Source organism: Chamaea fasciata, unplaced genomic scaffold (assembly GCF_029207755.1).
Source record: "Chamaea fasciata isolate MVZ Bird 193981 ecotype frontalis unplaced genomic scaffold, bChaFas1.0.hap1 SCAF_5, whole genome shotgun sequence".
In the NCBI taxonomy this organism is placed as follows: Eukaryota; Metazoa; Chordata; class Aves; order Passeriformes; family Sylviidae; genus Chamaea; species Chamaea fasciata.
In genome coordinates, this window is record NW_027094090.1 from 71,187,888 (window position 1) to 71,246,055 (window position 58,168).

At 47.3% G+C, this 58,168-nt stretch overlaps 1 protein-coding gene and 8 pseudogenes across 1 annotated transcript; all 9 read left to right on the forward strand.

Moving 5' to 3' along the window:
- Positions 1-315: 315 nt before the first annotated feature.
- On the forward strand, positions 316-2,112 carry LOC136290306 (peptidyl-prolyl cis-trans isomerase-like 4 pseudogene; annotated as a pseudogene).
- A 3,057-nt stretch (positions 2,113-5,169) lies between these two features.
- On the forward strand, positions 5,170-7,410 carry LOC136290305 (splicing factor Cactin pseudogene; annotated as a pseudogene).
- A 3,895-nt stretch (positions 7,411-11,305) lies between these two features.
- LOC136290356 (pre-mRNA-splicing factor SLU7 pseudogene) lies at positions 11,306-12,488 on the forward strand (annotated as a pseudogene).
- A 2,891-nt stretch (positions 12,489-15,379) lies between these two features.
- On the forward strand, positions 15,380-17,179 carry LOC136290357 (putative RNA polymerase II subunit B1 CTD phosphatase RPAP2; annotated as a pseudogene).
- A 4,125-nt stretch (positions 17,180-21,304) lies between these two features.
- On the forward strand, positions 21,305-24,025 carry LOC136290307 (tuftelin-interacting protein 11 pseudogene; annotated as a pseudogene).
- A 980-nt stretch (positions 24,026-25,005) lies between these two features.
- Positions 25,006-28,054, forward strand: LOC136290359 (U4/U6.U5 tri-snRNP-associated protein 1-like). The gene is given in 4 exon segments (XM_066184700.1): positions 25,006-25,158; positions 27,256-27,651; positions 27,654-27,777; positions 27,780-28,054. Coding segments are annotated over 4 exon segments (948 nt in total).
- Positions 28,055-43,598: 15,544 nt separating this feature from the next.
- On the forward strand, positions 43,599-45,395 carry LOC136290001 (peptidyl-prolyl cis-trans isomerase-like 4 pseudogene; annotated as a pseudogene).
- A 3,057-nt stretch (positions 45,396-48,452) lies between these two features.
- Positions 48,453-50,693, forward strand: LOC136290000 (splicing factor Cactin pseudogene; annotated as a pseudogene).
- A 3,888-nt stretch (positions 50,694-54,581) lies between these two features.
- LOC136290360 (pre-mRNA-splicing factor SLU7 pseudogene) lies at positions 54,582-55,764 on the forward strand (annotated as a pseudogene).
- The last annotated feature ends 2,404 nt before the right edge of the window (positions 55,765-58,168 follow it).

The window sequence follows — 58,168 nt, forward strand, 5'->3', positions numbered from 1 at the left end:
TTCCTGGATATAATCTGAGGTTTGGAACTCCACAGCAGGCCTTTTCCACTGGATTCCCAGAGGAAGACTGGTGCCATCTACACTACCAGGAGTGGACCTTCAGAGGAGAACGACATCCTTCTACAGGATCACTGTGTCAACAGAACCTCACCTGGCACTCCCGGAGGACTGCAGCTACCATTTATTCCGACTGCTACCAACACCCAGACCAGCAGGGTGTCAGGTTATATTCCGACTCTCTCAGTGTTTTTTGTACTACTACATTTGATTTTAATTTTCCTAGTAAAAACCTGTTGCTCCTATTTGCCTGAGAGCATGGCAGTGCTGCTGGAGACCACGATGGGCGACCTGGTCATTGACCTGTACACAGAGGAGCGTCCCCGTACTTGTCTGAATTTCCTGAAGCTCTGCAAAGTCAAGTACTACAACTACTGTCTTATTTATAATGTTCAGAGGGATTTCATGATACAAGCCGGTGACCCCGTGGGAACTGGCCATGGAGGGGAATCCATATTTTGTCAACTGTATGGTGATCAAGCCAGATTTTTTGAGGCAGAAAAGGTGCCCAGAATCAAGCACAAGAAGAAAGGAACTGTGTCAATGGTGAACAATGGCAGTGATCAGCATGGATCACAGTTCCTCATTACCACAGGGGAAAACCTGGATTACCTTGATGGTGTACATACAGTGTTTGGAGAAGTGACGGAAGGAATGGATGTATTGATGAGAATTAATGAAACCTTTGTAGATAAGGATTTTATCCCATATCAAGATATCAGGATAAATCACACAGTCATTTTACATGATCCCTTTGATGATCCACCTGGCTTGTGTGTTCCTGATCGCTCACCAGAACCTACAAAGGAACAGCTGGACAGTGGCAGAATCGGAGCAGATGAAGAAATAGATGACATGAAAGGACGGTCTGCAGACGAAATAGAAGAAATGCAGGTAGAACAAGAAGCAAAAACTCGTGCTATTCTTCTGGAAATGGTGGGAGACTTGCCAGATGCAGACATCAAGCCACCAGAAAATGTGCTGTTTGTTTGTAAACTGAATCCTGTGACCACAGCTGAGGACCTGGAGATAATATTTTCCCGCTTTGGTCCCATTCAAAGTTGCGAAGTGATCCGAGACTGGAAGACTGGTGAATCTCTTTGTTATGCTTTCATAGAATTTGAAAAGGAGGAAGACTGTGAGAAAGCCTACTTGAGAATGGACAATGTGCTGATAGATGACAGACAGATCCACGTGGATTTTAGCCAGTCTGTTGCCAAGATTAAATGGAAGGGAAAAGGTGGGCGGTATACCAAGGAAGATTTCAAGGACTATGAGAAGGAACGTGAGAAGTGTGGGCAGGGTGTGATGGCGGCAGCGGTGTCAGCCCTCAGCAGTCTGGAGTTGCCTGAGGCCAATGTTGGGAGCCAGGAGCAGGATGAGCCTGGCCCAGCCATGGTGGCGGAGCAGAGGCAGGAGCAGCGGCTGCGGCGGTTCCGGGAGCTGCGCATGAAGCGGTACGAGGCCTGCAAGCTGAACAGCCAGGAGGTGGTGGAGGAGGACAAAAGGCTGAAATTGCCCCCAAACTGGGAAGCTAAAAAAGCTCGGCTGGAGTGGGAGCTGCAGGTGCAGGAGAAGAAGAAGGAATGTGCAGCCAGGGGAGAGGACTACGACCGGGTGAAACTGCTGGAGATCAGCGCCGAGGACGCCGAGAGGTGGGAGAGGAAGAAGAAGAAAAATCCCGACCTGGGGTTCTCAGATTACGCGGCGGCACAGCTGCGGCAGTACCAGAGGCTGACCAGGCAGATCAAACCCAACCTGGAGCAGTACGAGAAGCTCAAGGAGCAGTACAGGGAAGCCCTGTACCCCACCTCAGACAGCATCCTGCATGGCACCCATGTGCCCTCCAAGGAAGGGGTGGACAGGATGGTGGCGGACCTGGAGAAACAGATGGAGAAGAGGAAGAAGTACAGCCGGCGGCGGCCCTACAATGACGACGCCGACATCGACTACATCAATGAGAGGAATGCCAAGTTCAACCGGAAGGCTGAGAGATTCTATGGGAAATACACAGCTGGGATCAAACAGAACCTGGAGAGGGGCACAGCTGTGTAAGCCTGCCTGGCACAGCTCACACAGAACCCAGAGACAGGCATGGCTGTGTGGGCCGGCCCGGCACAGTTCAGTCCTGGCTCATTTTCCATTTTAAATTGTATCAGTAGATTGTAGCTGTTGCTCTCACAGCTCTTTGTGTACTGCAGGTGATTTGCATAACTCAGGTGCAAATAGCTTTGCCTGCAGGAGTATTCTGCATTCTGCCATTTGTGCTCTAAATAAACTCCTTGCTCTAATTTTTTTTTTCTTTAATGACTTTTCCTCAGGACAACTGTCTTCCTGGGTTGGTAGATGGCGTCAGCAAACAGAATAGTTCCTCTGTTATCCAGGAGGAGGCAGTCAGAGAACTGCTGAGATGCTTGGATATTCATAAATCCATGGGACCAGTTTGGATCCATCCCAGGGTGATGAGAGAGCTGGCAGATGAGCTTGCAAAGCCACTCTCCATCATTTACCAACAGTCCTGGCTCACTGCTGAGGTTCCAGATAACTGGAAGTTGGCCAAAGTGATGCCCATTCATAAAAAGTGTGGAAAGGAGGATCCTGGTAACTATAGGCCGGTTAGGCTGACCTCAGTACCTGGTAAGGTAGTGGAACAGATTGTACTGAGTGTCATCACACATAATTTACAGGACAGCCAGGGTTTCAGACCCAGCCAGCACGGGTTTAGGAGTAGGTTGTGTTTGACCAACCTGATCTCCTTTCATGACCAAGTGACCTGCCTGGTGGATGCAGGACAGGCTGTGGATGTTGTCTATTTGGACTTCAGCAAGGCTTTTGACACTGTCTCCCACAGCATACTCCTGGAAAATCTGGCAGCCCGGGCTTGGACAGGAGCACTCTTTGCTGGGTTAGGAACTGGCTGGATGGCGGGGCCCAGAGAGAGGTGGTCAGTGGTGCTGCATCCAGCTGGCAGACAGTCACCAGTGGTGTTCCTCAGGGGTCTGTGCCGGGGCCTGTTCTGGTCAATATTTTTATTGATGACATGGATGATGGAATTGAGTCTTTCATTAGTAAATTTGCAGATGATACTAAGCTGAGAGCATGTGTCAATCTGTTGGAAGGTAGAAGGGCTCTGTGAAGAGACCTGGAATGGTTGGATGGATGGGCAGAGTCTAACAAGAAGAAGTTTAATGAGTCCAAGTGTCGAGTCCTGCACATTTGCCACAATAACCCCCTGCAGCGTTATAGGCTGAGGTTGGTGTGGCTGGACAGTGCCCAGGCAGAAAGAGACCCGGGCGTTCTGGTGACAGCAGATGAACATGAGCCAGCAGTGTGCCCAGGTGGCCAAGAGGGCCAATGGCATCCCGGCCTGTATCAGGAATGGTGTGGCCAGCAGGAGCAGGGAAGTCATTCTTCCCCTGCAGTAGTGAGGTCACACTTTGAGTGCTGTATCCAGTTCTGGCCCCTCAGTTTAGGTAGGACATTGAAATGCTTGAGTGCATCCAGAGGAGGCAACGAGGCTGGTGAGGGGCTTGGAACACAAACGCAGTGAGGAACGACTGAGGGAGCTGGGGTTGTTTAGCCTGGAGAAAAGGAGACTCAGAGGTTACCTTATCACTCTCTACAACCCCCCAAAAAGTGGCTGTATTCAGGTGAGGGTTGGTCTCTTTCTCCAGGCAGCAACTGACAGAATGAGAGGACACAGTCTCAAGCTGTGTCAAGGGTTGGATATTAGGGAAAAGGTTTTACAAAAAGGGTGATAAAGTATTGGAATGGTCTGCCCAGGGACATGGTAGAGTCACCATCCCTGGATATGTTTTTAAAAAAAGACTGGATGTGGCACTCAGTGCCATGATCTAGTTGAGGTGTTAGGGCATGGGTTGGACTTGATAATCTTGTAGGTGTCTTCCAACTTAGACATTCTGTGAATTCTGTGAACTCTTTGAATTCTGTGAATAAACCTTTGAAATTCGCTCTGAAAGAAAAGGTAAAATCAAAGCAAGACGTCAAGTATGACCTTGTGCTGGATGAGGATGTAGAAGAGTGTCACACAAGTCAGTTGCACTTGGCTAAAAAACAGAAGAAGAAAAACCACCACCACGCTGAAGACGATTAGAAGAGGACCAAAAAATGAAGTATTCTGATGGAAAGACAAAGAACGCTGTACGGAGAGAACCAAGGGTGAGAAGAAAGACAGGCATCAGAGCTGCAGCCTTTCTCAGGAGAGAGATTACACTTAGAATAGGTAAAAAGGCAAGTACAGATGAAGGACAAGGAAAGGAAATGATGGCGGGGAACTAATATAATAAACATAAATTTTTTCTTTAAAAAAAAACCAAAACCAAAACCAAACAAAGAAACAAACAAACAAAAAAACACCCCAAAATCTGTGGCCAAGCCAGGGTGGAGGGAGACCCACTGCACTGCCCCATATCTACAACAGGTCTGTTAGATGAACAGCAATGCCGTACTCCCAGCCAGCTGCAATCTTCCTTTTGCAACTTTGTATATTCCATCTATGAATCCTGTCTCACTGCCCAGTCCCACAGTCAGCTTGGCTCATTTCACCTCATTCATTATCTTGGGTTGCAATGCAAGATGTGTTCTATTATCATCTGTGAATCCGGTCAGGGAGGTGTTCTTTTCTCTTCTGTGACCCATTCCTCATGACTCTGGGGGGGAGGGGGATGGTACCTTCTTTTGATAGGCCATCTGTTAAAACCAGGTGGGCAGTGTTCTTTATCACTTCCATGACCCATTCCCCACCCAGGGAGATATTTTCTGTTAATGGCCCATCACTGCCTGACTGATAAAATGGCATCATCCCATTGGGAGATGCTCCACCCAGGGGGAGGAGCCAAGCATTCCTATCTGGATATAATCTGGGATTTGGAACTCCATGCCAGCCTTTTCCACTGGCTTCTCAAAGGAAGACTAGTCCCATTTACACCACCACTGGACCTTCAGAGGAGAACGACATCTGTCTACAGGATCATTGCTTCAACAGAACCAGAGTGTGAGGAGAGGAACGGTGAAGGTGGTGGGAGGAAGCCAGCAGCACGGCAGGGTCTGTCCCTCTCTTGGCTGACTAACCCCGCCACACCTCTGCTGCTGATGGGTTCCAGGTCACCCAGTGTGGCCCGGGGCGGCTACTCTGAGCAGGAAAGAGACCGGGACCAGGAAAAGGAACGGGACTGGGATTGGGAAAGGGAGCAGGATCAGGGGTGCTCACAGTCCAGGAGCTGTAGGCAGCGACACCTCAGCCAGAGCAAGGGCTGGAGTCGGGACCGACACCAGGAGCCGAGCTCGAGCTCAGACTCCGGTGATGAGAGACAGAAATGGAAAAAGAAGAAAAGAAGCAGCAGCCGGGGCCGGCACCATAAGGACTGGAGGAAACAGTGCTCACGGTCCCGTAGAAGGGATGGACCCAAGTCCTCAGTGTCCTCTGTCAGCTCCCCCTCCCTGCCACAGCCCCAGGGCCAGAAGGAGCCAGGGCAGCAGCTGAGCCTGCAGGAGCGGCTGAGGATGAAGGAGGAGAAGAAGAAACAGGCAGCTCTGCTTAAGGCCCTGGAGACGCCTGAGGAGAAGCGAGCACGGAGGCTGGCCAAGAAGGAGGCCAAGGAGAGAAAGAAGTGGGAGAAGATGGGCTGGGGTGAGGAGTACATGGGTTACACCAACATCAACAACCCCTTTGGGGACAATAACCTGCTGGGCACATTCATCTGGAGCAAGGCACTGGAAAAGAAAGGGATCAGCCATCTGGATGAGAAGGACCTGAAGGAGAGGAACAAGCAAATCCAGGAGGACAATCGCCTAGAGCTGCAGAAGGTGAAGCAGCTGCGCCTGGAGCGGGAGCAGGAAAAAGCCATGCGGGAGCAGGAGCTGGAGATGCTGCAGCGTGAGAAAGAGGCAGAGCACGTCAAAACCTGGGAAGAGCAGGAGGAGAACTTCCACCTGCAGCAGGCCAGGCTGCGGTCTAAGATTCGAATTCGGGATGGGAGAGCAAAACCCATTGATCTTCTGGCCAAGTACATCAGTGCAGAGGACGATGACCTGGCTGTGGAGATGCACGAGCCCTACACCTTCCTAAATGGCTTGACCATCTCTGACATGGAGGACCTGGTGGAGGACATCCAGGTGTACATGGAGTTGGAGCAAGGGAAGAACGTGGCCTTCTGGAGGGACATGACCATCATCACAGAGGATGAGATAGCCAAGCTCCGCAAGCTGGAGGCCTCTGGGAAAGGAGGACCAGGGGAGCGTCGGGATGGTGTCAATGTCTCTGTCAGCTCAGATGTGCAGGCCGTGTTCAAGGGGAAGACATACAACCAGCTGCAAGCTCTGTACCAGGGCATCGAGAGCAAGATCCGGGCGGGAGGGCCCAGCCTGGACATCGGGTACTGGGAGAGCCTCCTGCAGCAGCTGAGGGCTTACATGGCTCGGGCCAGGTTGCGGGAGCAGCACCAGGACGTGCTGCGTCAGAAGCTGTACAAGCTGAAGCAGGAGCAGGGTGTGGAGAGTGAACGAGTCTTTCCCATGATCAAAGGGGAGTCAGCTTTCCACAGTGACGGTCCTCTGTCCTCCCTTACATGCAGGCTGGATCCCGAGAAGAGCCTTAAGGCACAGTCAGGGCCATCCTCAGAGCCAGAGGGAGAGCAGGACACGGTGGCCAAGGCAGAGGCTCAGGGGAAGGCTGTGCAGATGGAAGAGGATCTGATCCGGCAGAGCCTGGATGACTACGATGCGGGCAAGTACAGCCCCCGGTTGCTGGGCCCCAACGAGCTGCCCTTTGATGCCCACGTGCTCGAGGCCAAGGAGGACATGCACCGTCTGCTGCTCCTGCGCCAGCAGCTCCAGGTGACAGGTGATGCTTCCAAGAGCACCGAGGACATCTTCTTCCGTAAAGCCAAGCAGGGCATGGGTGCAGATGAGGCGCAGTTCAGTGTGGAGATGCCGCTCACGGGCAAGGCCTACCTGTGGGCTGACAAGTACCGGTCACGCAAGCCCCGCTTCTTCAACCGTGTGCACACAGGCTTTGAGTGGAACAAGTACAACCAGACCCACTACGACTTTGACAATCCCCCCCCCAAGACTGTTCAGGGCTATAAGTTCAACATCTTCTACCCCGACCTCATTGACAAGCACTCGACACCCGAGTACTTCTTGGAGGCCTGCCAGGACAACAAGGACTTTGCCATCCTGCGCTTCCATGCTGGGCCACCGTATGAGGACATCGCCTTCAAGATCGTCAGCAGGGAATGGGAGTATTCCCACCGCCACGGCTTCCGCTGCCAGTTTGCCAATGGCATCTTCCAGCTTTGGTTCCACTTCAAGCGTTACCGTTACCGCCGATGAGCGGCTGTTCAGACACCTGTCAGGGGTGTGCAGTGGTGTGTTTTCAGTTTATTTGTTTAATGTATATATTCATGGTTTGTTCTCTGTACCCCCCATGTTCTTTCTCCATATGGTTTGTTCTCTGTTTCGGTTAACTGTCAATCTTATGTTATGTAACCCCCGGGGTCCTGTCTGTCACTTCGAGGCCTCACCCTAGGTCTAGAAAGTTCCTGTGAGGTCGTTGAGTGATTGGACAGGATCTCGACTGTTCCCTCCTTCCCCTCCGGGATTGGTCCCTGGAGAAGTCCCTCACCTGCAGAGCCACTCCCAGACTTATTCCTATTGGTTCCTTCCCTTATCCTTCCCCTTACTCTTCCCCCTGTTAAAAGTTGGTGTCACAGGGCTGCCTGCACTCTGCTGAGGCAGACTCCCTGGAGGTGACGTTGCTCCTTGCGGGGCACCAATAAACATCAGTGGCAGACCCCTCATCAGAGTCCTGTCTTCATTTCCTCACCTTCATCACTCTATACCATCACTCTATACCCACCAGATCAGCTCGGCTGGCCAGTCTACTGAGCTGCACTGGACTTGTCACTGGTGCCAAGGCTAGCCAGGGCAGGCTTGGGAGAACATCCCCAGGGAAGGCAACACAACAGGGGTGGTGGGGGGGTCTTATCCCACAGCACAGACACTCTTGCATGAATGTCCCCAAGGCCTGGCCCAGCACTGGGCATGCTCTTGAGGCTTTACTCCATCTTTGCATTGATCATGAAGGACCCTGAGATTAGGTATAAATAAAAAAAGGGCTGTTTTAGCCATGATATCCTGAAAAAAACCCACAAAAAAACCAAAAAATCCCCAACAAAACCAAACAAACAAGCAAACGCCCTCCCCACTCCCCCACCCCCCAAAAAAAAAAAAAAAAAAAAGAAAAAAACCAACAGAGCTGCAGCAGCCAGGCTGGGGTGAGGGGAGACCCACTGCACCGCCCCATATCTACAACAGGTCTCTTAGATGAACAGCAATATCATACACGGAGCCAGCTGCAATCTTCCTTTTGTAACTTTGTATATTCTACCTCTAAGTCTTACTGCCAAGTCCCATGGTCAGCTTGGCTCATTTCGCCTTCTTCAATTGTGACAGGCTGTTCATCTCGATTCAAGCACATCTTTGGGGTCACCACATGTTGCAGCGAATCACCCTGGACTCAGTTTCTTTATGCAGGGAAAGCTGAATCCTTATTCACACAACTCATTTTATACAGTTTTCACAGACCTCGTGTGCAATTCTAATTGCTTAATAGTTTCCTTACCAATTCCTTGATTGGTTAGTAAAGGCCATTTGTTTGGCTTGTCCATCAGATCTCCCTGTTCTTGAATTATTTGCATATTTCCTTTACTGATTCTCAGGGGACAGGTTAATTGTTTACTGCAGATGCACTTGTTTTTCACCCCAAGATTAGATTGTTCTTAACTGACTTTCATTCTTCTGGAACTTTCTCAGGAGAACTTGCAAACTACTTAGCTGCACTTGGAAAGTGCCAGCTAGTAATGTAGCAGAACAAGGCCTGGTTTTATGAGGCCTTTCTTTTGTAATTTCTCTACTTGTCACCACAGTTGACCAATCACAAAAGAGTAAAAGGGCACACAGGTGCCCAGGCACATGGGAGAAAAAAGATATAAAGAATTTGGAGGAGAGAGAGGAGAGGGACGAATAAGTTAGATGGTTGTGCTGGAAGCAAAAATCTTTTGGCACCAATGGTATAATTGGATAATGAAAAGATTTTACTAGTGATGGTATAATTTCCTACCCTCTATTAAATACATGTGTCTGGTAATATGGAGAAAAAAATGGTGTCAAAGCAAAAAAAAAAAAAAAAAAATCTAAATGGAGCAACTTAAAAGTGGGGTCCTGCACAATTTCCCGTGCCTCTCCTCAGATTTTGGATCCTCGTTCAAGTTGGAAACTGAAGGGGAATTCTGATTTGGTTTGTTTTATGGGCATTGTTATGTTGGCTTTTTTTTTTTTTGTTTGTTAGTGTCTGTTTTCCAAATTGGGAAATTACTTCAACATTTGCATTTTTTATTCTTATTTTAACCCATTCTCAGGCTCACCTTCAAGACAAGAACTTGGGACCCCACTTGTATTTTTTTTTCCTTCACGAGAGTTGATTTCACCTCTTATTTTCTCTGATTGAAAGAGGAAAAACAGAACAGGTGTCATTTTATCAAACTCTCCTGAACCACACATACTTAGGCAGATAAGGCCCCAGAAAGGACCACGTAGGCCTGGTTCTATTCAGGACTAAAGCTTCCAGGAGGTGAAACATAGGAGGCAGTGTCCCAGGGGTCCTCACGCTGTGCCTTACCCTGTTTGGTGTGAGGTCTGATGCTGGTATCTGTATCTCTAGGAACTGAAATAATAAATTGTGTCAAGATTGCCCCCCTAGAGAGATCAGCATGACTCCCACCTTTTCTGTGTCCTGCTGCATGACATGGTATTATCAGCATAACAGGATGTTTATCTGTGTCCAGTTACTGCTGCTCCCTTTTCCTCTTTCACCTGGGGTCAATCTCTACAGCCAACCTCACCTGGACTTCAAGGGCTTTAAAACATCCCAACAAATTCTGCAGGACTGCACTTGGTGTGAACGCTACAAAATGTTTCTGCTCTGGACTTCCACCAGCAAGCCAGTGCTCAGGGTGCTCTTGCTCTGCTTCTCATCTTGTGTAGTTTAAAAACATTTTCCTGTTCTCCCAGAGCTCCCAGGCACCTTCCTGCTCCCTTCCTGTCTGCTTGGTGGGCCTTCTGCTGTGCCAGCACTGTGTTATCCACGCCTGCAAGCCTATTTATTTTCACACCAGACCAAGAAGGTTCTCCAGTGCCACAGCTGAATAGACAGAGCCTCCCATCTGCCCCACTACCACACACTCTGCCCATTTGGGCTGGTGCTTCCCATCAGCAGAAGGTGGACTGTGGCACAGGAGAATATCTGAATCACAGAATCATTCAGGTTGGAAAAGACCTCTGAGATCCTTAAGTCCAACCTGTGACCAAAGACCAGACCATGGCACCCAGTTCCATGTCCAGTCTTCGCTTAAAAACTTCTGGGGATGGGGACTCCATCACCACCCTGGACAGCCCCTTGCAATATTTAATCACCCTTTCAGTAAAGCAATTCTTCCTAATGTCCAATCTGAACCTCTCCTGGTGCAGCTTGAGGCTGTTTTCTCTCATCCTGTCCCTTTTTCCATGGAGCACCTGGCTGTACCCTCCTGCGAGCAAGTTGTGCAGAGCCAGAAGGTCCCCCTGAGCCTCTTTTTCTCCAGGCTGAGCCCCCCCAGCTCCCTCAGCTGCTCCTCATAGGACTTGTGCTCCAGCCCCTTCCCTTACAATGTAAGATGTAACCAAAAGTATGTATTCTAGCAGCATCTTCGTAAACTGTTAAAACAGGTGGAGCAGTGTTCCTTATCTCCTTCATGACTCATCCCTGATAACTCCCTCCAGGGACTATCTTCTGCTAATGGGCCCATTAAGATGTTAATCATCCCATTGTGAGGTGTTCCACACAGGGGGAGGAACCAAGCATTCCTACCTGGATATAATCCAAGCTTTGAAACACCACAGGCAGCCTTACCTACTGGATTCCCAGAGGACAAGAACTGTATAACCACCACTGGACCTTCAGAGGAAGACCAGACCTTTCTACAGGATCTGCTGTGGATCTGCTTCAACAGAACCACATCTGTCACTTCAACAGCATTGCAGCCACTATTTAATTGGACTGATACCGCCACCCCTGACCAACAAGGTGACAGTTCTGACTTAGGATCTCCCATTGGTTTGTTTTCAAACCAGAACAGTTTTTGGCACCTAGTATAGGGCGGCAATGTGGCCCAACAGGAAAAAAGCCAAAATGGTCCCAGGTGCAGCAGTGAATTCCCTTCTGGCAGGAGGGGCAAATGATGTGAGCCTGGAGGAACCAAAGAAGATGTCTAGGGAAGATTGGAGGAAAAAGAAAGAATTAGAGGAACAGAGAAAACTAGGAAATGTACCTGCTGAAGTGGATGAAGAAGGAAAAGATATCAACCCTCACATTCCGCAGTACATCTCCTCAGTACCATGGTACATAGACCCTTCTAAAAGACCCACACTAAAGCATCAGAGACTTCAGCCAGAGAAGCAGAAATTGTATAACTCCTCTGGAGACTGGTACAAACGAGGACTTCGGGAGCATGGTGTGGCCACGAAGTACCGCAAAGGAGCCTGTGAGAACTGCGGGGCACTGACACACCAAAAGAAAGACTGCATGCAGAGACCCAGGAAAGCTGGAGCAAAGTACACAGGCATGAATATTGCCCCAGATGAACATGTGCAGCCTCAGCTGACATTTGATTACGATGGGAAGCGAGACCGGTGGAATGGCTATAACCCAGAGGAGCACATGAAAATTGTCGAGGAATATTCCGAGGTTGATTTGGCCAAATGTACACTGAAAATTCAGAAGCTTCAGAAGGAGTTTGCATTGGGGAAGCTGGAGCAAGTTAACTCCCCTAGACACCAGCGGGGAGAAGAGGATTTGAATCCACAGACAGGAAGAGATCATAACAGCGAAGGTGAAGATGAAGAGAAATACAGAGATGATATTGATATGCCTGGGCAGAACTTTGACTCTAAAAGACGCATCACAGTCCGAAATTTACGTATTCGGGAAGATACTGCAAAATACTTGAGGAATCTAGATCCAAACTCTGCTTATTATGATCCCAAAACAAGAGCGATGAGGGAGAACCCTTATGCGAATGTGGGCAAGAACCCACATGAAGTTAGTTATGCAGGTGACAACTTCATTCGCTACACAGGTGATACCATTTCAATGGCACAGGCTCAGTTGTTTGCCTGGGAGTCTTATGACAAAGGCTCCGAAGTTCATCTTCAAGCTGACCCTACAAAATTAGAGCTCCTTTATAAATCCTTCAAAGTGAAAAAAGAAGATTTCAAGGCACAGCAGAAAGGAAAGATCCTAGAGAAGTATGGAGGACAAGAACATTTAGATGCCACCCCCAGCTGAACTGCTGTTAGTTCAAACAGAAGTGTAGAGATGGTTTCCCCAGGGAAGAGAAAATCTTGGAATAATTCCCTAGGAAACCCTGTTTTAGGTGCAACAAGCAAGATGCTGGCTCACATGCCCTCCATGCTAATTGTTACTAGAAAGTTCTTAGTTCTTTGTGTTACCATAGGTTGATTTTTGGTGCAGAGATTTTAATATTCCTAATTATTCTCCCCTATTGGACCCTTCTGTCAGACCCCACCTTAACTCCCCTCGCACACCAGGATGTATAGCTACCCCTGTTTGACCCAGGCCCGGGGCTTTTTGGCCTTATGCTTCTGAGCCCCTTGTTACAGCATTTTTCCAGTTCCCTCTTTATACTGTGTACACCTAATTGTTTGTTATTTTCGTATTATTAAAGTTCTTTTTCAAGACAACTGGATCAAGGCTGCCTCTCTCATCAAGTCACCATTCAGGGCTGAGACCCGAGGAAACTCCGAAGGGTCTGATCATCTGGGCTCAGACTCTCAGGGGTTTCACAGAAGTTTATATGGGGATAATGGCACCCCGGAGGGGAGTGGAGGGGAGGGGAGGGGAGAGGAGGGGAAGCAGTCACAGCCTCTGATCAAGGGCCTTTCACATGTGTTTCAGTTCATGGTGGGGATGCTTAACCCTTACCAACAGTCACTGAGGAGGAAACTTCTTGAGAGTTTGCAGCTTTCCTTTTCTTCAGTCATCTTCACTGCAAAATTGGTGTCTAACGCAGCACTATTCCCCAGGAAAATAGAGGGAAATTTTCCAGAAAGGACCTGGGGGTGCTCCTGGGTGAGATTGACCCTGCCCTGGCTGTGTGCACTGGGACACAGAATACCCTGTGCCAGGCTGATCCCCCAGTGTGGGCAGCAGGGGAGGGGAGGGGGGGTTCTGTCCCTCTGTCCTGCTCAGGTGAGACCCCACCTGCAGAGCTGCCTCCAGCCCTGGGATCCCAGCACAGGAAGGATGGGAGCTACTGGAGCCAGTCCAGAGCAGGAACACCAAGGGGATCAGAGGGATGGAGCAGCTCTGCTGGGAGGGAAGGCTGAGAGAATTGGGATTGTTGTGACTGGAGAACAAAAGCTTTGGGTGTGTGGCCTTCCAGTGCCTGAAGGCAGCCTACAGGAAAGATGGAGAGAGACTCTTTACAAGGGATCTGGAGGTACAGGACAAGGGGGAATGGCTTCACAATGATAGAGAGGAGTGTTAGATTGGATATCAGGAAGAAATTATCACCTGTTGAGGGTGGTGAGGCCCTGGCACAGGTTGCCCAGAGAAGCTGTGGCTGCCCCATCCCTGGAAGTGTCCAAGACCAGGTTGGATGGGGCTCTGGTCCAGTGGAAGGTGTCCCTGCCCAAGGCAGGGGATTTGAAAATGGATGATCTTTTAGGTCCCTTCCAACCCAGCCATTCTATGATGTTAAGATTCTTATCCCTCCTGTCCCAACCCTTCGACTGTTCCAACCCTTCCACTCCCATCAGATTTTGAGATTCCAGCAAGCCACTTCTTTGGGGAAGCAGCACTCCAAACTGCTGATACAGTATGTGTTGCTCGGAGACAATAATGACTGGGTACTTAAGAGAGACAAAAAACTTGCCACAGGTGAGGGGATGGGTACACCTGGCTGCTCTGTTTATTATCTGGGGTTTTTCTTATGGAGGTGTTAGGACTAAGGTGTAGTGATAGGCTTATGCAAATGAGGAGGAGTTGTTAAGTATGGTGGGAAGAAGTTTTATTAAGGTTTACAGTACTTTTGACATAAACTTTTGTTATTCCAATATGGTTTTGAACCTTTTTCTGTTCTCCCTTCATTCCTCTCATTTTGTGATTCCTGCCTGGCAGCTCTGGCTGACAGGGCTGTCGAAACATGTGGGTTTTTTGTGGGGATTAGGATTCCTTCTGTAGGAACTCACAGAAATTTGATTTGGTATAAGGGCTGTACCGAATCTTGTAATTGCCTGGGTGAACTGCGAATTTTGCAGCTGTGGTTTTGCGGGGTTGAAATCCCCCCCCTTGTGACTTTGCATGGTTTGTTATGGAATAGCCAGAAGCGGTAGGTCTGAGTTGTGAAGCCAGTTCTGCAGCTCTTGCCTTGTGGGGTTCAGTCCCCTCTGTGCATCGTGGGTTCAGTCCCCTGTGTACTGTTTTGTGGAAGCATTGAGTTGTAGTCTCAACTGTGGGTTAAAGAGAAAGTCAAAAAGGAGTTGCAGGTTTGAATGTTGCAGGGTATACTGTGAGTTTGTTTCTTGGGAGGATGTGTGTCTGCATGTGTAGAGAAATAGGTTGTATGTGTTTAGTCTCACTAGCAAATAAAAATTGAAAGAGGAACGCCTGTTATCTAAAAGATCTTCTGTTGAAAGAGTGTTTGTCTTGTGTTGCAATGCAAGATGTAACCACATGTATGTATTCTATTACCATCTGTTAAAACCAGGTGGGCCAGTGTTCTTTATCTCTTCCATGACCCATTCCCCGCTCAGGGAGGTAACTTCTGTTAATGGGCCATCACTGCCTGACTGATAAAATGACATCATCCCATTATGAGATGCTCTACCCAGCAGGAGCAGCCAAGCATTCCTACCTGGATAAAAACCTGTGATTTTGAACACCAGAGCAGCTTTTTTTTTTTTTTTTTCCCACTGGATTCCCAGAGGAAGACTGGTATCATCTACACCACTACTGGACCTTCAGAGGAAAATTACATTCTTCTACAGGATCACTGCTTCAACAGAACCACATCTGTCACTCCAGGAGTACTGCAGCCACCATTTATTCAGACTGCTACCAACACCCAGACTGACAGGGTGTCAGGTTATATTGTGACTCAGTGTATTTTGCTTTTTGGGAATAGGTAGCAGCAACCACCGTCTATTTCCCCTTCCCCTCATAGGAATGATGATGATGGTCAGGATGGGCAAGCCTCCCCGGCAGCATGCAGGAAATAAGCATTCAGCTGCTCAGAAAAATGAAGATGCTGCTCAAAGGAAAGCAGCTCTGGAGGCTGCACTGAGGAAGAAGATTGAATGTGAGAAGAAAGCTTTGTCTATTGTTGAGCAACTCCTGGAAGAGAACACTACTGAAGAGTTCCTTCTAAATTGTGGGAAATGGATTACTCCATCTCACTATAAAGATGTTGTTGATGAGCGGTCTATCATCAAACTGTGTGGATATCCTCTATGTCAGAACAAACTGGAAAATGTGCCAAAGCAGAAGTACAGAATTTCAACAAAAACAAACAGAATTTATGATATCACTGAAAGAAAGTGCTTTTGCAGCAACTTTTGCTATAGAGCATCTAAATATTTTGAAACTCAAATTTCCAAAAGTCCATTGTGGATGAGAGAAGAAGAAAACCCACCAGACACAGAGCTGCTGAAGGAGGGATGGAGTGGACAGTCTGGAGAAGAGGTGAAACTACATGATGAAGTAATTAAAGCATCTGACATTGAAAATCCTAGGATATCTTCAGATCCGTGTGCATCTGATTCTCATGACATAGCTAGTGACAGCAGTTCTGATCCTGAACAAGGATTTATTTCTTCGGTCCTACCAGGAAGTCAGTCAAGCTCAGCCAATTCTGCGCGACAATTGCACAGTAAAAGCATCCTCAAAAAGAAACAAGGTCAAAAAGTCCATACCAGCCCTAAAACTGAAGATGCGGATGTGGTAGGAGCCACTGAACAACTGTCTCATTGTAAATTAGATACTCAGAAAGAAGGACATACTCGCTGTGTTCATGATGAGGTACCTGCACCACCGTCAAACAATACTGCTCTTGGGAAATTAGGTGCTTCAGAAATCTTTGAAAATACGTATGGATCACAGATAGTTTTTCTAGGTGTGAGCAAAAGAGGAGCAGAACATCTGAAAAGAATACTAGCTAACTCAAGAGAACATAAAAACCCTGAACTGAAGCATCCAGTTAATTCCAAAGGCAGTTTACTAGAAGTGCTTAGCCAAACACTTACGGAATGGAGAACTGAGGAAACTTTGAACTTTCTTTATGGTCCAAACTATACTTCTTTGTGCTCATCAGAGTGCATAGCATCTGTCAGCAAGGAGACTGAAGAACTTGATGAAGATGACTTAGAAACAGCTCATGATCTCAACACTGTTGCTGTAGGGGAGTCTGAAAACAGTTTGAACTACTCTTTACCTTTCACAGGCTCAGGTGGAATAGTTCAGCCTGTGCCTAGTTATGAAAAGTTAAAAGAAGAAGCAGAGTTCCTAGGACTCCGAGTTAAAGAGTTCTATAAAGGAAGGTGCATCTTGGCTGAAGAAGCAGCAATAAAAGCACAAGCAGGGGAACATCCAAGCAAAGAAAAAGATGATCAACAGGAAGATCTGACCTTCCCCCTCATTGATTCAAATGCACAGATGCAGATTAGGAAGCAAATTGTCCTTGAAAAATTGAGAAAAGCATTTTCTGCAGTTTTGGGCCCCCTTCTGATTGCTTCAGGTGATGTTTACACAGAGCTAAAAAATCTTGTCAAAACTTTTTGGTTAACAAACAGAAATATTGTTCACAAAATGCCTGAATGGACTCTCATTGCTATTGTTTTGTTATCTGTTTTGTCAGAAACAAATCCACTTATCAAGAATACTCAGACAAGCCCAATGTACACACATTTCCTAAACACATTACAGGAAGAACTGCATTACAAAAGTGAAGATCTGAAAAGTTTAACAAGAATATTTAAAATGGACTGACAACTTGAATGAATAAGATGATCATCTTAGCATCTCCTACTACCTCCACAAGTCAAATCATCATCCCTAAGTATTCTGCAGTGTCTTCAGCAGCAGGGAACCCCCAACTACTCCATATAGGGTTTTGGATGCTCCTCACCTTTCCATTAGCTGGTGTGTGGATTGTCCCTCAACCCAATCAGCACATCTGGGTCACACTAGCCAAGAATCTACAGCAGGACAATCTATGCCTGTCCGTGGGTGGCATGAACAACCCGCTGTTGACGTGCCTGGTTGGGATCCTTTTAGTAGCAAATGAATACCCAAATATGGATAAGAAACTCAATGTGGTAGAAACTTGGGATGAGTGGACCAAGACCCTACTGCAAGCACCAGAAGAACCCCAAGAACTGGCATTGTTAGCATCCCCTAAAGCTCATTACTGTGTTCAATTTCATTATCAACCTTCTGGCCAACACCTGACCCACCTTGACCTTATTAGGTCAACCTATAGGAAAGATGTAACCCCATTTAACAAAAATATACCCCTCCAGATTGATGCAATTACACCAGTCCTAAAATTTCTTCATCCTCACGTCATCCCAAGGTGCTGCCCCAGGGAGTGTTTCTTACGTGTGGAGACCGAGTATGGGCCAGGATCCCCTCATACCTCCAAGGGGGACCCTGTAGCCTTGGCCAACTTACTATCCTAACCCCAAACATAACTTTACTTTAAAATTGGAAATAGAAAGGGAAATTGGCCTGCTGAATGAGATCATATGCTGAATTTGATGAAAATTGCTATAGCCAAGTTTACTACTGGGGTAAAGGAAACAGAGTAGCAGTCTCATTATTTTTGACTTGAGTGGCTGCAGCAAAGTCTCTCAGTGAGCTTTCTCATCTGGAATGTTGGTTTAGTATACAGGCAAACACTGCCTCCCCTGCAGGCAGTGAACTGCTTACTGACGCTGAGACTACCAGGCACACAACATCCAAAACTGAGCAGCAATAGACTTTTTACTGCTTGCCCATGGCCATGACTGCCAGGACTTCAAAGGGTTGTGCTGGTTCAACCTTTCTTCACACTCAGTATCCATCCACACAAACAGCCAGAAGCTGAGGGAGCAAGTAAAGGAATTAAAGGTTGAGAACTCAAATTGGATCAATGAACTTTTCAGACAAGGGGGGTTGACAGGATGGGTTTCTTTTTTTGTTAAATGAATTTTCTGGGTTTTGATCATTGTTTTTATAGTTTTACTTAGGTTTCTCTGTTTAGATAAGTGTATGCAGAAGTCCACTGGGGAAGTCTTCATAGTAAGAAAAGAAAGGGCAGTTGTGGAATCCTTTGAACCCCACAGGGAATCCAAAAGCATTTGCATTGGAAGAATACACCACAGAGTCTCCACCTAAACTGAAAGAAAAGACTTTGCCCATGGTGCCTTGCAACACTGTGTAATCTACCCCAGTCTCGTTCTCCCCATATGCCCCTAATTCTCACAGTTTCTCCTTTCCCTCTTTTCCCCTTGGTTGTGGGATCCCTGGTGGCTGGCCCCGTCTTCCCTATGGGGCAATGCCCTTTGTCCTGCCCTTTGTACCACCCCTGTGCCCTCAGATCATTTGCCCCTGCCCCCTGCTTAACCTTGTGCATGCCACATGGTCCTGGTCTTTTGTCCCTGATCCCTGTCAGCGTGCTGGAATAAATTTTTGCTGGAATTTATCATACAAAAGACCGTTCTTGCCTCTCTTTCCTGAGTTAGCTGTGATGTGTGTGTGATGTGTAGACCTGACTGCTTTGTCTGAATGCCGACCCAAGCAGCCACTCCACAGGAGAAGCTTATTGGGAAAATGGTAGCAGCAACCACCATCTAAACCCTGCCTTGCTACAGCCCAGTCTAAAGGACTATGTGAGATGGAATGATTTTCACTGCAGAATCCTGATATGTGGATGAAATTATATCTATTGCACATCCTGGCCAGAACAACATCCAGACCAGAATAAAGTAATGCCTTCTGTGTTGCTCTGACACTGAAAAAATGTTGGACTGCTTCAGTTTCTGAAGAAAGTGCTGGAAAATTTCTTCATGCAGGAAAAGAATGACAAAATTTTATGTTTTTCCCATGGTTTTGGTGACAATTCTGGGGATAACACCAGATGGATCAACTGCTTTTGACTCTCTGGGGATTCTGAGATTGTGAGGGGCTCCAAGCAGGCATGGAATATACTACCTGAGGAGACCTTGTGTTCCTGAGTCCAATGAGTTCAAAGCAAGATCCCTGTGTTTTCATTAAGGCAATACTTTTACCTTCTACGACGAAACCTGGATGGATGAAGGCAGAGCAGTGGCTATTTGTAACTCAGCTTCAGCAAGGCTTTCCACACTGTGTCTCACAGCATCCTCACAGGCTTACTCAGGAAGTGTGGGTTAAATAAATATACAAGTGAAGTGGATTGAGAACTGACTGAACAGCAGATGCCAGAGTGGTCAACAACTCAGCCCTCCAATACTTAAAGGGGAATTGTGAGAAGGATGGGGACAAACATTTTAATCGGGCCTGTAGTGATAGGAAAAATGGTAATGGTTTTAAACTAAAGGATTTAGACTAGATACAAGGAAGAAATGTTTTTAGATTGAGGGGGGTGAAACCTTGGAACAGGTTACCTAGAGAGGCTGTAGATGGTCAATTTGTCCTGCTTCCAGCCAGGACAGGGGTAATTTTTGCAGTAGACTGATGGGCATGTGGCCAGGAGCCAGAGGTTATTCTCTACCATCTTATGCTATTGTTGGTGGCAGGGGGAAGGTGTTAGTGTTGAAACACATAATCACAGAATGATTATATGCAGGTGCTTTTATTGAAGAGCTCTGGGAATCAGGGGTACAGGATGCAGACACAAATCTGACTCCGACATGGACTCAGGATGGACATGTTTTTATACCCTTTCATTATATTACTACATATTAATTATTAAACCCATATTGTTCTATTGTATGAATTCTTGTAGTTTTCATCAGGCCCCCCAAATATAGTTTTTTATGATTCTTAAGCAATAATCATTTTCAAGTACCAAACAATCATTACATTGAAGAATCATATCGTTTATCATATGATGATTATGCAGATGCAGTTTCACATGGTCTAGTAAAAACAAGACCTAGCCTTTGTTTCCAAGGCCTACATAGTTTTGGTTCCCTTCTCAGGCCCAACCTCTCTTTCCACCTCCCTTGAATCTATTGTATAGAGTTTCCATGATTTTTTAGAAACATTTTAACCCTATGCTATCAAAGGGATTTTCTTCTGAGGACAGGGGGTCACTTCTGGTCAAGTAAGCATGGCAGAGAGAGTGGGGTGGCCTCAATTCCAAGCCAAAGGGAGCAGGTTCGATGTGAATCATTTTTGGCCCAAAGGCTGGAATAAGCAAGGGATGGGCAAGAGGTTAGTAGGGAACACATCCAGGACAGCTGACCCCAACAGACCAAAGGGATATTCCCAGAGTCACAGAATGGCTGAGGTTGGAAGGGACCTCCAGAGGTCGGCAAGGACTTAAGGAGCACAGTTGCCTGTCTCAAAGACTATCAAGATCCCAGTGGAAGGAACTTGCCATAAGGTAAACCACAGTGGAAACTTGAGCTAAGCACAGAAGAGAGAAATTTGTGTGTCTGGGCTTGCAAATGCAGGGTGTAACCAAAAGTGTGTATTCTGTTACCATCTGTGGAAACCAGGTGGGGGAGTGTTCTCTATCTGCTGTTAATGGCCCAGCTGATAAAACCAGGTGTGACCATGCTCCTTATCTCTTCCAGGACCCATCCTCCCTCTAGGGAGATATCTTCTGTTAATGGGCCATTTGATTCTCACTGCATGACTGATAAAGTGACACCATTCCATTGTGAGATGCTCCACCCAGGGGGAGGAGCCAAGCATTCCTTCCTGAATAAAAACCTGTGATTTTGAGCACCAGAGTAGCTTTTTTCCACTGGAGCCCCAGAGGAACACCAGACCGATCTGCACTACCACTGGACATTCAGAGAAGGACTGCACTCTTCTGCAGGAAGAGTTGATTGTTGCTTCAATCAAGCCACACCTGTCACTCCGGAAGGACTGCAGCCAGCATTTAGTTGCAGTGCAGTGGCAGTGTGCACTGCCCCAGACATGAACCCCCTGACGAAGGTGAAGCTGATCACTGAGCTGAACGCGCGGGAGGCAGAGCTGGGCGTGCAGGAGGCGGTGTCGTGGCACGCGGAGTACAGGGACAGCGCCTGGATCTTTGTGGGCGGGCTGCACTACCAGCTGACGGAGGGCGACGTGATCTGCGTGTTCTCGCAGTACGGCGAGGTCGTCAACATCAACCTCGTGCGGGACAAGAGGACTGGGAAGTCAAAGGGCTTCTGCTTCCTGTGCTATGAGGACCAGAGAAGCACCATACTGGCCGTGGGTAATTTAAATGGGATCAAGATCAAGGGACGGACCATCCGCGTGGACCACGTGGCAAACTACTGGCCTCCCAAGGGGTCCCCCAAGGAGGACTGGGATGAGGTGACCAGAACCCTCCATGCCAAGGGCTGTGGGGTCAAAACGCCACCTCACACTTTGTCCGACTCCCTGTCTGAGGATGAAGATGTGCCCATGAAAATGCAGGAGAAGCAGCGGAGCAGAGCAGAACAGTCAAAGTCAAGCCCACAGGCTGAGAAACAGGTAAGCACAGAGAAGCCCCATCCCAGGATCATGTTCAAGAAGGAGAAGGAGGACCCTGGGTATGAGCAGTATGCTGGCGGGAGCTCTGACAGGGCCTTAGTGGATTTTGGCAGCTGGGAGCGACACACTAAAGGAATTGGGCAGAAGCTTCTCCAGAAGATGGGATATGTCCCTGGAAGAGGTCTAGGGAAGAATGCTCAAGGAATCATCAATCCAATTGAGGCCAAGCAGAGGAAAGGCAGAGGCGCTGTGGGTGCTCATGGCTCCGAGGGGACACCGCAGTCCTTGCAAGACTTCCCTGTGGTGGACTCAGAAAAGGAAACTGAGGAGAAATTTCAGAAGGAGCTTAGCCAGTGGCAGAAGGTCCCGAATGGAGGCAAGAAAAAGCCCAAGTACAGCTACAAGACAGAGGAAGAGCTGAAAGCCAAGGGCAGAATCAGCAAGCAGCTTGCAGCCCCTCAGAAGGCGATGTCCCAGGTCAAGGTGATTGACATGACGGGCTGGGAGCCGAAGGTTTATTACAGCTACAGCCAGATCAGGCACAAGCACAACATCCTGGATGATAACCCCCAGCATCCCCTGTGCAGGGACTTCAAGTCCCAGGGCTTTGCCCTGCCCCACCTGGAGCACAACCTGCAGCTGCTCATTGACATTGCGGAGCAGGAGATCATCCAGATCGACCGGCAGCTGCAGTATGAGAGGGACATGGTGGTCAGCCTGAGCCATGAGATCCAGAAGATGGCTGAGGTGCTGTCCCATGAGGAGAAGGCCATCATCTACCTCAGCGAGGTGCTGGACTTGGTGGAGGATTGTGAGAGGCGGATGCAGCCGGGCTGTGAGAACCCTCTGACCCTGGATGAGTGTGGAAAGATCTTTGAGACCCTGCAGGACAAGTACTATGAGGAGTACTGGACGTCGGACAGGGTTGACCTGGCAGTGGCCATAGTTTATCCTCCCATGAAGGAATACTTCAAGAACTGGGATCCCCTCAAGGACTGTACATATGGCACGGAGATCATAGCCAAGTGGAAGAGCCTTCTGGAAAACGGTCAGCTGTTATCCCACAGTAGGCAGGACCTGTCAACAGATGCTTTTCACAGACTGATGTGGGAGATCTGGATGCCATACGTCAGAAACATCGTGGCACAGTGGCAGCCTAGGAACTGTGGATCCATGGTGGATTTCTTGGATAGCTGGGTGAACGTTGTTCCTCTGTGGATACTGGACAACATTCTGGATCAGCTCATCTTCCCAAAGCTGCAGAAGGAGGTGGAGAGCTGGAATCCGCTGGTGGACACAGTGCCCATCCACTCGTGGATCCACCCCTGGCTGCCACTGATGCAGGCACGGCTGAAGCTGCTGTACTCGCCCATCCTCAACAAGCTGGCCAATGCCCTGCAGAAGTGGCACCCCAGCGACTCCTCTGCCAAGCTCATCCTTCAGCCCTGGAAGAATGTGCTCACTCCCAACTCATGGGAGGCTTTCATGGTCAAAAACATTGTGCCTAAACTCGGAATGTGTCTGAATGAGCTCATCATCAACCCTCACCAGCAGAACATGGATGCCTTTCATTGGCTGATCGACTGGGAGGGGATGATGTCTGTCTCCAGCCTCACTGGGCTGCTGGAGAGACACTTCTTCCCAAAGTGGCTGCAGGTGCTCTGCTCTTGGCTCAGTAACAGCCCCAACTACAATGAGATCATCCAGTGGTACCTGGGGTGGAAGTCCATGTTCTCAGACCAGGTGCTGGAACATCCCTCCATCAAAGACAAGTTCAGTGAAGCCCTTGACATCATGAACCGTGCCGTGTCCTCCAGCATGGGTGGGTATGTGCAGCCCGGCGCCCGGGAGAACATCGCGTACCTGACGCACACGGAGTGGCGCCAGGACTTCCAGTACAAGGCCACGCAGGAGTGTCGTGAGGCCGAGAACACAGCCCAGCGCGGCATCGGCGCCGCTGCCGGCTCCATGCCCATGAGCTTCAAGGACCTCATCCAGACCAAGGCTGAGGAGCACAACATTGTCTTCATGCCCATCGTCAGGAAGTGGCATGAGGGCAAGCAGCTCTACACCTTCGGCAGGATCGTCATCTACATCGACAGGGGCGTGGTGTTCATGCAAGGGGAGAAGACCTGGGTGCCCACCTCGCTGCAGAGTCTCATCGACATGGCTAAGTGAGGCCCTTATGGGGACTGAGTCAGTACCAAGGGACAGCTTCCGGGTAACCCTTAGAATAAACAAGTTCCTGTTTTTGTATTTTTTAATCTATATTTTAGTCCAGGAAATTTTTAGACTGTATGGAGGACAACTTCTTGTCAGAGCTGGTGGGTTAGCCCACCAGGGGAGGGACTATATCAGACCTGTTGTTTGCAAATATAGATAGCCTGGTAGGAGATGTGGTGGTTGGAGGCCGCTTGGGGCACAGTGATCATGCAATTATAGGGTTCTTGATATTTGGTGATATCAGCAAGAACACAAATAAGACTTTTACATTGGACTTCTGGAGGGCAGACTTTGGCCTATTTAGGAGACTTATTCAGAGAGTTCCTTGGGAAGGAGCCCTTAAAAATAAGGGAGTTCAGGAAAGGTGGGCATGCCTCAAAACAGAGATCTTGAAGGCACAGGAAGAGACTGTCCCTGTGTGCTAAAAGGCAAGTTGACACAAGGTAAAACACATCCATCCTGGATGGGCAAGGAAGTTTTGGAGGAACTTAAGAATAAAAAGAAGATGTATCATCTTTGGAAGGAGGGTCAGGACTCTCAGGAAGTATTTAAGGGGGCTACTAAAGCATGTAGGAAAATAATTAGGGAGGCCAAAGCTCAGTTTGAACTTAGAATGGCAACTTCTCTAAAGGATAACAAAATATGTTTTTACAAATATATTAACAGTAAAAGGAAGGGTAAGACCAGCCTTTGTTCTTTATTGGATGAGGGAGGGAACTGCAGATGAGGAGAAGGCAGAAGTGCTTAACGCCTTCTTCACCTCAGTTTTTAGTGGGAAGACAACTTGCCTTCAGGACAACTGTCCTCTTGAGTTGGTTGATGGTGTCAGGGAACAGAATGGGTCCCCTGTTATCCAAGAGGAGGCAGTCAGAGAACTGCTGAGATGCTTGGATATTCATAAACCCATGGGACCAGACGGGATCCATCCCAGGGTGATGAGGGAGCTGGCAGATGAGCTTGCAAAGCCACTCTCCATCATTTACCAACAGTCCTGGCTCACTGCTGAGGTTCCAGGTGACTGGAAGCTGGCCAATGTGATGCCCATTAACAAAAAGGGTGGGGAGGAGGATCTTGGTAACTATAGGCCGGTTAGGCTGGCCTCAGTACCCATTGTTTTGGTGACAATTCTGGCACCCCAGATGGAACAACTGCTTTTGACACTCTGGAGATTCTGGGATTGTGAGGGGCTCCAAGCAGGTATGGAATATATAACCCGAGGAGACCTTGTGTTCCTGAGTCCAATGAGTTCAAAGCAAGATCACTGTGTTTTTATTAAAGCATTACTTTGGGGTAAATATGATGGTGTTGGTGATGCTGTCTCAGCCCTAAAATCCCAAGCCAAACAAAATTAAAATGATAAAAAGTGGTTACCGTTTATTGAAGCTCCTCCTGGTGCACTTCTGACAAAATGCACATGTGACATAGGGCTTGGACACTTTTGTAAGTTTAGGAAATTAGCATAATTGAAAAGAATCCCCAATTAGAAATACAATTAATGAAGTAATTCCCCCTCTTGGTTTGGCCCCCTACTCAAGACTCCCCCTTGCTTCCAGCTCCACATTGTTCATGTCTAAATACATGGGAAAGTGGAATGGCCTTGGTTCACTGAAGAAGCAAGATTAGAACAGTATTCCAGGAATGTGGTTGTCTAACACAGTACTGGAATTAGCTGAAGAAACTGTAGAACTATACAATAGTAGTCTACAGAGCTACGAATTATATGAAAAATATATAGAAAAGCAAAAATCTTTTGGCATCAATGGTAGAATTGGATAATGAAAAGAAAATACTAGTGATGGTATCACTTGCTATCCTCTATTAAATACATGTGTGAAGTTATAGAATTGAATATCCAAAGTGGGTTTGAGACTTGGCGCCTGGTTAAAAGTATAAAATGTAATTGCATGGTGAATTCTAAAGTTTTGGTGCACACAACAGTTTGGTTTTAGTGCAAAAGCTAAAACAAGGGTTTTGTTGTGGACATTAGGATTCCTTCTGTAGGAACTCACAGAAATTTGATTTGGTATAAGGGCTCTATGAAATCTTGTCATTGCCTGGGTGAACTGCGAATTTTGCAGCTGTGGTTTTGCGGGGTTGAAATCCCCCCCCTTGTGCCTTTTTGCATGATTTGTTATGGAATACCCAGAAGTGGCAGGTCTGAGTTGCGAAGCCGATTCTGCAGCTCTTGCCCTTGTGTGCTGTTTAGTGGGAGCATTGAGTTGAAGTCTCAGGTGTGGGTAAAAGAGAAAATCAAAAAGGAATTGCAGGTTTGAGTGCTGCAGGATGTTGGGGAAATTAATCCACAAACGCCAGAGGTTTATGTCGAAATAGGAGACAAAGGAGTCCTTTTATTTTATTCCAATTAAGGGAGAGGCCATGGGGCATTTCCCTGGGGTCTCTCAAATTTCTTGAGGAGGCAGCCTCCTATTTATCCTAACGTCCTGGCTGCAGTTCCCTCTCTCTTTCCCCGTTGACTGAGGTGCTTGAAAGTTACAGACTTCCTGGAGTGCCTAATACCTAAAATTCCCCGTTAATGTATAACCCTCCTTTTAATTTTTAATTCTTTTGGAATTGATGGGTTTTCCCCATTGTTGCTTTCATCTTTCAATATTCAATTTCATTTATCAGGAAACCCACAGTTAGTTTGTAAAAGCAAATATCCTCTTTTCCATCCATCCATCAGTGGAATCCTTCCCATTGTTTCTTTTATCTCTCAGTGCTAGTTTTATCTACCAGCAGACCCACTGCTTGTTTGTAAAGACAAGTCTATCATTCCTCTCAAGGGTGCAGTGTGAGTTTGTTTCTTAGCAGCATGTGTGTCTGCGTGTGTAGAGAAATAGGTTGTATGTGTTTAGTCGCCCTGGCACATAAAACAGGAATGCCTGTTACATACAAGACCCTTTGCTGAAAGTGTGTTTGTCATATGTTGCAATGCAAGATGTAACCACAAGGATGTGCTCTATTACCATCTGTTAAAACCAGGTGGGGCAGTTTTCTTCATCTCTTCCATGACCCATTTCCCACCCAGGGAGATATTTTCTGTTAATGGGCCATCACTGCCTGACTGAAAAAATGACATCATTCCATTGGGAGATGCTCCACACAGTGGGAGGAGGCAAGCATTCCTACCTGCATATAATCTCAGGTTTGGAACTCCACAGCAGCCTTTTCCACTGAATTCCCAGAGGAAGACTGATGCCATCTATACCGCCAGTAGTGGACCTTCAGAGGAGAACGACATCCTTGTGGGCGAGATCCCCACCCACAGCCTGGCCCGGAACCACAAGGAGCACGCCAAGCTCATGGCCCTGGAGCGCGCCGGCCGCCCTGCATCCCCCCTGGAGCCCCCCAACTCAGAGGGGGAGGAGAACATGGGCTGGAGCAGCGTCCACCTGGCTGAGGAGAGGCAACACCAGGACTTCTCAGCCTCGTCCACCATGCTCCTGGACGAGGAGCCCATCGTGAACTGGGGCCTGGCGACTGCGCTGCTGCTTTGCCAGAGCAAAGGGCTGTTGGAGACCACGGTGCAGAAAGAGGTGTGAGTGAAAGCCCCAAACAAATCGCTGCCCTTGGCCATGTACAAGATGGCCATGTACATCTTGTCATCACGGACAAGATGGCTGTTGATGACAAGTACAGCTGGTGTGAGGATTACCGAGGCTTCAGGCAGGATTTCAAGGAGAAAGAGGGATACAGACCCGACATCAAGACGAGTACGTGGATGAGACTGGCCGCAAGCTCACCCCCAAAGAGGCGTTCCGGCAGCTCTCCCATCGTTTCCATGGGAAGGGCTCGGGGAAGATGAAGATGGAGCGGAGGATGAAGAAGTTGGATGAGGAGGCGCTACTGAAGAAGATGAGCTCCAGTGACACCCCCCTGGGCAAAGTGGCGCTGCTGCAGGAGAAGCAGCGTGCGCAGAAGATGCTGTACATTGTTCTGAGCAGCTCTGGCAGGACCAGTAATGCGAACACCATCACCAAGTGATGGGCTCGGGGACAACTGGGGAACACCTTGGGGACAACCTGGGACGTCCCAGTGTTAGCATAGAAACACATCATCACAGGGATGATTATATGCAGTGCTTTATTGAGAGAGTTCTGGGGGTCAGGGTACATACCCAAATCCAACTCCGACATAGATTTGAAATGGACTGGTTTTTATACTCTTCCATTACATAACTATGTATGTTAATTATTAAACTCACATTGTTCTATTGTATCCATTAATCTCATCCGAGCATGAATTTTATAAATATCGATTCTCATGATTCTGGTTTAAGATAATAATCATATTCTGCTACCAAACAATTGACAATCATGTCATTTATCATATGATGATTAGATACAGTTCCACCCGACCCAGTCGAGAATATCTAACTTTATTTCCAAAGCCTACGTGTTTAACTTAAGAATCAGACTCATCCCCCCCTCTCCCCTGATTTATTACCTAGGCAAAGTTATACTTGATTTGGTTAAAACAATAGCATGAAAATAACATCTTGGTATGAGAATAACATCCTGGTTGCTGTGAAGCTAATGTTCTGTTCCCCAGCTTTGCTGCCTCAGAAATAATTTTTAATCCTATACTATCGTTCCTCCCCTTTGAAAGTATTTCACTCTAATATGAAAATGATTTCATTTAATACAGTCCATTTGTCTTCTGAGTCTATTCTGGATGTTCGTCTTCAAATCCGTGGTTGTCATGGGCTTCTGTTGTGGAGGTTATTATGGATCGATGGTGCTGGATGTGAAGTTTTGTCTCGCGTCAGTGCCTTCATAATTATTCTGTTCCAGGATGTCCTTTTCTGTATTTCTCCTTTCAGGATTCTATAAACTAACCAGATTGCTAGAAATATGATTAGTAAAATTATCAAACTCTCGAGGATAGACTTCACCCATGAACTAACATTCCATCCTAACCCTTTAAAAATTTTATCTAACCAGGTAGTAGCTAAATCTTTTTGCTCCTCGTGTGCCTCATGCTCTATTTGTCTCAACTGGCTGATATCATGTTCTACATCTGCAGTTACATTTGGGATGTGGATGCAGCAATGGTCAATTTGTCCTTTTAAATACCCACACACTCCATGTTCTTTCAGGAGTAACATATCCAGAGCCAATTGATTTTGCAAAGTCATTTTGGTGGTGGCTTGTAATTGCACATTGAGTTCCTTGAATCCTTGCTGTGTAATTCTTGCTAGTCTGTCTACCTGACCTCTGAGCCTATACAACATTTCCCTGTTTTGGTAGTTTGCAACAGGACCGAAGAAAGACTAGAAGGGCTACCCGAGTTTTTCTCCACTAGAGGGTTCCTGCCAGGTGTCATTTTGATTCTCATTATTTGGGACATCTGGTTTCGCTCTTATCTGCAGGAGCTCATGGCTCCCATTAAATGAAGACCTCTTCCAAATGGGACATAAAGTTGGGAGGCCCATAGTGATTTCTTTCACCTCCCCGTCTACCGGCAAGTGTGTTGTCCATGCACCATCACTTGTTGCCCATACTAATTTTCCTGGACTTCGGATTATACTTTTGCTACATCCCACTTGAATTCTAGGTTCTATTTTTCCCTGTTTGTGTCTGACTCCTCTGCAAGCACAACCAATTCGTAAGGTTACTGCCAATGGTGACCATTGTTTTATCTCCAAATCATCAGAATTGCAATCATAAGCCTTAACACATGCCCATCAACCTACTTTATTTGCTTCCCTTCTACTACTAGTGTCTGTGTTTATTACTGCTGGATCTGTGTCATTCTCAGGGCCTTTCCGTTTAATACACCAAGGAGTGCTTGCCATATACTGGAACTTCTGGAATACGCTCACAGACCATGCGCTGTCCCAGGGCTCCAATCCTTTCCAATCTTTTTCTTCACACTTCCACAGCACCGTGGTCTCTGTAGCATTTCCTCTAACCTTTTGATAGTGTGGTAACCAGCATTCCCATTTTGCTAGATCTTGGTCTTTTACTTACCACTCTATGATTTGTCTTACCTTTCCATGACTTAAAATACAGTCCTGTTTACTCATGTGTCTCATATAGGCCCTTTTGGTTGTTTTCCAGAACTCTTTGACCACAATCCTTGACTCTGGTACCTGTTTACATTTAATTGTTTTGTTCCCTTTTATATCGGGTAATTTTGAAGTTATGATTCCCCAACTTATTGGGTCCCCTGCTGCCTTTGGTATCGGCAGACAGGCTGTTATTCTACTGGTATTTTGCATTTTGGCAAAGTCTTTGAACAATCCAACCATCACATTTTCAGCCTGAATTGCATTAGGGACTTCTATTACCTGTGTCCCTGCTTGTACCTCTCTCTTCATTCTATGATGAAGAGCGATTGGTTGACCCTTTTGCATTCCATATCCCAAAGCAACAGTAATCCCTATTGGTGACATTAGCATCCATAAAATTAACATTAACCACAATATGAGCATGAACATGGTTACTGATACCATTTGAAACAGTTACAGACGTTTTATCTTCAGCTTTGATAGTCCTACAACTTGTGCAGCCCACGACTGTACTCCACGAAGGACCTTCTTCACTTGTGTGTAGTGTATCCAGGGTTCCACTCCAGCCACTTTGACTGCTGTGAAAGTGGTTAGCAGTACCTGATGGGGACCAGTCCACCTCTCTTTCAGTGGTTCTTTGTTCCAGGTTTTGATGTACACCTCGTCTTCTGGTTCGATGTCGTGGACTGGATTCTCAAGAGTCAGCAGCCTATTCCACAGAAGGACACTTGAAAGCTGTGCTAAAGTTTTCCCGAGAGACAGAACATAGTTATACACATCCTGTTTCCCTGTGATATGTACATTTGGATTGGGGTCAGGAGATTCATATGGTTTCCCATACAATATCTCATAGGGGCTAACTGACATTCCACTCCTGGGCTTTATCCGAATCCTCAGCAATGCTATTGGTAAAGCTTGTGGCCATTGCAATTTGGCTTCTTGGCCTACTTTATTGAGCTGCCCCTTTAGTATTTGTTTCATTCTCTCTATTTGTCTACATGACTGGGGTCTCTATGGTGTGTGGAGGTCCCAAGATATTCCCAAGGATCTACTTACCTCCTGTACTACTATGGCTACAACATGTGGGCCTCTATCTGATGATATCCCTATGGGCACCCCAAACCTGGGAATAATCTCTTGTAATAACCACTTAACTGTTTCCTTTGCTTGATTGGTGCGACAGGGAAGGGCTTCCGGCCATCCAGAAAATGTGTCAGCCCCTACTATCGGATACTTATATCCCCGAGTCCTTGGTAGTTCCACAAAATCTACCTGCCAGTAGTCTCCTGGTTCTATCCCTACTCGAATTCTTCCTAGTTGTGCCTTTCGTCTAGCCAATGAATTGTTTTTCAAGCAAATTTCACATTTTGACATTACTGATTTAGCCATTGTTCGCATCCATCCTGAGATTAGGTGACGTGTCAACAATTTTACCAATGCCTCTGCACCCCAGTGACACTCATTATGTTTCATTTGTAAAATTTCTCTCATTACCAAAGGGGGTAGCACTATTTGCCCTTGTGTGGTTACATACCACTCTTCTGTGTTCTGCTGTGCCTTCAGCAAATGTGCCAGTCTGTCATCTTCTATCGTGTATTTTGGCTTAGGAGGCAAATTGAGTTGAGAGACACTAAATTTTGACGGTATAATGCCATTGTTGTCTGCACGTCTCACACCACCTGGCGGGCTGTACAATCTGCTTTTCAATTTCCCTCACAAATTTTGGAGTTGCCTGACTGATGTGCTTTGCAGTGCATGATTGCTACATGTTCAGGTTTTTTACTGCATTTATCAGTTGCAGCACTGCACCTTGATGTTTAATATGTGCCCCTTGGGAGGGCAGCAGTCCTCTTTCCTTCCATAGTACTCTGTGTACATGCACTACTCCAAAGGCATATTTTGAGTCAGTCCATATGTTGACTGTTGACTGTTTACCCTTCACTCAGTTCTAGTGCTCTGGTTAATGCAACCAGTTCTCCCCTCTGGGCAGATGTATTTGGTGGTAATGCTTTTGCTTCCACTACTGTATCAATTGTGGTTACCGCATATCCAGCGTATCGGATTCCATTTTCCATGAAGCTGCTTCCAGCTGTGAAGAGTTCCAGTTCTGGTTGCTCTAGAGGGGTGTCTTTCAGGTCTGCTCTTGCTGAATAGGTGTACTCAATTACGTCTATGCAGTCATGCTCTGATGGACCTTCCTCAGTTGTGGTAGCTAGAAACGAAGTTGGATTTAAAAGGCTAGTTGTTTCTAGTGCAACGTCATCCTGCTCAGTCAGGGTTACCTGGAATTTCATCATCTGACTTGGGGAGAGCCAGTGGCCCCCCTTTAGCTCCAGGACCGTGGTTACCATGTGTGGCACATAGACATCAATGTGTCTTCCCATTGTGAGTTTCCTGGCTTCTTGTATCCATAGAACAGTAGCTGCCACTGCCCGCAGACATGAAAGCCACCCAGCACTTACATTGTCGAGTTGTTTGGAAAAGTAACCTACCCGCCTTTTCCAGCGGCCCAATCGTTGGGTCAGGACTCCCAATGCCAGTTGCTGCCTTTCATGTATGTACTGCTGAAAGTCCTTAGACAGATCAGGTAACCCTAATGCAGGAGCAGTCATCAGTGCTTCTTTTAATTTCTGGAAGGCCTCCTTCTGTGGTTTGCCCCAGCTGAATGGCTGCGTCTTCTGGGCCTCATACTAGGGTTTTGCAATCAGTCCGTAGTCCATGATCCACAGGCGACCAGTCATTCCAAGGAAAATCTGCAGCTCATGTAGATTCTGGGATTCTGGAATAGCATAAATAGCTCAAATATGATTAGTACCTAGTTTTCTCTGCCCTTGTGAGATTTCACATCTCAGATGAATAACAGTCTTGTTGGGAAATTTGTGCCTTTTCTCTGGACACCTTATATCCTCCCATTCCCAATGATTTTTAAATCTCGATTGTTACCTTTATGCAGGTTGCTTCTTCCTTGGTCGCAATCAAAATATCATTTACATATTGGAGTAATAGATATTGGTCTCTCGGTATCTGTCCTCCTTTAGTCCAGATTTCCAGTTCCTTTGCCAGTTGACCCATTGGTAGCTGGGTCCAGGTGGGCTGGGTCTTTCTTCTACTTCTGGGATGTTCCCACTCAAAGGCAAATAGTTTCCTACTATCTTGGTCAAGGGGTATGCAGAAAAAGACGTCTTTCAAATCAATTACACTAAACCGTTTATATATATATCTTTTATGGATGCCAGCAATGTGTAAGGATTAGCAACCACTGGATGAATGTCTTTGGTTATCTCATTTATGCCCCTTAAATCCTGTTCAAGTCTATACTCAACATTGGGTTTCTTTACTGGGAATATTGGAGTATTATATTCTTATTCACATTCTTCTAAAAATTTGATACTTTAAGAATTTCTCAATTGTCTTTGCTATTCCTTGCCATGTGTGTGGGTTTTTTATTTTTGTTTTTGTTTTTGTTTTCGTTTTTTTTGCGGAGTTCTTTTTTGTTTTGTTTTGTTTTGTCTTGTTTTGTCTTGTTTTGGTTTGGTTTGGTTTGCTTTGCTTTGGTTTGATTTGATTTGATTTGCTTTGGTTTGCTTTGGTTTTTTTTAATCTTGTTTTGGACTCGGGTACCTTCATTATAAGTTCACTATTCTCAAAAGTAGTTTACTGCCTCAAGTGCCGCCGGTAAATCATGTCCTAAGAGCGAAGTTGGACACTCAGGCATATATAAAAATTAATGTGTTAAAACTTCATTTTTGAAGCTCAAATCTAGGGGTTGCAAAAGTGGCCGTATTTCTTCCTTCCCTGTGGCTCTGATGACTACACCCGACTTATTCCCAATTTGCCCTTCCATATAGTTCAATGTGTGGCTCCTGTGTCTATAAGAAAGGTAACTCCCTTTTCTTTTAAGCGCAAAGTTACCGTGGGCTCTTTTTGATTTATTCCTAGTCCTCCATGGCCTTGGCCAAAGCCACTTCTATTACCATCCCAACCGATTCTACCACGTTTGCACCCCTGTCCTTGTAGGACTGCCAGAAGACTCTGCCCCTGTTTCTTAGCAACCTCTTTCTCCTGATTGTTGTAAGCTTTCCAAGCCACCTCAAGTAGTTTGTCCAAATTTCTCAACTCTTGCCTCTCCAGTTTCTGTAACTTCTCCTTAATATCTTCCTGTGATTGGCTTAGGAAAATAAGGGCGAGCTGAACCCTTGCTTGCTCACTGTCTATCTGAAGATCAGTATACTTCTTAGCTGCTTCCTTAAGTCTTTCTAAAAAGGCAGTGGGAGATTCCTTTTCCCCCTGTTGGATTTCATACAACTTAGACCGATTCATACTTTTAGATAATGCTTTTTGAACACCTTCTTCACTGTCACTACTTTCTGATCTGTCCTTTCTGCACCCCCCTCTCTCTTGTCCCCGTCCCACAGTCAAATTCTGATTGTTACCTGGGAAAGGAGCAGTGGATGACTTTGGCAAAGGAGGTTTGGGGGGGGGCAGAGGGGACAGGAGCCAGCAAAAAAGGTGTAGGTGGGAGAGGAGGGTACCCCTGAGCAGGTGTTGGTGGAGGGATAAATTTTTGAGTAGGTGTCGGCAGGGGACGGGGTTAATTCTGAGGAGAAGCATTAGGCGTAAGCAGAGAAGGGATAACAGAATCAGGTGGGGTGAGACTGACCGGAGTGGAACTTGATGCTGAGGGGGCGTTGGCGGGGACAGTGGGTCCTATTAATAAATTGGGGTCCAGATCATCTCCTCCCCCCTGTCCCAAAACCAAGTGTTCTACACAGCGCTTATCTTGGATGCAAGCCAGACACTGATTGTTTTCAAGGACCCGTGCTTGTGATTTATACTCTGTTAACCACAGAGGTTTCCCTCTCAGCTGAAAGAATAAATCAAGATGAGGAATTTCATCCAATTTTCCCTCTTTTTTACAATACTCCATCAGCTGTGATATCAGATCTGATTGCAATGACCCTTTCTCCGGCCACCTCTGATTATTAGACAAAACATAATACGGCCACCATACATTGCAATAATCAATTATTTATCTTTCCGAAATTCTTGACCAAAATTCCCCACTTTCCAATGTGCCAACAGACAACCCAAAGGAGAAGTACGCGGAATTGGGGCATTGCCTCCCAAAACTCCTTTTAACTCTTTTAGCTTCTCCATATTACAGCTACATACAACCACCTCTGCTGCACCTGCAGGGCTTTTGCCCTGTCTGATGGATGGTGCCTAGGCAATGCCAGGAATTCCTTCACCCAACCAAGCATAGCTTTCGCTGTGTCTTACAGGCAAACAACCAGACCAGACCAGAATAATAAAGCACCTTACCTCTCCAGGGGACGTTGTGAGCGCTGGGGGATCCCGGCCCCGATGGTCTCCCCGAGAATGCCTCGGTGCTGGCTGGAGCATGATCAGGTCACGGGTCCTCAGTGGCGCTCACAGGGTCCCATCTGGTGTCGCCAAAATATTAGCGTAGAAACATATAATCACAGGAATGATTATATGCGGTGCTTTTTTTGAGAGAGCTCTGGGAGTCGGGGTACATACCCAAATCCAACTCCGACATAGATTCAAAATGGACTGGTTTTTATACTCTTCCGTTACATAACTAAGTATGTTAATTATTAAACTCACATTGTTCTATTGTATCCATTAATCTCATCCAAGCATGAATTTTATAAATATCGATTCTCATGATTCTGATTTAAGATGTCCTGGGGTGATGTTGTAAGGTTTGTAATCCCAATCGTCTATTGGGTCTCTGTTGGCAATGGCCCTCTGTGCCTTTGGTGTTGGGTCTGGGAGCAGGGGGAAGGGAGAGGCACCGTGGTTTTTCAGAAACTTTCCTGCGCTGGCTGGCCTTGATAGTCGGATTCAGCAACACATGGCGAGGGACGGAGAGATCTCCTTTTTTTTCTTTGTGCATTTTTTTCAGTGGTTAGTTATTTAGTGAGCAGAGGGGGAGAAGCTTCAGATTTTTTCTTCTCCTCCTGAGTTTGTTTTCTTTTTTTCTTTCCTGGGTTTTTTTTTCGCCTTTTCTTCGCCTTCCCTTAGAACTGTTAAAATCTCTCTTGATTGAGGACCTGAGGCAGCGCTGGGGGGGGGCTCGCACCTGGAACCAACCGAGATCCATCCTGTGCAGCAACATTTCCCAGCACCAGAGGGACTGAGACAGAGCAACCACCTTCAGGAAGGACTTCTTTTCTAAATCTGTCATTTCTCCAGAGCAGCACGAAGTTCTTATCATCGGATATTGTCCAATTTATTGTTCTGGGGAGTGCTTTGCCTGTTTAATAAACATGATACTTTCCACTTCTCTCTGAGGAGGTTTTTTTTTACCCTGAACCGATTGGGGGAGGGGAGGGAGGGCCACTTAGGAGGTTTCCTCCCAAATCTGCCTTAAACCTCTACAACTTTTCTGGCACCCAGTGTGAGGCAGGAGAGAGTGGAAAAAATCCCGTACTGATTGTATTTTTGGCTGCAAGTGCTCTGTATTGGTATAAAGCAGTCAGTAGCTATGTTGTTTGAATTTATGTCTCTTGGGGTGGGAGCCTTGATGTGTTTCGAGTCCCTAGGCTTCTTTGAGGTCTTAATACCTTTGTGGTCCCTAGGTTTATTTTCATATCCAGAAATAGCTCCCATATTATCCCTAATACGTAGTTTTTACAGCAGAGGGACATGGATTAGAGTAGCTATTGGCCTTGGCTTGGTGATAACGATTTGTGGGAAGTGTGTAAAGGTGCTGGAATCTGTTCCTGGTGTGTATGGTTCATGGTTATGGTTATTCACCCTGTTTGTTGGAGGAGGAGCAGGGGATGAAGCATTGCAGTCTTTCATTTCCTTCTTCTCCTCTAAATCTGTTACATCACTATTAGAGAATGTTCAGTTTCCCCTAAGTTTCAAAGAGACCATCTTTCTGGTATTTAATATGATAAGCTTCCTCTATACAGTCTGCAGCTTTTCTAGAATGAGGGCTGAGATTTCTAGAGGGGCTGATGAAACCCCTGACCCAGGAGTAGACCCAGGTGTAGAAAATCCTGAGTGGTGTAGAGAATGGGAGAATATGGGCCAACTTCTGAAGGATTTTTCTGATCCTATAGTCCGGGACTTCCCATGTGAACAAATTCAGAATCCAGCTGAAGTGGGGAAATACGTGAAAGAGAAGTACCATGATGCCTCTAAAGGGGAAAAGATCATTGCAGTAATCTGGGCCCTGGCATATGCTTATCGCGCACTGCTAGATACTGTAGGGCAGCAGACAGAGGCGGGGGGGCAGGGATACAAATCAACAGCTACGCCAGTCACTCAGGCTGCAGCCAACACCCCAGTCATGAAGCCAGCAGCTAAATCAGAGCCTGAGCCTGAGTCAGCAGCTAAACCAGACAGTAAGCTTAAGCACTTGGCAGTTGCTCCTGCAAAGAAGCACACACACAAAACCAATCGACCAGTGGACGACGATGACCCAGGAGAAGGACCTTCACCAAAATCAGAAGCCAAAGCATCGGGCACAGGATCAGAAGCCAATATTGATTCCATTTCCCTGAAGGACTTTTGGGGCCTAAGAAAGGATTACAGGCGACAACCTGATGAATCTATAATTAGTTGGTTAGTCTGTCTTCTGGATGCTGCAGGTGAGGCTACAATTCTGGACGGCACTGAAGCAAGGCAATTGGGATCCCTGTCACTTCACTCAGTCATCGACCAACAGATGATGAGAGAGGCTAATCCCCGCAGTCTCTGGGTACGGGTCCTAGGAAGTGTGGCAGAAAGATACCTGTGTGCAGATGATCTCTATATGCAGTAAACCCAGTGGAACACCATAGAACAAGGGATTCAACGCTTGAGAGAAATGGCAGTTGCAGAGATGGTCTTCTCAAATGTCATGAACACTAGGAATCCAGACTCGGTACCATGTACATCTGTGATGTGGTGAAAACTTATACGACTTGGGCCACAAGAATACTCTTCTGCTTTAGCAATAATGAAGCGGGAGGACACGGAGGAGATTGTGCTTGATATGGCAAAGAAGCTCCGGGCATATGCAGATGCTGTGCATGGCCAACACATGCCAGAATCACAGCTCTGGAAACACGTCTACAGAAACTAGAAGATAAGATAGAGGAGAATCATAAGAAACTCAGGGAGGAGATTAGAGAGGACCTTCTCCAAATCTCAGCAGTGCAGATCAGAGGTTCTGGTACCCAACGCAGGCTTTCTCCAGATAGGGAGAGAGGGTACACTACACGAGCTGAGCTGTGGTTCTTCCTGCGTGATTGCGGAGAAAACATGAAGAGATGAGATGGAAAATCTACTGCTGCCCTGGCACAACGGATGTGTGAAGTGAAGGAAGGAAAAACTCAGAGAGGAAGTTCCACTAAAAGGGAAGCAGCTCCAGTTGCCCATAGACGAACTGCCAGGTATGATGATGATGACAGGTCTGACCCCCTTGAAGGAACCTCTAAGACATATGCCCAAGAGAAGAAGGATAACCAGGCTTAGAGGGGCCCTGCCTCTAGCCAGGTAGAGGCTAGGGAAAATCGTGGTTTTTGGACTGTGTGGATTCGTTGGCCTGGCACATCTGAACCACCAGAATATAGGGTCTTGGTCGATACTGGTGCGCAGTGCACATTAATCCCATCAAGACATGTAGGGCCAGAATCTGTCTCTATTGCTGGCGTGTCAGGGGGATCACAGGATTTTACTTTGGTGGAAGCAGATGTGAGCCTGACTGGAAATGAGTGGAAAAAACACCCTATTGTGACTGGCCCAGAGGCCCCATGCATTTGAGGCATAAACTACCTCCGAAGTGGGTATTTCAAAGATCCAAAGGGACTCAGGTGGGCATTTGGGATAGTGGCTGTAGTGACAGAGGGCATCCAGCAATTGAGCACCCTGCCTGGACTGTCTGAGAATCCATCTGCAGTAGAACTTCTGAAGGGGGAAGAGCAACAGGTACCAATTGCCACTTTGATAGTGCACCGCTGACAGTATAGAACAACTGGAGATGCTGTGATCCCCATCCATAAGATGATTCGAGAGCTGGAGAGCCAAGGGGTGGTCAGTAAAACCCATTCACCCTTCAATAGCCCCATCTGGCCTGTGCATAAATCTGAAGGAGAATGGAAATTGACTGTGGACTATCGTGCATTGAATGAAGTGACTCCACCGCTGAGCGCTGCTGTGCCAGACATGCTGGAGCTCCAGTATGAGCTGGAGTCCAAGGCAGCGAGGTGGTATGCCACTATTGACATTGCCAATGCATTTTTCTCCATTCCTTTGGCAGCAGAATGCAGACCCCCAGTTTGCCTTCACGTGGAGGGGAGTGCAGTACACCTGGAACCGACTGCCCCAGGGATGGAAGCACTGTTCTACCATCTGCCATGGAGTGATCCAGGCTGCACTAGAAAAGGGTGAGGCTCCAGAACATCTGCAGAACATCGATGACATCATTGTGTGGGGGAACACAGCAGCAGAAGTGTTTGAGAAAGGAAAAGAAATCATCCAGATCCTCCTGGAAGCCGGTTTCACTATCAAGAAGAGTAAAGTTTAGGGACCAGCTTGCCAGATCCAGTTCCTGGGAGTAAAGTGGTAAGATGGATGGCATCAGATTCCTACTGATGTCATCAACAAGATCACAGCAGTGTCTCCACCAACGAGCAAGAAGGAAACACAAGCTTTCCTAGGTGCCATAGGTTTTTGGAGAATGCACATTCCGGAATACAGCCAGATTGTGAGCCCTCTCTACCTGGTTACCTGCAAGAAGAACAATTTCCACTGGGGCCCTGAACAGCAACAGGCCTTTGCTCAGATCAAGCAGGAAATCACTCACACAGTAGCCCTTGGCCCAGTCCGGACGGGACCAGATGTGAAGAACGTGCTCTACTCTGAGCCGGGAGCCATGGTCTGTCCTGGAGCCTTTGGCAGAAGGTGCCCCTCAGTTTAGGAAGGATGTTGAGATGCTTGAATGTGTCCAGACGAGGGCAACGAAGCTGGTGAAGGGCTTGGAAAACAAGCCATATGAAGAATGACTGAGGGAGCTAGGGTTGTTTAGCCTGAAGAAAAGGAGGCTCAGAGGTGACCTTATCACTCTCTGTAACTTCCTGAAGGGTGGTTGTAGACAGCTGGGGGCAGGTCTCTTTCTCCAGGCAGCAACTGACAGAACAAGAGGACACAGTCTTAAGCTGCATCAAGGAAAATATAGGTTGGATATTAGGAAGAAGTTTTTCACTGAAAGAGTGATTAAATACTGGAATAGTCTACCTTGGGAGGTGGTGGAGTCACCATCCCTGGATGTGTTTAAAAAGAGACTGGATGTGGCACTTGATGCCATTATCTAGTTGAGGTGTTAAGGCTGGGTTGGACTCGATGATCTTGAAGGTCTCTTCCAACCTATACATTCTTTCCAATTCTCCTCTAAATACTTCAACAAAATTCTACACAAAGGAATTCTATCTGTTCCATAAAGTGGCCATATTAGCCCCTTTGGCAACTTATACTCTGGCCACACAAAATAACAATATTTTACCATCATCTCCATAGTTACCTCTATGTGAGTGCATAATCTGTCCCAAGACTTCAGCATTCTCCCCAAGGGACTCTCTGGGGGTATTATGGGATTGTCATCCCTTTTGCCAGGGATGCTTTACCCTTGCAGCTCTCAATGGGTGCTCTGTTTTACCTGTGCCCTGGGAGCCCATGGGAGCCCTCCCAGGTTTACTCCCCGAAGATCCCATTTTACTCACCAGTGAGATTTTCAATGGTCCTTCCCTGTGGACTCTTCACAGATCCCCCTATTCCACCACTTGTCTGTCTCCAGGACAGTCTTGGGAACTCAATCGATCACCCAGTGCCACCACCACCAAGGGGAGCTGATCACCCAAACTGGGTGAGGCACCTTCAGCACTGTTTGCTGCTGCTGCCACGGTGTTGGGGGTTAGGTTTGTTCCTTCTTTCTCTAAAGAATTTTTTCCCCATAAGTTACCAAGGAGACCAAGTGTCTTGAGAGTACTTAACCGAAACAAAGAGGTCGACAAAGGTGGAAGGGGGAGATAATGCAGGTAAAAAACAGAGCTTAAGGCAGCTGCGGGCTTTTCTTTTTCCGGCGTTTGGAGAAGGAGAGAACGGCTGTTGCTGGCTAGAAAAGTTTCACTGTGGCCAAAGAAATCCAGTCCTAAGAAATCTACTATCACCAGTTCAGCCTGAATCCTAAGTTTTCTCTGCCACCCGCGGGAGCTGGGCCACTTCAGCCTCGCCTTCGGCTTCTTGGGCGCTGCTCCTCTTGCTACAGCGTGACCCTGCACCCCCTGCGCTGCCGGGACATCCTGCCCCTGCCTGCCGGGACACCCTGCCATCCCAACTACCAGCCCAGGACTTTTCCACTGTTTCAGCTTGGTGCTCTAAAGATTCTGCAAGGACACTGAAACCAAACTGCCCTAGATTTTGTGAAACAAAGCCCTCAAAGTTCTTGGTACTGTTTTCATTTGTTAATAATGCTGTAGTTGTTTGGTGAAAGTTTTTTTGTGTTTGTTTGCTTTGCAATACATACTAGTAAAAAACTGCTATTCCTATTTCCCAACTCTTTGCCAAAGAGCCTCGAATTGTAATTTATAATTAAAAAAAAAAAGGGGGGGGGGGTTTACACTCTCCATCCCAAAAGAAACTGCAGGGGTTTTTTTTATTACCTAGCAAATACCTGTCTTCCCAAACCAAGACACACGGACAGTGGAAACATCCCAGACAAGAGCCCCCAAATTGTTAGGAAAATTAATCCACAAACGCCAGAGGTTTATGTCCAAAAAGGAGGCAGAGGAGTCCTTTTACTTTAGTCCAATTAAGGGGGAGGCCATGGGGCATTTCCCATTGGGTCTCTCAAATTTCTGAAGTGTGATAGATAGCCTGGAATTAATTCATGCTTATTATAATACAGTGTATAAAACCATTCTTAAGTTTAAAGACTAAAACATTCCTGGAAGACTACTGCCTTTGCCAGGAATCTGGGAGTTGCCCATTCTTGAGATAAAGATGGGTGGCACCGAAAAGAGATAAGACCTCCCAAGATAAGCCCGGTGATCAACACCTGCTATCAATCTTATCAACCTCGTCAAGTATGTGCATATGAATACTGGATTCCTGTAAACTTGAACAATGGTCTATTCCTCCCCAGAAAAAACCTGTTCACCAGACCGGCACCAAGAAAAGAAACCAAATGGATATGCAACAAGAACCAGAGGAACAAAGACAGATGAAACAACTGACCCAACTGACTGTGCAAACCGAAAAAACTGTGTAAAAGCAAATCCTGCAAAGACCAAAATCGTGAACAGGGGGGATTCAGTGACATAAGGACCAGATCTGTGGTTCACCCAGTGCCGATCCCGGAATTGGAACTGTATTTTGCTTGTGGCTTTATTAGGGTTTTTTTATTTTCTATTTTTATTTATCAATTTTTAATAAATTCTTTTATTTTATGAGATAGGCTGATCACTTATAACATGAAGGATGCAGCCTCCTATTTATCCTAATTTCCTGACCACGTTTCCCTCTCTCTTTCCCCATTGGCAGAGGTACTTGAGTGTTACAGACTTCCCGGAGTGCCTAATACCTAAAATTCCCCTTTAATGTATAACCCTCCTTTTAGTTTTTAATTCTTTTGGAATTGATGGGTTTTCCCCATTGTTGCTTTCATCTTTCAATATTCAATTTCATTTATCAGCAAACCCACAGTTAGTTTGTAAAAGCAAATATCTTCTTTTCCATTCATCCATCAGTGGAATCCTTCCCATTGTTTCTTTTATCTCTCAGTGCTAGTTTTATCTACCAGCAGACCCACTGCTTGTTTGTAAAGACAAGTCTATCATTCCTCTCAAGGGTATAGTGTGAGTTTGTTTCTTAGCAGCATGTGTGTCTGCGTGTGTAGAGAAATAGGTTGTATGTGTTTAGTCACCCTGGCACATAAAACAGGAATGCCTGTTACATACAAGATCCTTTGCTGAAAATGTTTGTCTTATGTTGCAATGCAAGATGTAACCACAAGGATGTGCTCTATTACCATCTGTTAAAACCAGGTGGGGCAGTTTTCTTTATCTCTTCCATGACCCATTTCCTGCCCAGGGAGATATTTTCTGTTAATGGGCCATCACTGCCTGACTGAAAAAATGACATCATCCCATTGGGAGATGTTCCAAATAGGGGGAGGAGGCAAACATTCCTACCTGCATATAATCCCAGGTTTGGAACTCCACAGCAGCCTTTTCCACTGGATTCCCAGAGGAAGACTGGTGCCATCTACACTACCAGGAGTGGACCTTCAGAGGAGAACGACATCCTTCTACAGGATCACTGCTTCAACAGAACCACATCTGGCACTACTGGAGGACTGCAGCTACCATTTATTCAGACTGCTACCAACACCCAGACCAGCAGGGTGTCAGGTTATATTCCGACTCTCTCAGTGTTTTTTGTACTACTACATTTGATTTTAATTTTCCTAGTAAAACCTGTTGTTCCTATTTGCCTGAGAGCATGGCAGTGCTGCTGGAGACCACGATGGGCGACCTGGTCATTGACCTGTACACAGAGGAGCGTCCCCGTACTTGTCTGAATTTCCTGAAGCTCTGCAAAGTCAAGTACTACAACTACTGTCTTATTTATAATGTTCAGAGGGATTTCATGATACAAACCGGTGACCCCGTGGGAACTGGCCATGGAGGGGAATCCATATTTTGTCAACTGTATGGTGATCAAGCCAGATTTTTTGAGACAGAAAAGGTGCCCAGAATCAAGCACAAGAAGAAGGGAACTGTGTCAATGGTGAACAATGGCAGTGATCAGCATGGATCACAGTTCCTCATTACCACAGGGGAAAACCTGGATTACCTTGATGGTGTACATACAGTGTTTGGAGAAGTGACGGAAGGAATGGATGTATTGATGAGAATTAATGAAACCTTTGTAGATAAGGATTTTATCCCATATCAAGATATCAGGATAAATCACACAGTCATTTTACATGATCCCTTTGATGATCCACCTGGCTTGTGTGTTCCTGATCGCTCACCAGAACCTACAAAGGAACAGCTGGACAGTGGCAGAATCGGAGCAGATGAAGAAATAAATGACATGAAAGGACGGTCTGCAGACGAAATAGAAGAAATTCAGGCAGAACAAGAAGCAAAAACTCATGCTATTCTTCTGGAAATGGTGGGAGACTTGCCAGATGCAGACATCAAACCACCAGAAAATGTGCTGTTTGTTTGTAAACTGAATCCTGTGACCACAGCTGAGGACCTGGAGATAATATTTTCCCGCTTTGGTCCCATTCAAAGTTGCGAAGTGATCCGAGACTGGAAGACTGGTGAATCTCTTTGTTATGCTTTCATAGAATTTGAAAAGGAGGAAGACTGTGAGAAAGCCTACTTGAGAATGGACAATGTGCTGATAGATGACAGACAGATCCATGTGGATTTTAGCCAGTCTGTTGCCAAGATTAAATGGAAGGGAAAAGGTGGGTGGTATACCAAGGAAGATTTCAAGGACTATGAGAAGGAACGTGAGAAGTGTGGGCAGGGTGTGATGGCGGCAGCGGTGTCAGCCCTCAGCAGTCTGGAGTTGCCTGAGGCCAATGTTGGGAGCCAGGAGCAGGATGAGCCTGGCCCAGCCATGGTGGCGGAGCAGAGGCAGGAGCAGTGGCTGCGGCGGTTCCGAGAGCTGCGCATGAAGCGGTACGAGGCCTGCAAGCTGAACAGCCAGGAGGTGGTGGAGGAGGACAAAAGGCTGAAATTGCCCCCAAACTGGGAAGCTAAAAAAGCTCGGCTGGAGTGGGAGCTGCAGGTGCAGGAGAAGAAGAAGGAATGTGCAGCCAGGGGAGAGGACTACGACCGGGTGAAACTGCTGGAGATCAGCGCCGAGGACGCCGAGAGGTGGGAGAGGAAGAAGAAGAAAAATCCCGACCTGGGGTTCTCAGATTACGCGGCGGCACAGCTGCGGCAGTACCAGAGGCTGACCAGGCAGATCAAACCCAACCTGGAGCAGTACGAGAAGCTCAAGGAGCAGTACAGGGAAGCCCTGTACCCCACCTCAGACAGCATCCTGCATGGCACCCATGTGCCCTCCAAGGAAGGGGTGGACAGGATGGTGGCGGACCTGGAGAAACAGATGGAGAAGAGGAAGAAGTACAGCCGGCGGCGGCCCTACAATGACGACGCCGACATCGACTACATCAATGAGAGGAATGCCAAGTTCAACCGGAAGGCTGAGAGATTCTATGGGAAATACACAGCTGGGATCAAACAGAACCTGGAGAGGGGCACAGCTGTGTAAGCCTGCCTGGCACAGCTCACACAGAACCCAGAGACAGGCATGGCTGTGTGGGCCGGCCCGGCACAGTTCAGTCCTGGCTCATTTTCCATTTTAAATTGTATCAGTAGATTGTAGCTGTTGCTCTCGCAGCTCTTTGTGTACTGCAGGTGATTTGCATAACTCAGGTGCAAATAGCTTTGCCTGCAGGAGTATTCTGCATTCTGCCATTTGTGCTCTAAATAAACTCCTTGCTCTAATTTTTTTTTTCTTTAATGACTTTTCCTCAGGACAACTGTCTTCCTGGGTTGGTAGATGGCGTCAGCAAACAGAATAGTTCCTCTGTTATCCAGGAGGAGGCAGTCAGAGAACTGCTGAGATGCTTGGATATTCATAAATCCATGGGACCAGTTTGGATCCATCCCAGGGTGATGAGAGAGCTGGCAGATGAGCTTGCAAAGCCACTCTCCATCATTTACCAACAGTCCTGGCTCACTGCTGAGGTTCCAGATAACTGGAAGTTGGCCAAAGTGATGCCCATTCATAAAAAGTGTGGAAAGGAGGATCCTGGTAACTATAGGCCGGTTAGGCTGACCTCAGTACCTGGTAAGGTAGTGGAACAGATTGTACTGAGTGTCATCACACATAATTTACAGGACGGCCAGGGTTTCAGACCCAGCCAGCACGGGTTTAGGAGTAGGTTGTGTTTGACCAACCTGATCTCCTTTCATGACCAAGTGACCTGCCTGGTGGATGCAGGACAGGCTGTGGATGTTGTCTATTTGGACTTCAGCAAGGCTTTTGACACTGTCTCCCACAGCATACTCCTGGAAAATCTGGCAGCCCGGGCTTGGACAGGAGCACTCTTTGCTGGGTTAGGAACTGGCTGGATGGCGGGGCCCAGAGAGAGGTGGTCAGTGGTGCTGCATCCAGCTGGCAGACAGTCATCAGTGGTGTTCCTCAGGGGTCTGTGCCGGGGCCTGTTCTGGTCAATATTTTTATTGATGACATAGATGACGGAATTGAGTCTTTAATTAGTAAATTTGCAGATGATACTAAGCTGAGAGCATGTGTCAATCTGTTGGAAGGTAGAAGGGCTCTGTGAAGAGACCTGGAATGGTTGGATGGATGGGCAGAGTCTAACAAGAAGAAGTTTAATGAGTCCAAGTGTCGAGTCCTGCACATTTGCCACAATAACCCCCTGCAGCGTTATAGGCTGAGGTTGGTGTGGCTGGACAGTGCCCAGGCAGAAAGAGACGCGGGGGTTCTGGTGACAGCAGATGAACATGAGCCAGCAGTGTGCCCAGGTGGCCAAGAGGGCCAATGGCATCCCGGCCTGTATCAGGAATGGTGTGGCCAGCAGGAGCAGGGAAGTCATTCTTCCCCTGCAGTAGTGAGGTCACACTTTGAGTGCTGTATCCAGTTCTGGCCCCTCAGTTTAGGTAGGACATTGAAATGCTTGAGTGCATCCAGAGGAGGCAACGAGGCTGGTGAGGGGCTTGGAACACAAACCCTGTGAGGAACGACTGAGGGAGCTGGGGTTGTTTAGCCTGGAGAAAAGGAGACTCAGAGGTTACCTTATCACTCTCTACAACCCCCCAAAAAGTGGCTGTATTCAGGTGAGGGTTGGTCTCTTTCTCCAGGCAGCAACTGACAGAACGAGAGGACACAGTCTCAAGCTGTGTCAAGGGTTGGATATTAGGGAAAAGGTTTTACAGAAAGGGTGATAAAGTATTGGAATGGTCTGCCCAGGGACATGGTAGAGTCACCATCCCTGGATATGTTTTTAAGAAAAGACTGGATGTGGCACTCAGTGCCATGATCTAGTTGAGGTGTTGGGGCATGGGTTGGACTTGATAATCTTGTAGGTGTCTTCCAACTTAGACATTCTGTGAATTCTGTGAACTCTTTGAATTCTGTGAATAAACCTTTGAAATTCGCTCTGAAAGAAAAGGTAAAATCAAAGCAAGACGCCAAGTATGACCTTGTGCTGGATGAGGATGTAGAAGAGTGTCACACAAGTCAGTTGCACTTGGCTAAAAAACAGAAGAAGAAAAACCACCACCACGCTGAAGACGATTAGAAGAGGACCAAAAAATGAAGTATTCTGATGGAAAGACAAAGAACGCTGTACGGAGAGAACCAAGGCTGAGAAGAAAGACAGGCATCAGAGCTGCAGCCTTTCTCAGGAGAGAGATTACACTTAGAATAGGTAAAAAGGCAAGTACAGATGAAGGACAAGGAAAGGAAATGATGGCGGGGAACTAATATAATAAACATAAATTTTTTCTTTAAAAAAACCCAAAACCAAAACCAAACAAAGAAACAAACAAACAAAAAAACACCCCAAAATCTGTGGCCAAGCCAGGGTGGAGGGAGACCCACTGCACTGCCCCATATCTACAACAGGTCTGTTAGATGAACAGCAATGCCATACTCCCAGCCAGCTGCAATCTTCCTTTTGCAACTTCGTATATTCCATCTATGAATCCTGTCTCACTTCCCAGTCCCACAGTCAGCTTGGCTCATTTCACCTTATTCATTATCTTGGGTTGCAATGCAAGATGTGTTCTATTATCATCTGTTGAATCCGGTCAGGGAGGTGTTCTTTTCTCTTCTGTGACCCATTCCTCATGACTCTGGGGGGGAGGGGGATGGTACCTTCTTTTGATAGGCCATCTGTTAAAACCAGGTGGGCAGTGTTCTTTATCACTTCCATGACCCATTCCCCTCCCAGGCAGATATTTTCTGTTAATGGCCCATCACTGCCTGACTGATAAAATGGCATCATCCCATTGGGAGATGCTCCACCCAGGGGGAGGAGCCAAGCATTCCTATCTGGATATAATCTGGGATTTGGAACTCCATGCCAGCCTTTTCCACTGGCTTCTCAAAGCAAGACTAGTCCCATTTACACCACCACTGGACCTTCAGAGGAGAATGACATCTGTCTACAGGACCATTGCTTCAACAGAACCAGAGTGTGAGGAGAAGAACGGTGAAGGTGGTGGGAGGAAGCCAGCAGCACGGCAGGGTCTGTCCCTCTCTTGGCTGACTAACCCTGCCACACCTCTGCTGCTGATGGGCTCCAGGTCACCCAGTGTGGCCCGGGGCGGCTACTCTGAGCAGGAAAGAGACCGGGACCAGGAAAAGGAACGGGACTGGGATTGGGAAAGGGAGCAGGATCAGGGGTGCTCACAGTCCAGGAGCTGTAGGCAGCGGCACCTCAGCCAGAGCAAGGGCTGGAGTCGGGACCGACACCAGGAGCCGAGCTCGAGCTCAGACTCCGGTGATGAGAGACAGAAATGGAAAAAGAAGAAAAGAAGCAGCAGCCAGGGCCGGCACCATAAGGACTGGAGGAAACAGTGCTCACGGTCCTGTAGGAGGGATGGACCCAAGTCCTCAGTGTCCTCTGTCAACTCCCCCTCCCCGCCACAGCCCCGGGGCCAGAAGGAGCCAGGGCAGCAGCTGAGCCTGCAGGAGCGGCTGAGGATGAAGGAGGAGAAGAAGAAACAGGCAGCTCTGCTTAAGGCCCTGGAGACGCCTGAGGAGAAGCGAGCACGGAGGCTGGCCAAGAAGGAGGCCAAGGAGAGAAAGAAGTGGGAGAAGATGGGCTGGGGTGAGGAGTACATGGGTTACACCAACATCAACAACCCCTTTGGGGACAATAACCTGCTGGGCACATTCATCTGGAGCAAGGCACTGGAAAAGAAAGGGATCAGCCATCTGGATGAGAAGGACCTGAAGGAGAGGAACAAGCAAATCCAGGAGGACAATCGCCTAGAGCTGCAGAAGGTGAAGCAGCTGCGCCTGGAGCGGGAGCAGGAAAAAGCCATGCGGGAGCAGGAGCTGGAGATGCTGCAGCGTGAGAAAGAGGCAGAGCACTTCAAAACCTGGGAAGAGCAGGAGGAGAACTTCCACCTGCAGCAGGCCAGGCTGCGGTCTAAGATTCGAATTCGGGATGGGAGAGCAAAACCCATTGATCTTCTGGCCAAGTACATCAGTGCAGAGGACGATGACCTGGCTGTGGAGATGCACGAGCCCTACACCTTCCTAAATGGCTTGACCATCTCTGACATGGAGGACCTGGTGGAGGACATCCAGGTGTACATGGAGTTGGAGCAAGGGAAGAACGTGGCCTTCTGGAGGGACATGACCATCATCACAGAGGATGAGATAGCCAAGCTCCGCAAGCTGGAGGCCTCTGGGAAAGGAGGACCAGGGGAGCGTCGGGATGGTGTCAATGTCTCTGTCAGCTCAGATGTGCAGGCCGTGTTCAAGGGGAAGACATACAACCAGCTGCAAGCTCTGTACCAGGGCATCGAGAGCAAGATCCGGGCGGGAGGGCCCAGCCTGGACATCGGGTACTGGGAGAGCCTCCTGCAGCAGCTGAGGGCTTACATGGCTCGGGCCAGGTTGCGGGAGCAGCACCAGGACGTGCTGCGTCAGAAGCTGTACAAGCTGAAGCAGGAGCAGGGTGTGGAGAGTGAACGAGTCTTTCCCATGATCAAAGGGGAGTCAGCTTTCCACAGTGACGGTCCTCTGTCCCCCCTTACATGCAGGCTGGATCCCGAGAAGAGCCTTAAGGCACAGTCAGGGCCATCCTCAGAGCCAGAGGGAGAGCAGGACACGGTGGCCAAGGCAGAGGCTCAGGGGAAGGCTGTGCAGATGGAAGAGGATCTGATCCGGCAGAGCCTGGATGACTACGATGCGGGCAAGTACAGCCCCCGGTTGCTGGGCCCCAACGAGCTGCCCTTTGATGCCCACGTGCTCGAGGCCAAGGAGGACATGCACCGTCTGCTGCTCCTGCGCCAGCAGCTCCAGGTGACAGGTGATGCTTCCAAGAGCACCGAGGACATCTTCTTCCGTAAAGCCAAGCAGGGCATGGGTGCAGATGAGGCGCAGTTCAGTGTGGAGATGCCGCTCACGGGCAAGGCCTACCTGTGGGCTGACAAGTACCGGCCACGCAAGCCCCGCTTCTTCAACCGTGTGCACACAGGCTTCGAGTGGAACAAGTACAACCAGACCCACTACGACTTTGACAATCCCCCCCCCAAGACTGTTCAGGGCTATAAGTTCAACATCTTCTACCCCGACCTCATTGACAAGCACTCGACACCCGAGTACTTCTTGGAGGCCTGCCAGGACAACAAGGACTTTGCCATCCTGCGCTTCCATGCTGGGCCACCATATGAGGACATCGCCTTCAAGATCGTCAGCAGGGAGTGGGAGTATTCCCACCGCCACGGCTTCCGCTGCCAGTTTGCCAATGGCATCTTCCAGCTTTGGTTCCACTTCAAGCGTTACCGTTACCGCCGATGAGCGGCTGTTCAGACACCTGTCAGGGGTGTGCAGTGGTGTGTTTTCAGTTTATTTGTTTAATGTATATATTCATGGTTTGTTCTCTGTACCCCCCATGTTCTTTCTCCATATGGTTTGTTCTCTGTTTCGGTTAACTGTCAATCTTATGTTATGTAACCCCCGGGGTCCTGTCTGTCACTTCGAGGCCTCACCCTAGGTCTAGAAAGTTCCTGTGAGGTCGTTGAGTGATTGGACAGGATCTCGACTGTTCCCTCCTTCCCCTCCGGGATTGGTCCCTGGAGAAGTCCCTCACCTGCAGAGCCACTCCCAGACTTATTCCTATTGGTTCCTTCCCTTATCCTTCCCCTTACTCTTCCCCCTGTTAAAAGTTGGTGTCACAGGGCTGCCTGCACTCTGCTGAGGCAGACTCCCTGGAGGTGACGTTGCTCCTTGCGGGGCACCAATAAACATCAGTGGCAGACCCCTCATCAGAGTCCTGTCTTCATTTCCTCACCTTCATCACTCTATACCATCACTCTATACCCACCAGATCAGCTCGGTTGGCCAGTCTACTGAGCTGCACTGGACTTGTCACTGGTGCCAAGGCTAGCCAGGGCAGGCTTGGGAGAACATCCCCAGGGAAGGCAACACAACAGGGGTGGTGGGGGGGTCTCATCACACAGCACAGACACTCTTGCATGAATGTCCCCAAGGCCTGGCCCAGCACTGGGCATGCTCTTGAGGCTTTACTCCATCTTTGCATTGATCATGAAGGACCCTGAGATTAGGTATAAATAAAAAAGGGCTGTTTTAGCCATGATATCCTGAAAAAAACCCACAAAAAACCAAAAAATCCCTAACAAAACCAAACAAACAAGCAAACGCTCCCCCCACCCCCCCACCCCCCCAAAAAAAAAAAAAAGAAAAAAACCCAACAGAGCTGCAGCAGCCAGGCTGGGGTGAGGGGAGACCCACTGCACCGCCCCGTATCTACAACAGGTCTCTAAGATGAACAGCAATATCATACACGCAGCCAGCTGCAATCTTCCTTTTGTAACTTTGTATATTCTACCTCTAAGTCTCACTGCCAAGTCCCATGGTCAGCTTGGCTCATTTCGCCTTCTTCAATTGTGACAGGCTGTTCATCTCGATTCAAGCACATCTTTGGGGTCACCACATGTTGCAGCGAATCACCCTGGACTCAGTTTCTTTATGCAGGGAAAGCTGAATCCTTATTCACACAACTCATTTTATACAGTTTTCACAGACCTCGTGTGCAATTCTAATTGCTTAATAGTTTCCTTACCAATTCCTTGATTGGTTAGTAAAGGCCATTTGTTTGGCTTGTCCATCAGATCTCCCTGTTCTTGAATTATTTGCATATTTCCTTTACTGATTCTCAGGGGACAGGTTAATTGTTTACTGCAGATGCACTTGTTTTTCACCCCAAGATTAGATTGTTCTTAACTGACTTTCATTCTTCTGGAACTTTCTCAGGAGAACTTGCAAACTACTTAGCTGCACTTGGGAAGTGCCAGCTAGTAATGTAGCAGAACAAGGCCTGGTTTTATGAGGCCTTTCTTTTGTAATTTCTCTACTTGTCACCACAGTTGACCAATCACAAAAGAGTAAAAGGGCACACAGGTGCCCAGGCACATGGGAGAAAAAAGATATAAAGAATTTGGAGGAGAGAGAGGAGAGGGACGAATAAGTTAGCTGGTTGTGCTGGAAGCAAAAATCTTTTGGCACCAATGGTATAATTGGATAATGAAAAGATTTTACTAGTGATGGTATAATTTCCTACCCTCTATTAAATACATGTGTCTGGTAATATGGAGAAAAAAATGGTGTCAAAGCAAAAAAAAAAAAATAATCTAAATGGAGCAACTTAAAAGTGGGGTCCTGCACAATTTCCCCTGCCTCTCCTCAGATTTTGGATCCTCGTTCAAGTTGGAAACTGAAGGGGAATTCTGATTTGGTTTGTTTTATGGGCATTGTTATGTTGGCTTTTTTTGTTTGTTTGTTTGTTAGTGTCTGTTTTCCAAATTGGGAAATTACTTCAACATTTGCATTTTTTATTCTTATTTTAACCCATTCTCGGGCTCACCTTCAAGACAAGAACTTGGGACCCCACTTGTATTTTTTTTTCCTTCACGAGAGTTGATTTCACCTCTTATTTTCTCTGATTGAAAGAGGAAAAACAGAACAGGTGTCATTTTATCAAACTCTCCTGAACCACACATACTTAGGCAGATAAAGCCCCAGAAAGGACCACGTAGGCCTGGTTCTATTCAGGACTAAAGCTTCCAGGAGGTGAAACATAGGAGGCAGTGTCCCAGGGGTCCTCATGCTGTGCCTTACCCTGTTTGGTGTGAGGTCTGGTGCTGGTATCTGTATCTCTAGGAACTGAAATAATAAACTGTGTCAAGATTGCCCCCCTAGAGAGATCAGCATGACTCCCACCTTTTCTGTGTCCTGCTGCATGACATGGTATTATCAGCATAACAGGATGTTTATCTGTGTCCAGTTACTGCTGCTCCCTTTTCCTCTTTCACCTGGGGTCAATCTCTACAGCCAACCTCACCTGGACTTCAAGGGCTTTAAAACATCCCAACAAATTCTGCAGGACTGCACTTGGTGTGAACGCTACAAAATGTTTCTGCTCTGGACTTCCACCAGCAAGCCAGTGCTCAGGGTGCTCTTGCTCTGCTTCTCATCTTGTGTAGTTTAAAAACATTTTCCTGTTCTCCCAGAGCTCCCAGGCACCTTCCTGCTCCCTTCCTGTCTGCTTGGTGGGCCTTCTGCTGTGCCAGCACTGTGTTATCCACGCCTGCAAGCCTATTTATTTTCACACCAGACCAAGAAGGTTCTCCAGTGCCACAGCTGAATAGACAGAGCCTCCCATCTGCCCCACTACCACACACTCTGCCCATTTGGGCTGGTGCTTCCCATCAGCAGAAGGTGGACTGTGGCACAGGAGAATATCTGAATCACAGAATCATTCAGGTTGGAAAAGACCTCTGAGATCCTTAAGTCCAACCTGTGACCAAAGACCAGACCATGGCACCCAGTTCCATGTCCAGTCTTCGCTTAAAAACTTCTGGGGATGGGGACTCCATCACCACCCTGGACAGCCCCTTCCAATATTTAATCACCCTTTCAGTAAAGCAATTCTTCCTAATGTCCAATCTGAACCTCTCCTGGTGCAGCTTGAGGCTGTTTTCTCTCATCCTGTCCCTTTTTCCATGGAGCACCTGGCTGTACCCTCCTGCGAGCAAGTTGTGCAGAGCCAGAAGGTCCCCCTGAGCCTCTTTTTCTCCAGGCTGAGCCCCCCCAGCTCCCTCAGCTGCTCCTCATAGGACTTGTGCTCCAGCCCCTTCCCTTACAATGTAAGACGTAACCAAAAGTATGTATTCTAGCAGCATCTTCGTAAACTGTTAAAACAGGTGGAGCAGTGTTCCTTATCTCCTTCATGACTCATCCCTGATAACTCCCTCCAGGGACTATCTTCTGCTAATGGGCCCATTAAGATGTTAATCATCCCATTGTGAGGTGCTCCACACAGGGGGAGGAACCAAGCATTCCTACCTGGATATAATCCAAGCTTTGAAACACCACAGGCAGCCTTACCTACTGGATTCCCAGAGGACAAGAACTGCATAACCACCACTGGACCTTCAGAGGAAGACCAGACCTTTCTACAGGATCTGCTGTGGATCTGCTTCAACAGAACCACATCTGTCACTTCAACAGCATTGCAGCCACTATTTAATTGGACTGATACCGCCACCCCTGACCAACAAGGTGACAGTTCTGACTTAGGATCTCCCATTGGTTTGTTTTCAAACCAGAACAGTTTTTGGCACCCAGTATAGGGCGGCAATGTGGCCCAACAGGAAAAAAGCCAAAATGGCCCCAGGTGCAGCAGTGAATGCCCTTCTGGCAGGAGGGGCAAATGATGTGAGCCTGGAGGAACCAAAGAAGATGTCTAGGGAAGACTGGAGGAAAAAGAAAGAATTAGAGGAACAGAGAAAACTAGGAAATGTACCTGCTGAAGTGGATGAAGAAGGAAAAGATATCAACCCTCATATTCCGCAGTACATCTCCTCAGTACCATGGTACGTAGACCCTTCTAAAAGACCCACACTAAAGCATCAGAGACTTCAGCCAGAGAAGCAGAAACTGTATAACTCCTCTGGAGACTGGTACAAACGAGGACTTCGGGAGCATGGTGTGGCCACGAAGTACCGCAAAGGAGCCTGTGAGAACTGCGGGGCACTGACACACCAAAAGAAAGACTGCATGCAGAGACCCAGGAAAGCTGGAGCAAAGTACACAGGCATGAATATTGCCCCAGATGAACATGTGCAGCCTCAGCTGACATTTGATTACGATGGGAAGCGAGACCGGTGGAATGGCTATAACCCAGAGGAGCACATGAAAATTGTCGAGGAATATTCCGAGGTTGATTTGGCCAAATGTACACTGAAAATTCAGAAGCTTCAGAAGGAGTTTGCATTGGGGAAGCTGGAGCAAGTTAACTCCCCTAGACACCAGCGGGGAGAAGAGGATTTGAATCCACAGACAGGAAGAGATCATAACAGCGAAGGTGAAGATGAAGAGAAATACAGAGATGATATTGATATGCCTGGGCAGAACTTTGACTCTAAAAGACGCATCACAGTCCGAAATTTACGTATTCGGGAAGATACTGCAAAATACTTGAGGAATCTAGATCCAAACTCTGCTTATTATGATCCCAAAACAAGAGCGTTGAGGGAGAACCCTTATGCGAATGTGGGCAAGAACCCACATGAAGTTAGTTATGCAGGTGACAACTTCATTCGCTACACAGGTGATACCATTTCAATGGCACAGGCTCAGTTGTTTGCCTGGGAGTCTTATGACAAAGGCTCCGAAGTTCATCTTCAAGCTGACCCTACAAAATTAGAGCTCCTTTATAAATCCTTCAAAGTGAAAAAAGAAGATTTCAAGGCACAGCAGAAAGGAAAGATCCTAGAGAAGTATGGAGGACAAGATTATTTAGATGCCACCCCCAGCTGAACTGCTGTTAGTTCAAACAGAAGTGTAGAGATGGTTTCCCCAGGGAACAGAAAAGTCTTGGAATAATTCCCTAGGAAACCCTGTTTTAGGTGCAACAAGCAAGATGCTGGCTCACATGCCCTCCATGCTAATTGTTACTAGAAAGTTCTTAGTTCTTTGTGTTACCATAGGCTGATTTTTGGTGCAGAGATTTTAATATTCCTAATTATTCTCCCCTATTGGACCCTTCTGTCAGACCCCACCTTAACTCCCCTCGCATACCAGGATGTATAGCTACCCCTGTTTGACCCAGGCCCGGGGCTTTTTGGCCTTATGCTTCTGAGCCCCTTGTTACAGCATTTTTCCAGTTCCCTCTTTATACTGTGTACACCTTATTGTTTGTTATTTTTGTATTATTAAAGTTCTTTTTCAAGACAACTGGAACAAGGCTGCCTCTCTCATCAAGTCACCATTCAGGGCTGAGACCCGAGGAAACTCCGAAGGGTCTGATCATCTGGGCTCAGACTCTCAGGGGTTTCACAGAAGTTTATATGGGGATAATGGCACCCCGGAGGGGAGTGGAGGGGAGGGGAGGGGAGAGGAGGGGAAGCAGTCACAGCCTCTGATCAAGGGCCTTTCACATGTGTTTCAGTTCATGGTGGGGATGCTTAACCCTTACCAACAGTCACTGAGGAGGAAACTTCTTGAGAGTTTGCAGCTTTCCTTTTCTTCAGTCATCTTCACTGCAAAATTGGTGTCTAACGCAGCACTATTCCCCAGGAAAATAGAGGGAAATTTTCCAGAAAGGACCTGGGGGTGCTCCTGGGTGAGATTGACCCTGCCCTGGCTGTGTGCACTGGGACACAGAATACCCTGTGCCAGGCTGATCCCCCAGTGTGGGCAGCAGGGGAGGGGAGGGGGGGTTCTGTCCCTCTGTCCTGCTCAGGTGAGACCCCACCTGCAGAGCTGCCTCCAGCCCTGGGATCCCAGCACAGGAAGGATGGGAGCTACTGGAGCCAGTCCAGAGCAGGAACACCAAGGGGATCAGAGGGATGGAGCAGTTCTGCTGGGAGGGAAGGCTGAGAGAATTGGGATTGTTGTGACTGGAGAACAAAAGCTTTGGGTGTGTGGCCTTCCAGTGCCTGAAGGCAGCCTACAGGAAAGATGGAGAGAGACTCTTTACAAGGGATCTGGAGGTACAGGACAAGGGGGAATGGCTTCACAATGATAGAGAGGAGTGTTAGATTGGATATCAGGAAGAAATTATCACCTGTGAGGGTGGTGAGGCCCTGGCACAGGTTGCCCAGAGAAGCTGTGGCTGCCCCATCCCTGGAAGTGTCCAAGACCAGGTTGGATGGGGCTCTGGTCCAGTGGAAGGTGTCCCTGCCCAAGGCAGGGGATTTGAAAATGGATGATCTTTTAGGTCCCTTCCAACCCAGCCATTCTATGATGTTAAGATTCTTATCCCTCCTGTCCCAACCCTTCGACTGTTCCAACCCTTCCACTCCCATCAGATTTTGAGATTCCAGCAAGCCACTTCTTTGGGGAAGCAGCACTCCAAACTGCTGATACAGTATGTGTTGCTCGGAGACAATAATGACTGGGTACTTAAGAGAGACAAAAAACTTGCCACAGGTGAGGGGATGGGTACACCTGGCTGCTCTGTTTATTATCTGGGGTTTTTCTTATGGAGGTGTTAGGACTAAGGTGTAGTGATAGGCTTATGCAAATGAGGAGGAGTTGTTAAGTATGGTGGGAAGAAGTTTTATTAAGGTTTACAGTACTTTTGACATAAACTTTTGTTATTCCAATATGGTTTTGAACCTTTTTCTGTTCTCCCTTCATTCCTCTCATTTTGTGATTCCTGCCTGGCAGCTCTGGCTGACAGGGCTGTCGAAACATGTGGGTTTTTTGTGGGGATTAGGATTCCTTCTGTAGGAACTCACAGAAATTTGATTTGGTATAAGGGCTGTACCGAATCTTGTAATTGCCTGGGTGAACTGCGAATTTTGCAGCTGTGGTTTTGCGGGGTTGAAATCCCCCCCCTTGTGACTTTGCATGGTTTGTTATGGAATAGCCAGAAGCGGTAGGTCTGAGTTGTGAAGCCAGTTCTGCAGCTCTTGCCTTGTGGGGTTCAGTCCCCTCTGTGCATCGTGGGTTCAGTCCCCTGTGTACTGTTTTGTGGAAGCATTGAGTTGTAGTTTCAACTGTGGGTTAAAGAGAAAGTCAAAAAGGAGTTGCAGGTTTGAATGTTGCAGGGTATACTGTGAGTTTGTTTCTTGGGAGGATGTGTGTCTGCATGTGTAGAGAAATAGGTTGTATGTGTTTAGTCTCACTAGCAAATAAAAATTGAAAGAGGAACGCCTGTTATCTAAAAGATCTTCTGTTGAAAGAGTGTTTGTCTTGTGTTGCAATGCAAGATGTAACCACATGTATGTATTCTATTACCATCT